The sequence below is a fragment of the Geotrypetes seraphini genome, chromosome 2, assembly GCF_902459505.1.
Source record: "Geotrypetes seraphini chromosome 2, aGeoSer1.1, whole genome shotgun sequence".
NCBI classification, from domain to species: Eukaryota; Metazoa; Chordata; class Amphibia; order Gymnophiona; family Dermophiidae; genus Geotrypetes; species Geotrypetes seraphini.
In genome coordinates, this window is record NC_047085.1 from 26,962,392 (window position 1) to 27,034,480 (window position 72,089).

The following is a 72,089-nucleotide window of genomic DNA, read 5'->3' on the forward strand; positions in this document are numbered from 1 at the left end:
GCAGAGGAAATCATGGACAGTAAAAGGTCGCGAAGCAGCGTATTTAAAGTACTGCGGACGCTGCTGGAGCCGGGAGGTTTTTGGTCGTCTCGCGGAGGGAGGGCCAGTGGGGTCGGCTACACGGCGGAGGTAGTGGCGGAGGGGGGAGAGGTAGATTAACCCTCTGGTAGTGTATATTCTGCCAGGTAGAGCAATGTACGAGCCAGCAGTGTTTTATTCTTCTAGCACCCGTTAATGTAACAGGCTAAAATACTAGTACTCTAATAAATCCCTTAAAAGGAAAATATCTATAAAACTGTAGTATCTCTCCTATACACTGCCAAAGGCCTCCTGAAAGTAATAATCCTTCAAGCACTTACGAAAAGATCTGCTCAGGAAGTGCGTTCTACAGTCGTGGACCTGTAACACTAAAAACTCGTGTACGGATCGTCGCCTTTGCAATATCTTGTAAAGAAGGTTATGTGAAAGCCTTTGTGCATAATCTCACACATTCTATAATGTCTGCCTAAAGCTAGGTGCCTACATCAGCAGGCCTAGCCCATGTAGGCGCCTGATTTAATGGATAAATAGGCTTAATTGGAGCCAATAATTGGCATAGTATAGTTTATAATTGTTGTTAATTGGACTTAATTGAAAGTTTGGGGCCTGAATCCTAAAAATGGCATCCCCAATTGTAGTTGGTGGTAGGCGTCGTACCGTCGTCTAATGGACAAATTGGGATGCATGTGTTAAAAAAAAAAAAAAATCGATGGGGCAAAGGACGCCTACAATGTAAGCGTTATTTGTGTACATACAGAGACATCTAGGCAGACCTATGGGCACCTAAGGCCGGCATAGGCATGGTTTGCGCTGGAAGCCTAGTTGTGCCTAGGTGGTTATCATAGACGTGAGTCAGATGCCTTAAATATAGGCCTGTCAAATGCTGGCCTACATTCAAGGCGTCTGTAGAGGGACATAGATGTGATTCTGGAAACAGCGCCTACCGGTAATTGGCACGAGATAAGTGCCTGCTTTGCAGGCGACATCTCCAGAATCAAGACTTGCCCAGTTCCGCTTGGGTCACGCCCCATTCTGCCCCCAGCCCGGCCACCAGATGGCATCCACGCATGTGCGAAAGTGACACAATAAGAATAGTTATAATGGGTTAGGCCAATGGTCCATCTAGCCTAGTATTCTGTTTCCATGGTGGCCAATCCAGGTCGCAAGAACCTGGCAAAAAAACAAAATAGTAGCAATGCCAATTAAACTAATTAGGCCCTCTTTAAGAGCACTAGATATTCCGACGCTCAAAGAATTCCTATGAAAGTTGGAGCAGCGTCTGGGTATTTAGCGCTCCGGGCCGCAGTAGAAACCTCTATCATGGCTTAGTAATAGAGGGTCTTAGGCGCCTAAATTAGTTGCCTAATTAGTTTTAAATTATTATTATTCTTTGAGATTCTGTATGGAATGTTGCTACTCTTTGGGGTTCTAGAATCTTGTTACTCTCCAGGATTCCGGAATCTTGCTATTCTTTGAGATTCTGAATGGAATGTTGCTACTCTTTGGGATTCTAGAATCTTGTTACTCTCCAGGATTCCGGAATCTTGCTATTCTTTGAGATTCTGAATGGAATGTTGCTACTCTTTGGGATTCTAGAATCTTGTTACTCTCCAGGATTCCGGAATCTTGCTATTCTTTGAGATTCTGAATGGAATGTTGCTACTCTTTGGGGTTCTAGAATCTTGTTACTCTCTGGGATTCTGTAATCTTGATAGGCTGGTATCTTAATGCATTCTGCTTCATTTTTTCAATCAAGTTCCTTATATTTAGCTTGATGTATTTGATCTGTTCTATGTATTACTTCTTTCCCTGCCATGCCGGTATTTTCTGCATTATATTGCAAATGCTTCCTGTGTTTATCTGTTTTTAAGTCCATTATTCTAATTTGTATTTTATCTGTATCCCATGTATTAGCTCACCTTGTTGTGAACCGCCTAGAACCTTTTCGGTATGGCGGTATATAAGAATAAAATTATTATTATTCTTTGAGATTCTGTATGGAATGTTGCTACTCTTTGGGATTCTAGAATCTTGTTACTCTCTGGGCTTCTGGAATCTTGATAGGCTGCTGTCTTAAGGCATTCTGCTTCATTTTTTTCAATCAAGTTCCTTATATTCAACTTGATGGATTTGATCTGCTCTATGTATTACTTCTTTCCCTGCCATGCCGGTATTTTCTGCATTAGATTGTAAATGCTTTCTGTCTTTATCTGTTTTTAAGTCCATTATTCTAATTTGTATTTTATCTGTATCCCATGTATTAGCTCACCTTGTTCTGAACCGCCTAGAACCTTTTCGGTATGGCGGTATATAAGAATAAAATTATTATTATTATTATGTACATCATGAAAACTAGACCTCTTCCAGGAAGAATGAAAACTAGGGTAAGAAATGCTGATCTAATACGGTTAAGGGTTGATTTTATAAAAGTCGCCTCTTAGGCACATAACTTAATTGGCAAAATACCCTTAACAATAATTGGTTAAAAAAAAAAATTTAATTGGGCAATAGGTGTAATCTTATTCGTATTCTAACTGTAATCTATTTGTTATATCACACAGTAACATACAGTCAATTTAATATCCAATTTGCAAGTTTTTCCGGAATTAATCCAGCTACCTCTCATCTTTTGTAACCAAACCCCCCCCCAAAAAAAAAAACAAAACTGTTGTAACTTCACTGGAAATGTCCAGTTAGCTCTTTTGTAATCCGCCTTGAACTGCAAGGTATAGGCGGAATAGAAGTCCCTAATGTAATGTAAGGAGTCAATCCAATTCTAAAAAAGATAGGCACCACTAAGCACATTGTAAAAGGAGCCTAAGTGGGTGTTTCTATGGGTGGAGCAAGACTTAGTGGCTGCTAAGTACGATTCTCCAAAAACTTAGGTGCCTGAAATGTATGCCTTTGAAATCCTCGCCTAAATTTCAGGCGCTAATTTTTTACCTAGGCGCCGCTAGCCGTGATTCTATAAATGGCGCCTAAGTAAGACTGACACGTGGCCGGTGCCATTTTTCTAGGTGCCCGTCAATTTAGGGGCTGTTTATAGTTTTTTTTCTTTCTCTTCTTCATTCCCTTTTAAATATTGTAGTTCCCCCTCAAAGTTATAATTCTATGTATTCTATGGGGCTCATAATTAAAACTTTAAACATATCTAAAATCCCGCCCAAGTCGGCACTTGGATGATCTAAAAGACAGATCGTCCAAGTGTCGATAATCAAATCGAATTTCTGGACGTATCGAGGGACTTTTTAGGCCTCTGAATGCAGCTGTGCACCCAGAGCTGAAAGGGGCATATCTGGGGGAGTGGTTTGGGTGGTATTTGGGCCGACCTACACTTAATCGTCCTTAAATGTTTAGTACTTTGATGTTACTAATGAATTTTGGCTCTCATGTCATCTATTCATCCTGTCTGATTAAGCCAGATGGGGCAGGTCACTGTTTAAGGCGACTATCTCTAGATCAGTGGTCTCAAACTCAAACCCTTTGCAGGGCCACATTTTGGATTTGTAGGTACTTGGAGGGCCGCAGAAAAAAATAGTTAATGTCTTATTAAAGAAATGACAATTTTGCATGAGGTTAAACTCTTTATAGTTTATAAAACTTTCCTTTAACAGTTTTACCTTATGCAAAATTGTCATTTCTTTAATAAGACATTAACTATTTTTTCTGCGGCCCTCCAAGTACTCTATTTTTTCTGCAGCACTCACATTTAAAGTTTAATATCTTTTCTTTCTCAAAACTGGCACATTTCTATTACTAAATTGAAAATAAAATCATTTTCCTACCTTTGGCAATTTCATGAGTCTCTGGTTGCACTTTATTCTTCTGACTGTGCATCCAATATTTCTTCTCTTCTTTCAGCCTCCTGTATGCTTCCTCTCCTCCAGACCTCATTCCCTCCCCCAACTTTTTCTTTCTTTTTCTATGTCTGTCTTTCTCTGATTCCTTGTCCCATTTTTTGCTTTGTTTCTGGCTCCTTGTCCCCCCCCCCTTCTTTCTTTTTTCCTTCTGGCTCCCTGTCCCCCCCCTTCTTTCTTTTTTCCTTCTGGATCCCTGCCCCCCTTCTTTCTTTCTTCCTTCTGGCTCCCTGCCCCCCCTTCTTTCTTTCTTCCTTCCTGCCCTCCCCCATGCCACCGCCGCCGGGGAATATAGGCTGCTGCTGCCATCGGGAACAGGCCGAGATCCCCACGGGGCCGACCAACTCTCGCCACCCGACGTCAATTCTAACATCGGAAAGGATGTTCCGGGCAGCCAGGCAGCGATTGGCTAGCCAGAACGTCCTCTCAACGTCAGAATTGAGGTCGGGCGGCAAGAGAAGCAGGGAGATCAAAGAGCATGGTGCCGGTGGTGAGAAGGGAAGGGAAGCAGTTGGGCACCCCTGCTCTAGACGAGCCGCGAGCCGCACTCTATGAAGAACAGTGGAGGGTGACCAGTTGTACAGACCGCCCCACCCTTGGTACGCCACTGGAGCAGCAGCGTGTCTGGCCGGCTCATTCCATTCAAAGCCGCGGGTGGCAGCTCCTTGCGAGATCCGCACCTGCTTCTGAAGCCTCTCTGATGTTGTAATGTCAGAGAGGCTTCCGATGCAGGAGTGAATAGCGCAAGGAGCCGCCAACCTGCGGCTTTGAACGGAACGAACCGGCCAGACCCGCTGCTGCTCCAAAAGGAAGGAATTATCCAGTCCAGACCTCGGGCCGCAAATAAAACTTGAAGAGCCACATGTGGCCCGCGGGCCGCGTGTTTGAGACCGCTGCTCTAGATGGATATGCATTGCCATTTCTTCTACTTACATTGCCTGTGGAAAGCAGCCGCCAATATCGTTGATGGTCCATTCGACGAGAAGCATTGCTTCTTCGTGGGCGGAAGCCTGGGCAATTTCACCAGAGGAGATATGTAGGGCAGCTACCTGGTACACTCTTCATACTTTCACTATGTTCTTCAGAGTTGATGCACTATGTTCTTCAGATGTTGAAGCACGAAGGGTTACTACCTTTGGGGTACAGTATTACAAGCAGGCTTATCTGTCCCACCTTAGATTTGAGGGACTGCTTTGGACATCCCATCCATCCAGAATGACACACCTGTTGCACTAGAAAAACAGGTTGGGTTCTTACCTTGATAATCTTCTTTCTTGTAAATAGGTGTGTCATAATGGAACCCCACCCTGTCAGTCTTTTAGTGAGCCTGATTATTGTCTCAAAGAAGAATGTCAGTTCTCAGAATAAGGTTTTTCATGTCAGTCTGACTATAGAATCAGGATCTCATATGGGTAATATAAACAAAGTCTCCCACAGAAAGGTAAATTTAATCAGTCCTAATTTTTCCAATTCCTCACAATCATTTGTAAGGCAGCTCCAGTCATAATAAGGAGAAGATTATCTTTATATTTTTTAAGTGGACTCTTTGTCATAAGTGAAATTCCAAACAAAATTATTCCATAGGATAGCAGTTTGGGGACTTCAAGAATAAAAATTATCTTTTTCCAGATAGACTTTCAAAAGGCCAATATTAAGGGACATGAGGGTTTTTTAATCGCAGACTGCTTTGGTGAAAACTCTGATGCTCATAGAATTCTTGTGAGCATTGGAGCTTTTACTGCAGCGGTCTGTGATTTAAAAAAACAACAACAACCCTTACACAGTTTGATAAAAAAGGGGCTTAAGGTAAATAACGTAACGGAAATCTAGAAGAAATCACATCCTGCCTGATCAATCCTATGGCAAACAAACAAACAGGGATCGGCAGAGCAGCAAAAAAAATATTTTTGTAAAACTTTTTTGCGAGCCCGTGGCTTTAACCCGCTTTAAACCCGCGGGTTAAAACCATGGACTCGCAGTGCGGGGAAGGACAGGAGATTCAGGGTGGCAGGAGAGATTTGGGACAAGAGCAGAGAGGGCAGAGAGGAGCAGGAGATCGGGGCAGAGAGGAGCAGGAAATCAGGGCTGGCAGGAGGAGAATCGGGGCAGAAAGCTTTTACACAAGCGACCGGTCCTCTGCAGTCGCTTGTTTTTGGATCGGCCAGCCCAGTCGGTGTGCCTGCTTTTTGTTAGTGAATCGCGGCCTTTCCTATTTTGCATGCCATTTCCCCTCATTTGCATGCACGGATTGGAATCGGATCGGAGGTGATCGGCCACTTGGTTAGTGAATCGGGTCGGAGGGAAATCGGGTCGCAAAGGTGTCGTAAACCGATCGGTACACGATCGGTTTCCTTAGTGAATCTAGCCCATACTGTATTTAACATAAGATAAAGTAATTAAACACTTGAAAGGAAATAAAAAAAAAAAAAAATTAGCCCCTACAGCTATAATCCTAGGTTTATAGTGAAGAAAATCTTTACGCCTTATTTGAGTTACCCTTGAAATATCTGCAATTTCCCTCCACAAAACAACTCTTTCTTCCTAAAATAAATTTTCAAAACATTTATCTTATCTAGCTCTGAGGAAATGGAAACCGGGAGCGTGAAACGTAATGAAGTATCATTTTCAGAAGTTTCCAAAAAGGCGGTTGAGTTCTCCATCTCATTAACTTCAACAGATAATACATCTGATGTCAAATCATCCAAAGCTCCCCTCAGAGCTTTCTTAGGCAAATAATAGCATTTAGTAATAATCGTAGTATCTGCATTAGCCAAAATCAAAACTTCTTTGAAATATATTGTAGCCCACTGTAGCCCAGGACAGGGCTCAATAGCACTCCCAGTGGTTACTAAAATAGCACACTGACGTGTGGCCCAAAATGGAGCCACCCTGCAGGACTGGACTCTCAACAGGAACCAAAAATCACACAGCACCACAATCAAAGTTCATGAAAAAAAGGATTTAACTTTACTCATTCCTTTCTTGAAAGTAAGTAGATCATCATTACAACTTGTAAACTTGTCAGAATTCTCCCACAGCAGCAAAAAAACCAAAATATCAAAAGAAACAAGTGAAAGCAGTACAAAATAAAGTTCTGGGCTTGTTCTCAGCCGTAACTCAAACCTTGCTGCAGGTGAGGATTTAGCTCTCCCTAGAGCTAATACTGCTAGTGCCCAAGCAGGCAGTTTCAAAGGAAACACAAACACAGTTCAAGGCATTTGTTCAATAGCTCTAGTGTCCAAAGTTCCATTAAAGCCTCTGGCCAGTTCAGCTCACTGCCAGGATAGGAGAGTGTCAGGTTTTGCAAAAGAAAGGCCTCAAATACAGGCTTTCAAAATTCCCACCCAGGATGATAGCAAAACCTCTCCCAAACAATACACACTCCCAGCTTACCAAAACAAAAATAGTCCCAAACAGTCCAGAGCAAAAATCACAACTCAATATTTGCTGGTAGAGACCCAGTCTACCTGCATGGCTTCAGAAAAATCAGGAGCGTACTCTGACAGACTTTCCTCACACTCCATGGGCTGTTCTTCTGGAAATAGCAGCTCCTCAGCTTGTCCAGCCTCTAACAGCTCCATGGGAATAGGCTGGTCGCTCCTGCTTGGCCCCGGGGACTCCCTAGGGAGAAAAGGCTTAAACCTCCTCCCTAGCTGGCTTCCCTGTCTGTTCTCAACTGCAGGTTTAAATACCTTGGGGCAACGCCCTACTCTAGTTGAGTCAGCAGAGTAGCTGGGACCTCTTGGGCTCCCCCGGTGGTGGCTCGGGGATGAATCACCCAATTCTTCATCAAATAAATCAGGCTCCCTCTGGTGGTCACAGGATAAACTATCAGTCTCAGGATTTACATGCACCTTCCTGATTCCACCTCGGGTTTTCATTTTTACTTTTTTTCCTGAACTAACAGGGACCCTGGCAGGCATCGTGTCTGCCTGGTCACAATATCCAGGGTCCATTCCTTGAAACAAGCTAACCCAGTGAGCCAGATAACATCCTACGTCAATAACATCATATATCATATCTGTAGGACACATTATTTTTCTGTTGTTCAATTTCATACCAGTGTGACCATGTCAATTTAAACAATTCCTTAGTGAGTATAAATGTGAAGTGTTCAGTTCCCAAACCTCATGTAAGCTGAGCTGCTAACCAGTTGTCAAGGGGACCATCCCCTATATTCATATGATGAAGTTACAGGGAACTAGTTTTAAAACCAATAGGAGGAAATATTTTTTTCACTGAAAGAATAGGTAAGCTCTGAAATGCGTTGCAAGAGGTTGTGGTAAGAGCGGATAGCGTAGCTGGTTTTAAGAAAGATTTGGACAAGTTCCTAGAGGAAAAGTCCATAGTCTGTTATTGAGAAAGACATGGGGGAAGCCACTGCTTGCCCTGGATCGGTAGCATGGAATGTTGCTACTCTTTGAGGTTCTAGAATCTTGTTACTCTCTGGGATTCCAGAAACTTGCTACTCCTGGGGATTCTGTATGGAATGTTGCTACTCCTTGGGTTTTGGCCAGGTACTAGTGACCTGGATTGGCTACCGTGAGAACGGGCTACTGAGGCAGATGGACCATTGGTCTGACCCAGTATGGCTGTGCCAAATATATGACAATCAAGCCATTGTAACATTACTTTAGAGGTTGGCTCTGAGGCACTGTGGAATGAGGCGTTATGACATCACAATCTCAGCTCTGGAATGTTGCTCTCACTGGGGTTCCGGAATCTTGCTATTCTTTGAGATGCTGGATTGTTGCTACTCTTTGAAAGCAAAGAAAGTAAAACCCAGATGTCTCAATGTGTCCAGCAATCCTTTGCACTGTTATACTATCACTCATGTTCTCCCAAAACAGTACTTCACAGCATGTTTACTTATAGCTTTTTAACATAACATAAGAACATAAGCAATGCCTCTGCTGGGTCAGACCTGAGGTCCATCATGCCCAGCAGTCCGCTCACGCGGCGGCCCAACAGGTCCAGGACCTGTGCAGTAATCCTCTATTTATACCCCTCTATCCCCTTTTCCAGCAGGAAATTGTCCAATCCTTTCTTAAACCCCTGTACTGTACCCTGCCCTATTACTCCCTCTGGAAGCGCATTCCAGGTGTCCACCACTCGTTGGGTAAAGAAGAACTTCCTAGCATTCGTTTTAAATCTGTCCCCTTTCAACTTTTCCAAGTGTCCTCTTGTTCTTTTATTTTTCGAAAGTTTGAAGAATCTGTCCTTCTCTACTCTCTCTATGCCCTTCATGATCTTATAAGTCTCTATCATATCCCCTCTAAGTCTCCTCTTCTCCAGGGAAAAGAGACCCAGTTTCTCCAATCTCTCAGCGTATGAGAGGTTTTCCATCCCTTTTATCAAGTGTGTCGCTCTCCTCTGAACCCTCTCGAGTAACGCCATATCCTTCCTAAGGTACGGAGACCAATATTGGACGCAGTATTCCAGATGCGGGCGCACCATCGCCCGATACAATGGCAGGATAACTTCTTTTGTCCTTGTTGTAATACCCTTCTTGATTATGCCTAGCATTCTATTTGCTTTCTTAGCGGCTGTTGCGCACTGTGCCGTCGGCTTCATTGTCATGTCCACCATTACCCCCAAGTCCCTTTCTTGGTTGCTCTCATTCAATAATATCCCTCCCATCGTATAGTTGTACCTCGGGTTTCTGTTTCCAACATGCAATACTTTACATTTCTCAACGTTGAACTTCATCTGCCATCTCGCCGCCCATTCCCCCAATTTGTTCAAGTCCCTTTGCAATTCTTCGCATTCCTCTTTAGTCCCAGCTCCACTAAATAGTTTTGTATCGTCCGCAAATTTTATTATCTCACACTTCATGCCTGTTTCTAGATCATTTATGAATATATTAAATAGCAGCGGCCCGAGCACTGAGCCCTGCGGAACACCACTCGTGACCTTTCTCCAGTCTGAGTAGTGGCCCTTCACCCCTACCCTCTGTTTCCTACCCGCCAACCAGTTTCTGATCCATCTATGTACGTCTCCGTCCACTCCATGGTTCTTCAGTTTCCAGAGTAGACGTTCGTGAGGCACCTTGTCAAAGGCTTTTTGGAAATCTAGGTATATGATGTCTATGGGGTCTCCTCTGTCCATCCGTTTGTTAATTCCTTCAAAGAAGTGCAATAAGTTCGTTAGGCACGATCTCCCCCTGCAGAAACCATGTTGGGTTGTTTTCAAAAGTTCGTTTCTTTCCAGATGTTCATCGATGTGTTCTTTAATCAGTGCTTCCGCCAGTTTCCCCGGAACCGAGGTCAAACTCACTGGTCTGTAGTTTCCCGGGTCACCTCTTGATCCCTTTTTAAAGATGGGCGTGACATTGGCTATCTTCCAATCCTCCGGGATCATGCCTGTTTTCAAGGATAGGTTGCAAATTTGCTGCAGTAGTTCCGCTATCTCCTCCTTTAATTCCTTCAGAACCCATTGGTCTTCAGAAGTGCCAGTATTAGCCTGAATTCAACAAATACTACAAAATATACAGCCATGCATCCTGTGACCTCAACAGCTGTCTACCATATCTCCTAAAAACATCCAGCACAAAATTCCGCGCTCTTCTTCTAAATTGGATACAAATCTCGCTAATAAACGGCCACTACCCTACCAATCTCAGCGAAATCATCATCACCCCGATCCTCAAAGACCCCAAAAGACTGATAGACCAAACAGCCAACTACAGACCCATTGCCTCTATTCCACTCTACGTCAAAATAATAGAAGGACTAGTTGCCAAATTCCTCTCCAATTACCTAGAAAACCATAACATACTCCATCCCACACAATCCGGCTTCAGAAACAACTTCAGCACGGAAACACTACTAGGATCTCTCTTGGACACAGCCAGACAACATCTCAGCACAGGAAAAAAAATGATGCTCATACAACTAGACCTTACCGCTGCATTTGACTTGGTGGACCATAACATTCTACTACAAATCCTGGATACAATAGGTATCACAGATAAAGTAAACACATAGTTTGAAGGATTCCTTAAATCAAGAACCTACAGAGTGAGCAAGGGACATGACGTCTCTTGAAAGCTCAAGGTTTGAAAAATAATAAAAAAACATGCAAAATGACACCAGCGCAAGGTTTTAAAAATTATAATTAAGATTTATTGAATTATTGTTTCTATTTTTCCATTATGAAATTCAAAAGAATAAAGCATAATTGCTTGCATTAACAGTTGCACTAATGGGAGATCGTTATAGTTGCCAAATGCTGGCCTTCTGATAACGAGCTCACCTCAGGATCTCATGACCCTCTATTATATACTTTTGGCTCAGTGACATCATCAGTCTCTCAACCAATAACAATTAACAAAGGAGGTGTTTCAAATTAGACAAAGACAAAAGTTTCAAAAAAGTACATTTGTTTGCTTATAGTCGTTTCTGAATATAAATCATAATTTTCACAAAAGTATATTCAGAGAAATTATTTGTTAAAAAGATGCTGAAATGTTCTCAGCCCTATGAACCATGCTCAAAATTGGTCAGCTTGCTTGTCAGCTAAGTTTCATCCACACACAGTGCTGAAAAGTTGTCAGCCTGAAGGAGGGGCTGCCTTCCCCTGAGCTAACAGCTTCACACAGAAGCCTTCCTATGTTAGAGCAGGAGTCTCTGACTTAATTACTTCCAGATGTTATTTTAGGATTTCTTTAGGCTGCAAAGATATATAATATGTTTTTTCAAAACCCATTATTTTGTTCAATACAGTCACACAGTCACATACTTCAGTCATATTTGCTTGGCCAAGCCTTCATTCATAATTTTCATTCATAACTATATTTAATTCCTGTTATATCTTAGTTTGGGATACTTCTTCTAGCCAGTCTAAGGCACATGTGGTGTCAATTAACACCACGATGCTGAGAACAAAGACTTGGAAAACAAAATGGATTCAAAAGACTGAGAAGATATAGAAAAGACAGAGAACCAAAACAGATTCCAAAAACATAGCAGATATAGCAAAACGAAGAACCAAAATGAAGTCCATGTATCCTTTATGATTTTCTCCATGATCTAGCCTAACAGCAAAGTACATTAAAAGAACACCATTCTTTCCCTTATATTAATCTGTAGTGTGTTTTTCTGGCTTTAGCTACATTTATATTTAGATTTTTATTCACCAGTTTTTCGTACGCTTCTATTGGGCGTGGCCTTAACTAACACATATGCTTGCATCTAACTAGAATTACCCAGAATCATACGAAAAACAGGCACTTTTGTAGAAAAACTCCACAAAAATACTGCACTATCATGTTCTGATATCCATTCCATTACCGTTCCATAAACATCACCCCCTACTGGCCACGAGCCACTACTCCTCAAGAGTAAAATCAGACAAACAAAAATTTGAACCTTGGTCAAACCCCTGCGGAGTTCTCCAAGGATCCCCTCTCTCCCCGACTCTCTTCAATCTCTATACAGCCTCCCTCATCTCTCACCTGGACAAACAAGGCATAACCTCCTACGGCTATGCCGATGACATTACCATTCTCATATCCTTCGATCAACCTGAACTCACCATGATGAACACAATATACCAAACACTAAAATCAATAGCAACCTGGATGAAAGATCACAAACTGAAATGGAACCCAGATAAAACGAAATTCATCCTCCTAGAAAACAACAAAATACCAACCATAACCAACATTGAAATCAACGCAATCAACTACCCCATACAAACCACCCTATAACTTCTAGGAATAACTATCGACAGATGCTGCACCATGCAACCGCAAATCAATAAAACAATACAAAAGTCATTCTTAGTCATGAGAAACTTAAGTTCAGAAATTCTTCGAGAAAACTCAATTCCAGCTCATAGTTCAGTCCTTAATACTAGGCCTACTTGACTACTGTAATATCCTCTTCCTCCCATGCCCTACAACCATAACAAAACAACTACAAACTATCCAAAACACAGCACTAAGACTCATCTACTCATTAAAGAAACATGATCACATTACAGAAGCATATCTCCAATCGCACTGGCTTCCGATCCCAGCAAGAATACAATTTAAATTCTACTGCCTACTATTTAAGACTTTATACGGAGACAGTCCAAAGTACCTGAATAACCACCTCATCCACAACACCGCAACCAGACATAGGAAAACTCACACCCCATTCTCATGCCCCCCAATTAAGGAGGTCAAACGGAAAAAAACTATATGATGGCCTCCTGGCCAGTGTTCCCTCTAAGCGGGCGGGTGTTGTGAGCAAACTTTTTTCACCGTGAGCCAAAAATATCGGGCGCCAGCAAGTTATGAGCCAACTCGCCCGATTCTCCTCTCGCCGCCCTGCCATCTGCCGTACGCCTCTTCCGATTGTGCGCTGTGACGAGAAACGTGTGCGCTGCGATGTAATATTTTGTGCGCCAGCGCAGCTTAGCGGGAACACTGGTTCAAATGGTTTTATTTATTTCCCCAAATTTATTTTTGTTATACGCATTGAAAATATTTGATATTGCGTTTAAATCAAAATCTCAATAAACTTGAAACGAGTGCCCGTGAGATTGTGGGAGGGTTAAATACTCAAAACTTAGAAGTTTTTGCTACGCCAGCTTTCTGGTATCTTTACATACAGTGGCGTACCTAGCATATGTAACATCCGGGGCCCATCATTTTTTGGCACCCCTCCCATCTGTAAGAAAAACATGATTTTTAGTAACAAACCACACGTCACACATGAGTACCTAGGAAAAGGCAGCATCTTACATATTGCAGTGAGCAGTACATCAATACACCCATTGTAAAACTAAACAAGCCAGACCAGCACAGATCAATCCTACACCGTCAATCCTAACAGAAAACACACAGAACACAGAAAACACCTTCGCCTAGTAAGGAATATGTAATCACAAACTAACCCCTCCCTCTTTTACAAAACTGTAGTGTGGATTTTAGCTACGGAGGTAACAGCTCTGATGCTCATAAAATTCTGAGCATCAGAGCTGCTACCACCAAGGCTGGTGCTAAAAACGCTTCACAGTTTTGTAAAAGGGGGGATAAAATAAAAATACATAGACAAAGGTTAAATTGAACCAGCAAGAAGCTGGACTCTGCATACAATGCTTCACAGAAACAGTGACACATGTCTCCTAAAGCAATAAATAAATAGAAATTTTTTTCTACCTTTGTCTTCTGTGGTTTCTCCTTTCCTCATCTTCTTGTAACTCTCTTCCTTCCATCCACTGTCTGCCGTCTCTCTTCCCCTATATGGCATCTTCTCTCCTTCTATGCCCCTTCCAGAAACTGTATGCCTCCCCCTTCCATCTCTCCTTTCACCCCATTGGTCTGGCATCTCTCTCCTCGCCTTCCCTCTCCCACACCTCTCCTCATAGTCTGGTATCTCCCCTTCCCTGATTCTCTGGCATCTCTCTCCTTTCCTTTTCTTCCATCTTTCGCTCCCCCTCCATGCTCTCACATCTCCCCCTTCCTTTTCCCTTAGACTGGCATACCTTCCTCCTACGCTCCAAGCCCTGGCATCTCCTTTAATTCCCTCCCTCATCTTCCTTCTCCCTCCAGCTGGGTACCGCAACACTCTTCCCTGCAGCTCTGCACTTCCCCACAATTGCCATGCTTCGGTTCCTCTTCTTCCTTCCTTCCTCCCCCCCCCCCCCCGCGGGACCCTGCGGCACCATCAACTCTTACTCCCTCTAATGTCGGCCCTGCAGCTCCAGACTTCCTCGCACCTTCTCCCCTCCCCCTTTGGATCGCTATTATTTTAAATGTTATAGCCGCGGAGCTGTATCCATCAGTGGAGATGTCTAACCTCGGCCTGCCCCGGAACTCTTACTGCAGCAGCCGCCCGTCTAGGCAGGAACAGGAAGTCACTGTTGCAGTAAGAGTTCCGGGGCAGGCCGAGGTTAGACATCTCCACTGATGGATACAGCTCCGCGGCTATAACATTTAAAATAATAGCGATCCAAAGGGGGAGGGGAGAAGGTGCGAGGAAGTCTGGAGCTGCAGGGCCGACATTAGAGGGAGTAAGAGTTGATGGTGCCGCAGGGTCCCGCGGGGGGGGAGGAAGGAAGGAAGAAGAGGAACCGAAGCATGGCAATTGTGGGGAAGTGCAATCCCCCCAATGCGTCCCCTTACCTTACCTCCCCTTACCTTTGCGACGCGTGTGTGCGCTGTGAAGAGAAACTTGTGTGCCACTCAAGCAGCCAAACGACAACCAAATCGCCAATCTACTGACGGCATCCCTCGACTACAAAACTTTTAGAAAAGAAATAAAGACCATACTCTTCAAGAAAACTCTGAAAAAAGAAATAATACCGCAGGTCTCAAACTCCACCTCTCATTAAAGCCAACTACCCCAAACAAATAACCTTACCCATTTCTTACTCTTTTTGAAAATGACCAATTTTTTTTTTTTTTATAAGTTCTTGTTGTAATCCGCCTTGAACTGCAAGGTAATGGCGGAATAAAAATCCCTAAAGTAATGTAATGTAAATATTACATGGCACTAGCCTCCTCATCAGACCGTTGTGTTTTATATAAAGTACTATAGTGCCTTAGTGCTTCAATACTTCAGTAAATACATAATTAATCTTTCTATTAATCTTTTTTTGTTTTTCTGAGTTTTCCCTTTGTCAGTAATTATCGGGAAGGGACCTGTCATTCCGACATGTTTCGCCCGAAGGCTGTATCAAGAAAAAAGTCCCCTGCATTAAAATACATTCATTAAACTCAGTATAAAATATTAATTTAGTAAAAAAAGCCTTTCTGCTATTACAAACCTCTCTAAAAACATCTTTAAAGAAAGGGGTCCCTCCCAACTGACAAACCTTTTAGCAGTTGAATAGTTCTACTTTAGCTCCACTCCATCCCGATCACTGGCAATTTTGTGACAAAGATGGCCGCGGCATTTTTTGTGCCTCTTTTTAAACCTCCCTCTTCTCTGACATCAGGGGCAGCAGTAGCGAATCAGGAATCAGAAAAGAGACATCCATTCTGTTTCCTGGTTTAGACCTTCTGGAGACAACCACAACAGCTGAGAGAAATTAAATTCAAAAACAAAAAGAGGAATTAAATATGAATGCATATAGCCCACAAAAAAATCCTCTAAAGAAATCACAATCTCAATATATTCTCACCTTATGTTGATATAATGAAATCAAACAAATATCAGTACAAATATACATTATAAATATCCTTGAAACTTTATTATTAACATCAAAAAAACATATACACATAAGTAACTTACCATATAAACATATATAAAAGAACCATTAATGGAACAAGGCAAAGGAATTCACAAACTAATTCGCAGACTTGATAGATAGTCAAATAATTCAAAAGTCACTTAGCTCAAGTAGATCCAGCTTCAGCTTGAAGGGCATCCAAAACCGAGCCAAGATGAAAAAGAATCCTGAGCCGTCCAGCAAAACAAAAATCACGCAAAAACAGAAAAAATATATAGAGACCAAAAAATTCAAGTAGATATACATCCAAAAATCATCGAAGACAAAAAAAGCGCAAGTGCAAATATGTATCAGTAATCCACCAGTGTTCAAAAGCACAACAACATGAGCAAGCAGTGCAACCAGTCTTCCATGAAACTTCAGGCCGTGTTTCGATGACTTTCTTTATCAAGAGGAAGAACCATACAGGCAGGAAGTAAAAGTGTACTACACCAGGAGCAAAGCTAACGATCGCCACGCTATCTATCAAGTCTGCAAATTAGTTTGTGAATTCCTTTGCCTTGTTCCATTGATGGTTCTTTTATATATGTTTGTATGGTAGGTTACTTATGTGTATATGTTTTTTTATTGAATTTATGATGTTAATAATAAAGTTTCAAGGATATTTATAATGTATATTTATATTGATATTTGTTTGATTTCATTATATCAACATAAGGTGAGAATATATTAGACCTTCTGGAGCCATACGGTAACCCTAACATTTACCATACAGGATACGCAGCACAAGAGCCTGCATATGTTTTTAACGTAACACCCACATTGTCAGAAAGACCATTACAATACCTAACCCCAAAAGCAAGAGCCTCGTATGCCCCTTGGGTGTTACATTAGAAACATACTACAAATCTGTTGTACAGTTCTCTTAAAGTTCAGTATTGACAACACTTCTCTTTGTAGTTCCCGTACAGCTTCATACCTGGCAACGACTGGATTAAACGAGTTATAAATATTTATTAACTGTGCCGGTATTAAGAAATGTCATCGTAGCTGAAATGAATAACAAAGAGGTTTGTGAGACAGGATTGCACAGACACTTTACCGAGTAAGATAACTGAATTCGGAAGCTTTAAGCCTTTTCATAACAGCATAAGAAAATCTTGTATTTCCTCTGAAGGAATGCATAATCTGATGAATGCAAAATGAGGCATGAAATAATAACTATCCTTCAACAAAATGTATATGGCGCTGTTCTGAAAATTGGCCAGAGCGATTTCATCGCCTCATACCAGGATAAATTCATATGTAATGCACGGGGGTGGCTTAAGTGGTAGAGAATCAGGCTCCCGTCTCCAAAATTACCGTATTTTCACGCATATAACATGCGCGTTATACACGATTTTACAAACCGAGTATAACCATGCGCGTTATATTTGTGAGCGCGTTATCCCCTTTTTTTTTTACATAGTTCCCACCCCCCGACGTCCGATTCATCCCGCAGGACCGCTCGCACACCCACCCCGAAGGACCGCTCGCGCTCGCACACGCACACGCACCCCCACCCCGAAGGACCGCTCGCACCCCCACAGCCTCCCCACCCCCCATCATGTAGAAGCTGCCTACCGTTGTCCTGCTGCTTCCTCTGCCGGCGGTCCTGCCCCTTCTCTGAGCCCTGCGTCTACGCTGCTTCCTCTGCCGACGGTCCTGCCCCTTCTCTGAGCCCTGCGTCTACGCTGCTTCCTCTGCCGGCGGTCCTATCCCTTCTCTGAGCCCTGCGTCTATGCTGCTTCCTCTTCCAGCGGTCCCACCCAGGGCGGGACCGCCGGTAGAGGAAGCAGCGTAGACGCAGGGCTCAGAGAAGGGGCAGGACTACCGGCAGAGGAAGTAGAAGGACAATGGTAGGCAGCTACTACATGATGGGGTGGGTGGGTGGGGAGGCTGTGGGGGTGCAAGCGGTCCTTCGGAGTGGGGGTGCGAGTGCGAGCGGTCCTTTGGTGTTGGGGTGCGAACGGTCCTGCGGTGGGGGGGGGTGAATCGGATGTCGCGGGGTGGGGTCATCAGGCTTTCAGGGTGGGGACAGGACTTCAAGGGGGGACAGGACTTCAAGGGGGAGAGGAGAGTCGGGGCGAGCGAAAGGAGAGTCGGGGCGGCCAGAGGAGAGTCGGGGCGGGCGAAAGGAGAGTCGGGCTGGCCAGAGGAGAGTCGGGGCGGGCGAAAGGAGAATCGGGCGGCGATGGGAGAGTCGGGGCGGCATGCGCGGTATACGGGTGTGCTCGGTATATAAAGATTTCTTTACATAAATTACAGTTTCCCGCGCGCTATACCCGTGTGCGCGTTTTACACGGGTGCGCGGTATATGAGTGAAAATACGGTAATCTAGGTGGTAGCAAAAGAAAAGAAACAGAAAGGGAGAGACACCTCAAAGACCCATTATCCTGGGATTTCCCCATGGGGGGAGTGTGCGGCACAGTTGTTAAAGCTAGAGTCTCAGCACCCTGAGGTTGTGAGTTTAAATCCCTCACAGCTCCTTGTGATCCTGGGCAGTACAGAGCATAGGTGTGCCAATTGAAATGCTCTGCTTTCATCAGCCCTTAAACAGTCACAATAGGGTTATCAGACATCCGGGAAAACCCAGATACGCCCTCTTTTTAGAGGACTGTCCAGGCTCCCGGATGGACTTTGCAAAACCTGGCATTTTCCGGTGTTTTGGAAGGCCCCTAAAAACTCCAGCCGCATCTGGAAGGCCTCTGAGCATGCTCCGATAATAGCACATGCTCCAGGCCCTCCATTCGTGGCCGGAGCTGCTCGCAAAGAGAGGAAGTTTTCTGGAGGCGGGGCTGGAGGGTGTAATGGGACGGGGCTAGAAGCAGAACTGGGTGGGGCTGGAGGCGGAATAGGTGGGGTTATGTGTCCGGGTTTTTTTTTTGTTTGTTTTGCTTGTTTTTAATATGGTAACCCTAAACCACAAGGCCAAACACTTGGCCATTATCAGTGGGGATAGGAGCCTGGCTGCCTTTCCACACATTTCAAGGTAAGTTTATTTGTAATTCTTTAATGTTTGGCACAGTGACTGCCTTGAATGAATAGCGCCCGTGAAGCATTTAACTATTCTGCTAACTGTCTGTGTACCTATTTTACTTGTCCTTGTGGTCAAATGGAGGGTTTTATGCCTGGGAGATTATTTGCCCTTTCCAGTTAGAAGAGGGCTTCCTCCCTAACAGAGCTCTGAGGCTTTTCCTCCTGAACACCTATGAACTCTCTATAGCTGTTTTTCACAGCTTTTTTTTTGGTTCATAGACAACGGCGCGAAAGACAAAGGCGCGCTCAGACAATTGAGCGCAGCGCGGAGGCGTGCGCCGCTCAAAATTACAGTTTTTAGGGGCTCCGACAGGGGTTTTTGTTGGGGAACCCCCCCACTTTACTTAATAGACATCGCGCCGGCGTTATTGGGGGTTTGGGGGGTTGTAACCCTCCACATTTTACTGTAAACTTAACTTTTTCCCCACAACGCCCCCACAACGCGGCGCAATCTCTATTAAGTAAAGTGTGGGGGGGTTCCCCCCCACGCCCTCCGTCGGAGCCCTAAAAACAGTAATTTTGAGCAGCGCACGCCTCCGTGCTGCGCTCAATTGTCTGGGTGCGCCTTTGTCCCAGCGCGCTTTTGACCTGACACCTTTTTTTTATTTGTTCCAGTCACCAAATCCCCCAATTGTCCCAGGCACATTAGATAGAGTGTGAGCCCACTGGGACAGGTGGGGAAAAATGCTCAAGTCCCTGAACGCAAACCACTTAGGGGCTCTGCAGACCGGGCCTTTTCCTGCCCCAGCACAGTGAAGGGGAAGGGAGATCGAGTCGTCCCCCTTCAATGCACCGGAGGAGCGTCGCGTTCGGCGGTTTGCCCCGCCCCCAGCAGCCACTTCGGCACCGGCCTGCCTTCCCAGCCCTCTTGAGGGCCACGTACTATATTCCTTGACTCTCACTTGCGGCCTCCCTGACCTGATCATCTTCTCTCAAGTTCACAGATTTTTTCTTTCTATCTTCCCCCAACACCCCTCAATCTCCCCCCTTGCGAACCCAGTTTTAGTCTCCCCTTCACACTAGCCTCCCAGATTGCCCCCCCCTCTGAATCTTCTCCCCCCTCCTGACCAGGCCAACATTTCCAACATGACCAGCATCACCCACAACCTTCCCGCCTTTTTTCTCCTCTATTTGCTCAGCACAAGAGGCTTGATTACAAATGTTCTAGCATTTGAACCTATATCAACCTACACCACTTGGACTAGCATCCCCGGTCCTGACAAACTCCTCCGCCCTCATCGACTTATACACGATTGCACAAAAGCAGGTCCTTTCCCAATTCCTGTGATCAATACCACCCGCCACCCTCCTAGACCAACTCCTAAAAGAAAACGATCTCTAAAATATCTGCAACGTACGATACCCTCCTGCCCCCCACAACAATCCATTCTTCCTTGTGCCTACCTGAACATCCGCTCAGCTAGAAATAAGGCCCAGCTCATCAAAGACTGGCTGGAAGAAACTCGCTTAGACATTGTCCTCCTAACCGAAACATGGCTCATTTCCGACCAGGACCCCATCATAGGGGACATTCTCCCTCCACACTACAAAATTATCACTCTCTCAAGAAACTCAAAAAGAGGAGGTGGCCTCGCTATCATTCTCCATAATCACCTTCACTTCCATGTCCTAGACTCTAAATCAACCAAGGACCTAGAAATCCTCACCTGCAAAATTTCCAAAACAGACTGTATAGATAACCTAATCGTCACGCTATTCTATATACCCCCTAATAAATGGAATCAAGCAAAAGATGATTTCTACGAACACCTTCTTGCGAACTCCTCAGCACATGTTCCCGCTAAGCTGCGCTGGGGTGCGCTGACGCACAAAATATTACCTCGCAGCGCACAAGTTTCTCGTCACAGCGCACACAGTGTAGAGCACAGTTCTTCAACCGCCGGTCCGCGAAGGATTCGGTCCCCGCCGCAACGAAAGGCCGGCGTCAGCTGACTTGCAACTTCCTGTTGCAGTCGCTGTGCCGGGACTCCTGCCTTCGCCGGGACTCCTGCCTTCCACCGCGTTTGCCTCCTGCCTTGTCTCCGCACCTCCAGACCAGCAGCGGCAGCTGTGTATGCTTTTAACTTCGGCACAGAGCTGGCCCTAATCAATAGTTTAGCGCGGTTTCATAAGGCAGCCTCGGGGCCTTTGCTAGGCCGGCCCACATCGCATCATCGAAGCGGGCCGGCTATCAAAGGCCCCGAGGCTGCCTCATGAAACCGCGCTAAACTATTGATTAGGGGCAGCTCTGTGCCGAAGTTAAAAGCATACACAGCTGCCGCTGCTGGTCTGAACTCTTGGGCCGCTGAAGGAGGGCAAAAAGCAGCTGTCCTGGAGGTTTCCCTTCCTCTCGCCTTTACAGGTTCCTTTTTTCCACCTTTTTTTTTTTCCTTCAAACGGCAACGGGCCCCAGCATCGACATCAATCAAGTAAGTTCCACTGTCAATCAAGCGGTTCTGCTCGGCCAAAGCTTCCCCTGTGACATGAGCCACCCTCAGGGGAAAGAAAGTGACCCACAAAGGTGAGGGGAAGGGGGGCAGATGATGGAAGTTGGGGGGGGGGGGAGAGAGAGAGAGAGAGAGAAGGGGCAGATGATGGAATGGAGGAGATGAGAGAGAGAGAGAAGGGGACAGATGATGGAAGTGAGAAGAAGGGAGAGAGAGCAGAAGGCAGATGGATGTCAGTTGAGAAGGGAGAGCAGATGCTGAATGGAAGTGGGGAAAGAACACATACTGGATGGAAGGAGGAGATAAATAAAGGGGGAAGAAAATAGTAAGATAATGGAGGGGTGAGGGAAAGGGGTGACAAGCTGTGTGTAGACACAGTGAAAAGAGGGAAACGGGACTAAATAGTAAGAAAGAATTTAATTTAGATGGAGGCAGAAAATAGAGAAGGAAGACCAGAGAAGAAAAGGGAAGAGAGAGCAGAGAATGATCAGATCTGAGTGGAGGAAATGAGAAGAGAGATATGCTAAAAACCACAGGGGGGAGGGAAGGATAGAGATTCCAGACCATGAGGGGAACAGAAGGAAGATGATGGATGCTAGACCAAATTGGGGGGTGGGGGGGGGGCAGGAGGAGAGATGGCAGGGAAAGACAGACAGTGAATGGAAGGGGCAGATGCTGGACTGAAGAGACAGAGAAGGTTATCATGCTGCTGTACCGGGCCATGGTACGCCCTCACCTGGAGTACTGCGTCCAGCACTGGTACTTTAAGAAGGACACGGTACTACTCGAAAGGATCCAGAGAAGAGCAACTAAAATGGTTAAGGGGCTGGAGGAGTTGCCGTACAGCGAAAGATTAGAGAAACTGGGCCTCTTCTCCCTTGAGCAGAGGAGATTGAGAGGGGACATGATAGAAACATTCAAGGTACTGAAGGGAATAGACTTAGTAGCTAAGGCAGGGAGAACGAGAGGGCACTCTCTAAAGTTGAAAGGGGATAGATTCCATACAAACGTAAGGAAGTTCTGTGGTAGAAAGCAACATATTTATTTGGCTCATAACTTGCTGGCGCCCGATATTTTTAGCTCACAGTGAAAAAAGTTTGCTCACAACACCCGCCCGCTTAGAGGGAACACTGGACTACCTACAATCTCTTAGCAGGAGACATCAACCTGCACCTAGAACAGAAAGAGAACCCAAATGTTGCAGACCTTCTCTCCTTCCTCACGACACTAGGCTTCTCCAATACCCCCCAAACCACAACCCACAACAAAGGCCACCACCTCGACCTCATCACCTTTCTCTCCAATACCAACACCACCCCCAATATAAATCTCTTAGACCAAACCTGGTCAAATACCCCCTGGTCTGACCACCTCCTGTGCAATTTTGAACTTGCCTGGCACAAAAAACAACCTGACAAAAAGCCTAACCCCATCCATACAAAGCAATCCATCTGGACAAGAGAACATCTTAATCCAGCAGACTTCTGGTCACACTACACTCCCATCTCCGACTCCGACGCAGACCCCAACTTCCACCTAAATTGAGAAAAATTTAGCGACCAGGTTCTTAACACCACTGCCCCTCTTAAACTTCGCTCGAAAACTCTTCGCCCTTCAAACAGTTGGTTTGACGCGGACCTCCTGACCATAAAACGAGAAGTCCGGAAACATGAAAGAATCTGGCGTAAATCAGGGACTGACTCAGACAGACTTACCTGGCGACTGAAAGTCAAAGAATACAAAAAACAGATCATCGATAAGCGCAGTAAACACTACTCCCAACTAATAAACTCCCCTTCCCTAAACAGCAAAGCACTTTTTAGACTAGTTAACTCCCTATTCGACATAGACTCTCACAAACGCTCCAACTCCGACCTCCCTCCCTCCGCAATCACTCTAGCCGACCACTTCGCGAACAAAATCCACACTCTAAAACTGTCTCTTTCAGCTCACAGCCCCGATCCCCCACTCAACCTACGCGCAGCAGATACTGAAGGTACAATAGCCGATATGTCCTGGACCTCCTTTGTAAATCCTGACTGGAATCTATTCCTCGAACTTTATTCTAAATACGCCAATTCCAACTGCCTATTAGATACTTGTCCTCCCACCATCATGAAATACGCCCCCCCATCATTCAAAGCAGAACTCTTCAATTGGGTATCTCTATGCCTGTCCACGGGATACTTCCCGTCCGAACTTGGCTACATCCTCATTTCCCCAATCCCTAAACAACCCAAGGAGCCAATCTCTTCCATCACCAACTACAGACCCATTGCCAACATACCACTCTTCCAAAAACTCATGGAAGGTCTTGTCAACAACAACCTTACGAATTACCTCGACAAGTTCAATATTCTTCATGACTCCCAGTCCGGTTTCCGCCCAAATCATAGCTCCGAAACCGTCCTAGCTGCCCTGACAAATTACCTCCTCCACCTGTTCTCTCTGGGTAAAAGCGCCCTGATACTTCAATTCGACCTGAGTAGTGCCTTCGACCTGGTCGACCACGACATTATGCTCAACTGCCTTGACTCCATCGGCATCTCCGGACAGGTAATAGATTGGTTCACAGGCTTCCTAACAAACCGTACCTACCAGGTCCACAGTAATGGAGCCTTCTCCCACCACTGGCGTAACCCTTGTGGAGTCCCACAAGGCTCTCCCCTATCCCCCTCCCTATTCAATATTTACTTGACCCCTCTGGCACGAAGCCTAGCAAACTCTAACCTAAAATCGTTCATATATGCAGATGACATCACCATCATTGTCCCCATTACCTCACTCACTCTAGAAACGGAAAAACTCATCGCATCTATCCTCACCAAGTTAGAATTGTGGACCTCAAAACTCAAATTAAAATTGAACTCTGAAAAAACCAAAATCTTCCTAGCGAGTCCCAACCACAAATTAACAAACACTTCCCTCAGATTGAATGGGCTAGATTACCCTATTTTACCCACCATAAAAATCCTTGGAGTCATCCTGGACCGCACCCTAACCTTCGATGACCATACCAGTGCCCAGGTGAAAAAATGTTTCTATACCCTCTGGAAACTGCGCACCATCAAACGCTACTTCGACCACCAAGCCTTCCGTCTACTCGTTCAATCTCTGGTATTAAGCATATTAGACTACTGCAACATTATTTACCTGGGATCCTATAAAAATACCATCAAACGTCTTAGAACAGTCCAAAATGCGGCCGTCCGCCTCATCTATGATCTCAAAAAATACGACCATGTTAGCCCCTACTACACCAAACTCCATTGGCTTCCAGTTGAGGCAAGGATCATCTTTAAGTTCGCCTGCCTCTGTTTCAAAACTCTTACAGGATCTTCCCCAATCTACTTGTCTGAGCACCTTGAAATAGCAGGCCCCTCTCGCACACGAAACGCCCACCTATTCACCTTTCCCTCCCTAAAAGGCTGCCTCTACAAGAGATTCATTGATAGAACACTAGCATTCCAAGCGGGCAAATGGAACAATTGCCTTACCGCCCTCATCTCCAACTCCCCGCCCTACCACCTGTTCAGGAAGTCACTAAAAACCTACCTCTTCGACAAATTCCGCTAACGCTGCCTTCCCTCCTTCCCTGCACCCTCCTGACCTCGACATGCCTCCATTCCCTCTGACTACGCCCCCTTCCCAAGCCACTATGGCCTCTCTTTCTCAATCTCTGTTTTATCTAATTGCCCTGACTTTTCATTGCCTCCATTTACCACCGCTATAACATGTAACATCGCTATATACGTACTGTCTCTTCCTTAGTATATGCCTTTTTATTACTGCTATTTATGTAACTTCGCTGTAAATGTAATAACACTGTAATATGTATCATCGCTGTAAATGTACAGTCTCTTCTATTGTTAACCGCATTGAACTTCCATGGTATTGCGGTATACAAGAATAAAGTTATTATTATTATTATTATTAAAAAATAAATGTCATAGTTGTGATAGGGCAGCCAAAATATGCCTTCTGTTTCAAAAAGCCGCGGCAAAGAAAGAAGGTCAGCCCAACTGCAAAAAAAAACAACTCCCCCCCCAAACAACCGATGACAAATAGAAAAAAAGCAATCAGGGAACCATATGCCTGCTTGAAATGATTACAAACAATATTTTTTTATTATTACAAAAATAAATATACATAAAAATACATACACAAAATCGAAACCATATGGTACAGTGGGTTGCCATAGAGATAAGAGCAGTGTTTTCATAACATGAAGTAACTGTCCACATTCAGCTTGTCGTACGCACGTCCATCATATATATAACTTTTGGCAGAAAGTTTGCTTCAGAGGCCTCTTAAATATGGAGAGGTTAATATTCAAAGTGATTAAAAAAGCTAGGAGAGCATCCTGGCAGTGACGGGATAATCGCACGCCAGACACAAGCACACCGACAATCCAGCGCTGACAATTCGGCGCAAGAAAGAAGCACGCCATGGGAAAACTTATTTTTAAAGAGCTCCGATGGGGGAGAGGGGTGTTTACTGCATAGTGTTCGCACTGCCATGGGGGGAGGGGTGCAACCCCCCACATTATAGAGAAAACGGAACTTTTCCCGAAAAAAATCAGAAAAAGTTCTGTTTTCTCTATAATGGAGGGTTCCCTCTAAGCTGAGCAGGTGTCCTCCAGCTGCATTGCTACCACTAGGGGGTGGAATATTTTCAGTCGCTAAGGACAGGTATGTTCCCTGGAGTCCTGCAGAACTTGCCTGTCCCTCACAATTGAAAAATGTGACAGTAAAACAGCACCCTCTATTGGTGAGACTGTGGGTGGAGGACTCCTGCTCAGCTTAGAGGGAACAGTGCAACCCCCCCCAATCCCCCCAACAGCAGCGCGAACACTATGCAGTAAAGTGTGTGTGGGGGTTCCCCCCACACCACACCTCCGTCGGAGCTCTTTAAAAATAAGTTTTCCCGAGGCGTGCTACTTTCTTGCGCCAAATTATCAGCGCTGGATTGTCGGCGCACTGGTCTCTCGCGCGCCACTGACTATGAACCCTGGCGGCTTGTCCGGGACTAACCCTGGATATTCAACAGCACTTAACTGCTTAGTACTACTAAATGTAGTTAGCATATGCGCGGAGGAGAGTGGGGCGTACTGGTTAGAGCTACAGCCTCCGCATGCTGAGGTTGAGGGTTCAGATCCTACGCTTCTCCTTGCTTAGTAGAGCTGCACACAGGTGTCTTAAGTAGCCTGGTGGGAGGGTTACTGAACCAGAGAGAGGAGCTCTACGAACGTGGAGAAGATGCGGTATACAAACCTAAGGATTAGATTAGATTAGATTAGATTAGGACCCAGACCCATATACCACTCTAAGCACTATATTTATGGTAGAAAGTGTGAGCCCACCCAAACCCTACTATACTGCCATACAGGTACCACCTACAGCCATAAGTGCTATTGGGGTGGTAAAGAAGTGGGTATAGTAGGGTTTGGGAGGGCTCATCATAAATTATAAGGGGGTTATGGTGAGATATACATCTGGCACCCTTTATGTGACGTTCTCTTAACATTTCAATCTTATGTCGTGTAGACCGAGCATTCAGTAAAATAAATTTAAGATACACCAGTGCCCTAATCTAAAGCTTAGGTAGATACAATTAATAAATTATCTTGCATTCTACTGGAAGGCCTATGACTAGATAATGGATCCCGTTGTCCCTGCCCAGAAATCACAGGGATTAAAGCCATTTTAGACAATAACAAAAATAAAAATATTCAAACTACACAGTTCAAACAACCACCTCAATCAATACAGTACAAATCACTATCTTTGTCCCAGAGTTGCCCCTAAAGTTGTTCACAAAGGGCTACATTAAGGGGCAAATCATGCCCCTTAGGTGTGCCCTTCAGAAGCACACCTGAGGCGGTGCACCTCAGATACTGGCATGTCCTTAGTGAGGTGAGCAGGTAGCTTGATGATGATACGGGGGCGGGGCTTAACAACACACTACCGAAACTCATTGGCAGTTGTGAAAACCAATTGCCAGCAATGGCATCCAGTTTCTATTGGTTCTGTAGGGTTTTTTTTAAGTTTTACCACTGAATGCTGTTCTCTATTCTTTTTTTTTTTTTTTAAATCATTTTTATTAGAAAGGGTTCAACAAGATAACAGGAACAACACTAATACCAAAATTGCGAATACAAAAAGGCAAATTCAAACAGCAGGTTGTTGTTCCCTATTCATTACTGAGTTGTATATTTCCTACTCTCTCGCTATCCTTCTGATCCTCTCTCCGAAATTCCTATATTTCCTATATTTGATCTCTTCTCTCGGTTTGGGTTAGATTGTTCTATTCTATTTCCTAAGAAAAGCAAGACTACAAGTCCCAGCATGCAATGAGGTATACCCAAGATGGGATCAACCCTTTCAGGTGAATCTGGATTCAAATGGCAACATAATCTGTTCTTAACACAGTCCTGTTTCCTTGGAGCTTTGAAATACTTTTCTCTGATTTCATTTTCTCATAAAAATATGCAGGGTTGTCAATTTGATGGGCAGGTCGGAATTCAGCACATTCCGCTTTTTCCTTGATCTTCTGAATGATTGAAATTATACTGGTTGTATTGATGGAGATCAGTATGTGTATTTTACTTTATAAGCTAGACCAGGGGTGCCCACACTTTTTTGGCATGCGAGCTACTTTTAAAATGACCAAGTCAAAATGATCTACCAACAATAAAATTTTAAAAAACACAAAACACACTGTACGCACAGAAAATGTTAATTATCATTTATATTTGGGGGTTTTTTTTCAAAGAGGTCAAGGTAGATGACTTTAAAATATGCAATGTCACCTCAGTAACAACTATACAAAAATAGACAAAAAGGGAGCCTAAGTTTCTCACCAGCTATACAGTTAAGAGAATGCACTCCTCAAATTATCTCCAGATAGTTCCACTTTTAACGAGAAAACAAAAAGATTACCCTAGTAGAGGGCTCTATTTAGCGACATTCTTACCATCATTGTCAGATAGCAGATGTACTCATTCATTACTGTCTTAATATAGCCTTCATTATGTATATGCATCCTAAGCCAATCACAATGACTTGACTTAACACCGAAAACGTCCCCAGAGACTAGCAAATGCTACCACAGTAAGTTTTGTTTAATTATGAAGATATACAACTCCGCTGGATGTTGGAACTCCTGTTCACCCAACTCTAAGGAATTCTATTCCCAGAGCCATATTAATGAGTGCTGCCTCTCAGCCTTCTGGGAGATGTTTCTATTTGTGTTGATGTCATTATCCTTGCTTGGGGTTAGGGAAGGGGGGGAGGATTAGTGTTCTAACTCAGGCAGTCTCATTTTTTCTGTCTCTTCCCTTCTAAACTGCTCATGGCCCAAGGCATTGACGGGACATAAACTCTATGGCATTCATAGATTTTGCTGACTTTATGAAATTGCGTTACACTGGATGATTTGTGTTGCACACTGGTACAACCTCAGTGCCAGCAATAATGTAATCTTTCATCTAGGGACAGTCTCCTGCTGGCTTAGTGTCATCGTTATGGGGCGTGAAGAATGCTGGTCGACAAAAAAAAAAAAAAAAAACACAGACTTTTCCTTGACCCACAAATGAAAAACAAGGTCACTGCAAACTTGCTAATTGTACAAGGCAGGTATTTTTCATCCCTCTGGATCCTGTTGAAATCTCTTTTAGATGACCCATTATTTCCTTCATTCTAACTTGAAAAAGAATGGTTATTTCTGATGGCACATATTCCATAAAAAAGGGAAAACACAACCCCATGTATCGGAAACACAAAACAGAAAAAAAGAGTGGGGAAGGGACACAGTCGACCAACTTCAAGGACAATCAATTTATTGATTTCGCGCCGACCGTGGCGGTAACAGCTTGGACGCTCATAGGAATTCTATGAGCGTCGGAGCTGTTACCGGGGCGGCCGGCGCTAAAAACGCTAGTGCGGCTTTGTAAAGGAGGGGGATAAATAGTTAAAACATATAGGCATATGTTTTAGCTATTTGTATGTTCTCAATAAATTGATTGTCCTTGAAGTTGGTCAATTGTGTCTCTTCCCCACTCTTTTTCTGTTTTGAATTTCTGATGGCACAATATGGAGATACAGGATCACATTTCTATATCTAGTTTAAAAAAATATATATGTATTTACAGAATGTGTCCTGCTTATTTATCTCTGCTAATTTCTCTTCCAATCAGTCATCATTCCTACAGCCTAGCACGTCAAAATAAGCTTTCACTTTACACTACTCACTTTTTACGCCTTATTTCTTCTATTAAGAAAAGATTTAAGGGCCCTTTCACTAAGCTGCAGTAAGTGTTAACGCGTGCTTACCAGACGGTTAAATGCACTACTCTGGAGCATGCTCACATACCACCGGCGCAATGTTTTGAGTCTTTGGACTGTATTAGTGACGCATTATTTATTTAATATCCAATTTTCAAGTTCTTCCGGAATTATTCCAGGTACCTCTCCTCCCTTGTAACCAAAAAAAAACCCCAACCCCAAAACTGTTGTAACTTCACTGGAAATGTCCAGTTAGCTCTTTTGTAATCCGCCTTGAACTGCAAGGTATAGGCAGAATAGAAGTCCCTAATGTAATGTAATGTTGTATTAGATCATTTTGTATGCACTAATAAGAATAAGCAAAAAAAGAATCAGATAAAAAGAAACAAGAAATATAGGACACACTATGAGCAAGAATTTAGTTTGAGTTTAAGCAGTTACACTTCTCCCCCCGTATTCGCTGTGATAGGGGATTAACAGAACCGCAAATACAGAAAAACCGCGAATAATTTTTTCATATGTTATTCGCAGTTTTCTATTAAAAACCATCGTGAATATGGTGAAATCGCGAATAACATGGTGGGAGTCCTGGTCTGTTCCTGGAGGAGAGGCAAAACACGGTGAAGAAAGTACTGGGAATCGATGATTTCTCTATGCAAGCTTATGTAATTTGGGGGAGAGGAGCCAGCAAGCTAAAAAACGTGAATAATTGAAACCGCACATGCTGAAACCGCGAATACGGAGGGAGAAGTGTAGCTATGATGGAGTGTGCCTTAATATGTGAGGGTTTTTGGGGTTTTTCAATGATTGAAATCTGGAACTGGCAAGTCTCAGATTAAGGGGACCTTGTAATAAGGTGCGCTGACCAACTGGCACGCGCTAAACGCCAATGCGTGCATAGTAGTCTATGGACGCGTTAGCGTTTAGCGTGCGCTAATTCGATTAGCGCACGCTGGTCAGTTAGCGCACCTTACCCGCTCTTTTACAAAGGTGAGCTAAGCTTTTTAGCGGCGCTAAACGCTAACGTGTGCATGCTATCCTATGGAGGCATTAGCGGTTAGCGCATGCTCTGATTTAGCGCACGCTAAATCCACGCTAAAACGCTTAGCACGCCTTTGTAAAAGAGGGCCTTAGTAACAGAGGGGGTTAGTGCATGCTATAGATTAGCGCACACTACATGCTAAGACATCCATTATATTCCTACTAGCTTTATAGGCCGTTACATTAACGGGTGCTAGAATATGTGTGTGCGTGTATCTGTCTTTCTTTCTTTCTCTGTCTCCTTAACCACTTTCTATATTTCTGTCTTTCTTTCTTTTGGCTGTCCACCACCCCTTGCGTGCTCCCCCTGTCAATTCTCCCTTCCTTTTACCTCCCCTGTGTCCACCACCACCCCTTCACTGCTCCCCTTATCCAGCAGCAGCCCTTCTCCCTTTGTTTTACCTCCCCCTGTCCATCAGCACCTCTTCCTGGTCCCCCTGTCCAGCAGTAGGCCTCCCTTCCTCCCCCCCTGTCCATCAGCACCTCTTCCTGGTCCCCCTGTCCAGCAGTAGGCCTCCCTTCCTCCCCCCCCTGTCCATCAGCACCTCTTCCTGCTCCCCCTGTCCAGCAGTAGGGAGCTACTTCATAGTGCTCAGTTATTTAATAACTGCCTTTTCTCAAGTTTTCCTATTGTCATCTCTGCCTTTAATTTTGAAGCTAACTGCAATTGTCTACTCCTTTATGACTTCTCTTTTTCTCAGTCTCTGTTCTTGTCTGCTCATCTTTTCATATCACTAATCCTATTGAATGCTGTGCTGCTCAGCCTGCTTTGTATGGAACCTGGGGAGGAAGGCCGCCACAGCTTCGCGCGACTGGTCCGGTGGGAGTTTGGTCGGTGTCGAACGTGGGACTCGGTTTCCCACACAGCGCCGCGCTGTGCTTGGAGCGTCTTTGGCGGAGAGGGGAGAGGCCTGTGCGGGAGGAGAAGCCCCAGAGCCGCCGCCATTTAGCGCCTGTACACCGCGCTCCTCAGCATGAGTGGCAGCAGCCGGCAAAGGACCAGCTCATTCGCTGACTCGGGCTCAGGGCCTTCCGCTATTGGAGGAGCGGAGCGGGCTTCTGGAGGCAATCGGCGGCTTGCTGCGGTCGGGAAGACTGACTGCAAGGTCCTCAGTACGCAACTAGAGGTGCACTGGTAAATAGGAAGACATCGGGAACGGGTGGGCAGCAGACAATGCGGTTCTCCAAAGTCCCGATCCCTTCCCAAAGCTGGAGAGGGGCAGGAAAAGCTCGCGATTGCCTCTTTTTTAATTTTGAAGTTGCCACGGCAGCAGAGATGTGAATTTGGGCTCAGTGTCACTGAGGCTTCCTTCGCTCTCCCGGGCCTGCTTTCCTTCCCCTAAGTACCGACTCCTCACTCCCCGCCATCTAGCGCATGCGCACTCATGCCACCACACCCCGACAGATCAGGGATCAGGGAACACACGGCGCGAGTGCGCATGCGCGCTTAGCGTTTTATTATTATAGAAGGGCATCTTAGCATTTAGTGCACACTTAATAAAAGGACCCCAAAGTTCTTTTTACCAGTTTCTGAGAACCCTTTTCTCCTCGTTAAAATAGACCCTTGCTGTGTGTAATAATTTATTTATTCAACAAATGTATAAACCGCTTAAAATATAGGCGATGAACAGAAGGAACATGCAAAAGATGGAGCCGTTGGCTAGTTTCGGGCTCCCATTTTCTCTTTTTTTTCAGTAGCCATGCTCACGTGTCTCATGGTAGTTTGGGGATTGGTGTGTCAGCATGTGCTAAAAACCTGAATTTATTGCTTAACGCTGGGGGCATATCTGGGGACGGAGTGTAGGCATATTCTCTGCTAATTAAAAAGGGTATCACGACCAGGACGAAGGAAGTCATCATGCCGCTATATCGTGCAATGGTGCGCCCACATCTGGAGTATTGTGTCCAGTACTGGTCGCCGTACCTCAAGAAGGACATGGCAGTACTTGAGGGGGTCCAGAGGAGAGCAACTAAACTGGTAAATGGTATGGAAAACTTTTCGTACGCCGACAGGTTGAAAATGCTGGGGCTGTTCTCCCTGGAAAAGCGAAGACTTAGAGGAGACATGATAGAAACCTTCAAAATCCTGAGGGGTATGGAGAAGGTGGACAGGGACAGATTCTTCAGACTATGGGGAACCACAAGTACAAGGGGTCACTCTGAGAAATTGAGAGGGGTTTAGGTTTAGAACAAATGCGAGGAAGTTCTTTTTTACCCAGAGGGTGGTGGACACATGGAACGCGCTTTCGGAGGTTGTGATAGGCCAGAGCACATTACAGGGGTTCAAGGAAGGTTTAGATAGGTTCCTAAAGGATGAGGGGATTGAGGGTTACAGATAGATGTAGAGGTAGGTTACAGAAATAGTCAGGAACCACTTCACAGGTCACAGACCTGATGGGCCGCTGCGGGAGCGGACCGCTGGGCGCGATGGACCTCTGGTCTGACCCAGTGGTGGCAACTTCTTATGTTCTTAATCAATTAGTGCAGCTATATCGACACTCATTAACTAAATAGTGCAAGATTAGCACATGAGCAAATTCTAAAATTAGCCAATGTAGCACCTAACGTCATTGCTTAATAGACTTAAAGCAGGGATCTCAAAGTCCTTCCTTGAGGGCCGCAATCCAGTCGGGTTTTCAGGATTGCTCCAATGAATATATTGAAAGCAGTGAATGCACATAAATCTCACACATATTTATTGGGGAAATCCTGAAAACCCGACTGGATTGTGGCCCTCAAGGAGGGACTTTGAGACCCCTGACTTAAAGAGAAGCTACAGCCTGTTTCAAACGTCGGGTTCCTCCGGCGTCTGGTCTGACAAATCTCAAATACAGCTCTGAGCACTGTTTTTGGAAATAGCTGGTGAATGTTTAAATGACTTATGTAAATTGCTATTGGCCACTTCTTCATATATATGTTCTATGCTTTTAAGGACGACTCAGACGTAAGAAAGATTTCTGCTTACAATTTCCCATCCTTTTGTTCTTCCCCTTAAGTGTTCTCTTTCTTTCTATCCATCGTAGTTCCAGTCCCTTCTTCCCTTTTGCTCCCGTTCGTCTTTGTCCTTAACAATTGTCTTTTCCCTCAGTTTGTTTTTGATTATATTGCATTTTAATTGGCATATTGTTATGGCATTTTTGTACACCGCCTAGAAGGTTCGAGTGGGCCATGTAATAAATTTTAAATAAACTTGAAACAATCGGTGCCAATAATTGACCTTGTAATTGGTGTAAATTGCACTTAATTGGATGTTAGGTGCTTAACTTGGTAGGTAAACCCCTAGTCCAAGGTGCCTATCAAAAGCTAGGCGAGGTTAGGGAGCAGACCATGGGTGTGTTTTTGCACATAGGCGCCTATTCTGGTCCTAGGCACATGCATTTAACCCTGACATAAATATGGTGTACCTAAAATTATGATGCCTAAAGAACATGGTTCATAGACAAAATCGCGCGAGACAACGGCGCGCCGACAACTGAGCGCAAGGTTGACGGCGCGCCGAAGAAAAGCACTATTTTAAAGGGCTCCGACGGTGTTTACTTAACAGACATTGCGCTGGCGTTGTGGGGGGTTTGAGAGGTGGTAACCCCCCTCATTATACTTGAAACCGAACTTTTTGCCTGTTTTTTAGGGAAAAAGTTCAGTTTTAAGTATAATGTGGGGGGTTACAACCCCTCAAACCCCCACAACACCAGCGCAATGTCTGTTAAGTAAAGTGGGGGGTTCCCCCCCCCACACCCCCCGTCGGAGCCCTTTAAAATAGTACTTTTCTTCGGCGCGCCGTCAACCTTGCGCTCAGGTGTCGGTGCGCCGTTGTCTCGCGCGATTTAGTACCGTCACCAAAGAACATAATATAAGAATAGCCTTGGTCAGACCAATGATCCTTCTAGCCCACTAGCCCGCCCTCATGGTGGCCAATCTAGGTCACTAGTACCTGACATAAACCCTAAAAGTAGCAACATTCCATTGCAAGCAGTGGCTTCTCCCATGTATGTCACAATAACAGACTATGGACTTTTCCTCCAGGAATTTGGCCAAACCTTTTTTTAAAACCAGCTACATATACTGCTCTTACCACATCATCTGGCAACGCGTTCCAGTGCTTAACTGTTTCCTGAGTGAAAAATATTTCCTCCTATTGGTAACTTTATCGAGTGTCCCCTAGTGTTTGCAATTTTTGATGGAGTACAAAATTGATCCACTGGTACCCGTTCTACTCCACTCAGGATTTTGTAGACTTCAATCGTATCTCCTCTCAGCCATCCCTTTGCCCTACCCTTTTTAGTTTTTCCTCAAACTAAAGGAATTCCATCCCTTTATCATCTTGGTCGCTCTTCGTTTAACCTTTTCTAATTCTGCTATATCTTTCTTGAGATAAGGCAACCAGAATTCAATGAATACTCCAGGTGAGGTCGCACCATGGAGCGACACAGAGGCGCTATAACATTCTTAGTGTAACCTAGTTCTCCCATAACATAGAATGTTTTTGTTGATTAACCCCCCATGTTTTACAAAGGTGCGTTAGACATTTTAGCGCGTGCCAAATATATGCGCGCGCTAAGGGCTAACGTGTCCATAGACTAACATGCACGTGTTAGCGTTTAGCATGTGGTTAGTGCGTGCTAATATTTAGCGTGCACTAAAACGCTTAGCGCGCCTTTGTAAAAGGACCCCTAAGTCGTGTTACCGAGGGTTTCTTAAATCTTCCCTCAGTGGAAGACCAGGTTATCATTTTACAATTACGTCACCCCAAGTCTGGATAAACTGGGGTACACTTAAAAGAGTCAAAGAAGTTGACACGACTTTAAAGTGCAATAAAATTTAACTTTGATTTTGCACTTAAATATAAATAAATAAACATTCAAATTATCATTTGTAAAATGTATAACATCAGCTTAATATTTTTTTTTACAATTCAACCACCTTTTAACTCTTAAAACCTCTGCAGTAATAATCTGTGGTATTATGTTACAAGTTAAACCTCTCCTTGATAAATTTAAAAGCCGTCTTTTCTTGATTTTGACTGGAATCGCGATTCAATTGATCATAAAGAATTGGAAAAAGCCACAATAGATTAAATTATACATTTTGGTGGACAAATGTATGGAATATATATCAATATGAGAGAATGAACACGGAATGTTTAGGATTTAGTGCTTTATTTAATAAAATATGGAGTCCATTGACTTTATTTGTTCCTTCACAGTAAAGGATAATGTATTACCTTCTGAGTCTTTTCATTACACATCCGGGATGGGAGAGGGGTAGGGGAGGGAAAGATACTGGAAAAATGGATATTAAATCTTTTTATTAAAGTAATAAAGCTGTTTAGTATTATCGATAATTAATGGAAGGGGGTTATAGTTATGTTTCTATATACTATTTATATGAAATGGTGTATTCTCTGTAATAATTTGCTATTTTTAATCAAATGCATTACACTGTTGTAATTTAATAAAAATTTTTTAAAAAACATCTGAAAAGGAATTTTTTCTTTCTTTCTTTCTTTATAGGTATTTACGTTTAGTTAAAGTTTCAGAAGTCTCTACTCTCAAAGCTATCTATCAGATAAGTAACTTTGGGGTCCTTTTATTAAGGTGCGCTAATCGATTTAGCACACGCTAAATACTAAGGGCTCCTTTTGCGAAGCCGCGTTAGTGGCTTTAGTGCGTGCGACTTTTTTTTTTTTTACTTTATTCATTTCATATCTGAAATCAAGTACAATAAATACATATAACAATTTAACTTTCAAATACACTTGACATCTTATAATTAAACCTTATAAAATAGAATAATAATCCCCTCCCTTATATAATCATAAAAAAATAATATATTTTAATTAATCCACCCCCCTCCCCCCCTTACTGTCTTAAACTTTTTAATTCAGCGAAGAATAATTTTTAATCTTTACAAAAATCCATCAATGGCCTCCACACATCTTTAAATTTGTTATAATTCCCTTTTTGGACCGCTAACGCCCTTTCCATTTTATATATATATGACAAACAGAATTCCACCAGAAACAATAATTAAGACTGTTCCAATTTTTCCAATTGTAAGTGACTTTTAATCACGCGCTAACCCCTGCGCTAGCCGAAAAAACTACCGCCTGCTCAAGAGGAGGCGGTAGCGGCTTGCGCGGCCGGCGGTATACCGTGCGCTATTACACACGTTAAACAGCTAACGCGCCTTCGTAAAAGGAGCCCTAAGGCGCCCATAGACTATAATGGATGCGTTAGCGTTTAGCGCACTAATATTTGGCACACGATAAAACGGCTAGCATGCCTTAGTAAAAGGACCCTTAAATCGGTTAGCGCGCCTTAAAAAAAGGACCCCTTTGGGCTCCTTTTACGAAGGCGCGTTAGGGCCTTAACGTGCGGAATAGTGCACGCTAAAATGCCATGCGCTCTAGCCACTACCGCCTCCTCATGAGCAGGCGGTAGTTTTTCAGCTAGCCCGCGCTAATCCGGTGCGTGCACTAAAAACGCTAGCGCACCTTCGTAAAAGGAGTCCTTTGTTTCTCTGCATTAAATAAATTCTAAGTCTATTTTTTTTTTAAGTTCCTTGTTAGATTTTGACTGGAATCGCGATTCAATTGATCATAAAGAATTGGAAAAAGCCACAATAGATTAAATTATACATTTTGGTGGACAAATGTATGGAATATATATAAATATGAGAGAATGAACACGGAATGTTTAGGATTTAGTGCTTTATTTAATAAAATATGGAGTCCATTGACTTTATTTGTTCCTTCACAGTAAAGGATAATGTATTACCTTCTGAGTCTTTTCATTACACATCCGGGATGGGAGAGGGGTAGGGGAGGGAAAGATACTGGAAAAATGGATATTAAATCTTTTTATTAAAGTAATAAAGCTGTTTAGTATTATCGATAATTAATGGAAGGGGGTTATAGTTATGTTTCTATATACTATTTATATGAAATGGTGTATTCTCTGTAATAATTTGCTATTTTTAATCAAATGCATTACACTGTTGTAATTTAATAAAAAAATTTTAAAAAACATCTGAAAAGGAATTTTTTCTTTCTTTCTTTCTTTATAGGTATTTACGTTTAGTTAAAGTTTCAGAAGTCTCTACTCTCAAAGCTATCTATCAGATAAGTAACTTTGGGGTCCTTTTATTAAGGTGCGCTAATCGATTTAGCACACGCTAAATACTAAGGGCTCCTTTTGCGAAGCCGCGTTAGTGGCTTTAGTGCGTGCGACTTTTTTTTTTTTACTTTATTCATTTCATATCTGAAATCAAGTACAATAAATACATATAACAATTTAACTTTCAAATACACTTGACATCTTATAATTAAACCTTATAAAATAGAATAATAATCCCCTCCCTTATATAATCATAAAAAAATAATATATTTTAATTAATCCACCCCCCTCCCCCCCTTACTGTCTTAAACTTTTTAATTCAGCGAAGAATAATTTTTAATCTTTACAAAAATCCATCAATGGCCTCCACACATCTTTAAATTTGTTATAATTCCCTTTTTGGACCGCTAACGCCCTTTCCATTTTATATATATATGACAAACAGAATTCCACCAGAAACAATAATTAAGACTGTTCCAATTTTTCCAATTGTAAGTGACTTTTAATCACGCGCTAACCCCTGCGCTAGCCGAAAAACTACCGCCTGCTCAAGAGGAGGCGGTAGCGGCTTGCGCGGGCCGGCGGTATACCGTGCGCTATTACACACGTTAAACAGCTAACGCGCCTTCGTAAAAGGAGCCCTAAGGCGCCCATAGACTATAATGGATGCGTTAGCGTTTAGCGCACTAATATTTGGCACACGATAAAACGGCTAGCATGCCTTAGTAAAAGGACCCTTAAATCGGTTAGCGCGCCTTAAAAAAAGGACCCCTTTGGGCTCCTTTTACGAAGGCGCGTTAGGGCCTTAACGTGCGGAATAGTGCACGCTAAAATGCCATGCGCTCTAGCCACTACCGCCTCCTCATGAGCAGGCGGTAGTTTTTCAGCTAGCCCGCGCTAATCCGGTGCGTGCACTAAAAACGCTAGGCACCATATATAGAATAATGCCCTTTCTGCCTAAAAAATATTGTAGGTGTTAGTACATGATCACTTGCTAATGACCATGCAGGACTTACACCCTAAATGGTGAGATCCTAGCAAGGACTGTAGCAGAACGTGACTTGGGGGTGATCATTAGCGAAGACATGAAGACTGCTAATCAAGTGGAGAAAGCTTCATCCAGGGCTAGACAAATCATGGGCTGTATCCGTAGAAGTTTCGTCAGCCGTAAGCCCGAGGTCATAATGCCATTGTACAGATCCATGGTGAGACCCCATCTGGAATACTGTGTACAATTCTGGAGGCCGCATTATCAAAAAGATGTGCGGAGAGTTGAGTCGGTTCAGCGAATGGCCACCAGGATGGTCTCAGGACTCAAGGATCTCCCGTATGAGGAACGACTGGGTAAGTTGCAGCTGTACTCACTCGAGGAACGCAGAGAGAAGGGAGACATGATCGAGACGTTCAAATATGTCACGGGCCGTATCGAGGTAGAAGAGGATCTCTTTTTCCTTAAAGGACCCACGGCAACAAGAGGGCATCCGTTGAAAATCAGGTGTGGGTAATTTCATGGCGACACCAGAAAATATTTCTTCACCGAAAGGGTGGTTGATCGCTGGAATAATCTTCCACGACAGGTAACTGAGGCCAGCAGCGTGCCAGATTTTAAGAAAAGATGGGATTGGCATGTGGGATCTCTTCATGGAGGGAGTTAGGGGGGTGGGCCATTAGGGTGGGCAGACTGGATGGGCCGTGGCCCTTTTCTGCCGTCATGTTCTATGTTTCTATTTGGCATGTGGGATCTCTTCATGGAGGTAGTTAGGGGGTGGGCCATTAGGGTTGGCAGACTAGATGGGCCGTGGCCCTTTTCTGCCATCATGTTCTATGTTTCTATGTCTAAACGGGAAATAATGGGAATAAAGGAAAATAGGGCCATTTTACCACCATGCTAAAAGAGGCCTCAGTACAAATGGATAGATAGCACAGGCCAATTTTTAGTATAACTTAGTAAAAGGACCCCATAGTATTATAGCTATAAACTACTGCAATTGACTTCCTCCAGATCTTCAATTAGAACTGGGTTATTTAACATGCAGTAAACCAGGGGTGTCCAACCTTTTGGCTTCCCTGGGCCGCATTGGCCCCCAAAAAATGTTTCTGGGGCTGCGCAAACGCTGCAGCAAGACAGAGGAGGGAGCCAGCAAGACGGCAAACACCCGGGGGCAGCAGAGGAAAACAATGCATCGCCCTCGGCCGAAGCCGCACAAAATACTTTTGCGGGGGCCGCAGGTTGGACACCCATGATGTAAACAATTGAAAACATGACTTATTGTTTGCTTATTTCTCGCCCGCCCTTATCCAGGGCGAGTTACATATTAACATACAAAATAAAACTTCTACATTTGTCGCACAAAACACTGCAAGGACACACTGGGCTCCTTTTACTAAGCTGCGCTAGCGGTTTCAGCGCGCACTTAGCGCGCTACATTGCCGCGCGTGCTAGATGCTAACACCACCATTGAGCGGGCATTAGTTTTTACGCATAGCGCGGGGGGCAGCGCACGCTAAAGACGCTAGCGCACCTCAGTAAAAGGAGCCCACTGTAACAAATTGCATACTCACATATCAAATCAAACTACATGTAACATCCACGTCGCATCAATGACGAATATCAGTTAAGGCCAAACTTGGCCAAACCCACACATACAACAAAATTCCATAAATCATACAAGATGTCTCAATAACAAACATCATAAAACAAAGTAAATAAAATTCTTAAATATTAGATAATTGCATTTGTTAGTCATAGGCTATTTTTATTTTGTGATAAAAAATATTGTTTTATTGTGTGATTTGTGAACGGTTCTAAGCGTTTTTAGTTTGATATGGTATAATAAAATGTGCATTGTTATATTTAAACTTAGGGCTCCTTTTACAAAGGTGCGCTAAGCATTTTAGCACGCACAAAATATTAGCGCACGCTAACCACGCGCTAAACGCTAACATAAGAACTGCCATCTCCGGATCAGACCTTCGGTCCATCAAGTCCGGCGATCCGCACACGTGGAGGCCCAGCCAGGTGTACACCTGGCGTAATTTTAGTCACCCATATCCCTCTATGCCTCTCGTAAGGAGATGTGCGTCTAGTTTGCTTTTAAATCCTAGAACGGTGGATTCCGCAATAACCTCCTCCGGGAGAGCATTCCAGGTGTCCACCACCCACTGCGTGAAGCAGAACTTCCTGATATTTGTCCTCGACTTGTCCCCTCTCAACTTCAGTCCATGTCCTCTTGTCCGTGCCACGTTGGACATTGTAAATAATTTTTTTTCCTGCTCTATTTTGTCGATTCCTTTCAGTATTTTGAAAGTCTCGATCATATCCCTTCGCAGTCTCCTCTTCTCAAGGGAGAACAATCCCAGTCTCTTAAGTCGTTCCTCATATTCCAAGTTCTCCATTTATTTTATTTAATTTCTTATATACCGCTATACCGTTAGGTTCAAAGCGGTTTACAATAAAGATGCATTAAAGATACAATAAAATAAAAATAAATAAAGATAGGTACTTGGAAGTTCTCTAACTGTCCCGAAGGCTCACAATCTAACTAAAGTACCTGAGAAAACAATAATTAAAATGCCCTTTATTAGCTTCGTTGCTTGTCTCTGCACCCTCTCCAGCAGTTTTATATCCTTCTTTAGGTTGGGAGACCGATGTTGGACACAGTATTCCAAGTGTGGTCTGACCATTGCTCTATAAAGCGACATTATAACTTTCTCCGATCTACTCGTGATTCCGTTCTTTATCATGCCTAACATTCTATTTGCTTTCTTTGCATAGACTAACACGTGCATGTTAGTCTATGGACGTGTTAGTGTTTAGCGTGCAAGTAGATTTAGCGCACGCCAAAAATGCTTAGCGCACCTTAATAAAACAAGGGGTTAGTGACTTTGCAAAGCTCGTGCTTTTTTCATTTACCCGTCAGTGAAGGGTTGCAAATTAGAGAATGACACGGTGACAAAATTCATCACTGTTCCCGTCCCCGCGGATAACCACGGGAAACCATCTTCATGTCATTCTTTAAGAAGAGAGGGAAGAATCAGAATATGAATGGCCACAACCACTGACCCACAAGCTTTGTTTTGAAGAATGCTGGTGTAGAAGGACTGAGGTTGAAACAGACACTACAGAATGACAGTCTCTGGTATCCAGAGCATATATTGTGATGTCATAATGTCTCATTCCACCAGTGCCAAAGAACCAATCACATCAGTGATATCACAATGGCTTCATTATCCTTGGCTCACATAAGAATCAGAGTATGAATGGACACAGCCAATGACTCGCAAGCTTTGCTTTGAAGAATGCTGGTGTAGAAGGATTGAGGTTGAATTAGACACTAGAAAATGACATGGGATTATTTCCCGCGGTTATCTGCGGAGACGGGAACGGTGATGAATTTTGTCACCGTGTCATTCTCTATTGCAAATTTAAAATTTATCATGAACGTACGATGTCATATCAGGCTGCTCTTTTGGATAAAGATTTTAGGCAACTATTCTTGGTCTCTTTGTCATACTTCGAGTTCAGAAGACATTTGAAGACTTATTTATTTTCTAGATTTTGGGGGTAATTAATTTCCTTCACTGTTCTGTTTGTGATATAAGTAGAGAATGACACAGTGACAAAATTCATCACCGTTCCCGTCCCCACGGATAACTGCGGTAAACCATTTTCATGTCATTCTTTAAGGAGAGAGGGAAGAATCAGAGTATGAATGGCCACAACCACTGACCCACAAGCTTTGCTTTGAAGAATGCTGGTGTAGAAGGACCGAGGTTGAAAGAGACACTACAGAATGACAGTCTCTGGTATCCAGAGCAGATATTGTGATGTCATAATGCCTCATTCCACCAGTGCCTAAGAGCCAATCACATCAGTGATATCACAATGGCTTCATTATCCTTGGCTCACATAAGGATCAGAGTATGAATGGCCACAACCACTGACCTGCAAGCTTTGCTTTGAAGAATGCTGGTGTAGAACGACTGAGGTTGAAATAGATACTAGAAAATGACATGGGATTATTTCCCGCAGTTATTCGCGGGGACGGGAACGGTGATGAATTTTGTCACCGTGTCTTTCTCTAGATATAAGTTCATCTTTTGTAAACCACATGGATCCTCAAGGTTATGTGGTTTATAAGTAGATTTTATGTTATGTTGCAGCAGCAACATACTGTACACTACCAAATTTTGAGGAGCCTTTTTACTAAAGCCACGGCAAAAGTGGTCTTACCATACCCTTACCATGGGTCTTTCCTGTGTACCAAAAAGCCACTTAACATAGAAACGTGGCTTTTAAGAAATATTTGGGTAATTTCCTGGAGGAAAAGTCCGTAGTCCGTTATTGAGAAAGACATAGGGAAGCCACTGCTTGCCCTGGATCGGTAGCATGGAATGTTGCTACTCATTGAGGTTCTAGAATCTTGTTACTCTCTGGGATTCCGGAATCTTGCTACTCCTGGGGATTCTGTATGGAATGTTGCTACTCCTTGGGTTTTGGCCAGGTACTAGTGACCTGGATTGGCCACCGTGAGAACAGGCTACTGGGCTGGATGGACCATTGGTATGACCCAGTTTGGCTGTTCTTATGCAGTCTAGGCAAATAGCGTTATATCTTAGTATTTGTCTGACCAAGTGCTAATTATCTGACCATATGCTAATTACATGTGCCAAGTATAGGACAATCAAGCCATTGTAACATCACTGATGAGGCTGGCGCTGAGGCACTGTGGAATGAGGCATTATGATAGATAGACCAATGGTCTGACCCAATGTGGCTGTTCTTATGCAAGAAGGAAACTTTTAGGTTGCATGGGATTACGATTTTAGTGTTGTCAATATGTATTGTAAATAAAGTATTACATTATTGTGTTTCAAGAGTTTTGTATACTGATTATTCTCCATTAATTAAAATATTGATTGAGCTTAAGGACTGGGATGGTTTTTGCTGAGGCGGTCTCATATATTTTAATATACAGTATTTTAATTCTCCCTTGACTATTGCTGGGTTTTTCTAGACAGCCCTAGAAGTTTTTAGCATAGGCCAGTGAGGTAAATGCTCCGACGTTCATCAGAATTCTATGCGCATTGAAGCATTTACCTCACCGTCCTGCCCTAAGAACCTCTAAAGCTGTTTAGTAAAAGGAACCCCTATATGTTTATATTGTAATTAAGATGGAATTACAAGTTAATGTGTTACTTTGATATTGTACCCCACTCTGACATATTATGAAAGATGGTTTATCAATTTTTTTAAACTATAAAACTATTCTGTATCAAAAACATTATTATTAGGGGATTTTAATTTACATGTGGATTCTAAGATAATGATGATGTTGTAATATAGAATTTTTATTGGATGGAAGCACTTTATTGATAGATTCCAGCATGACAAGGGTCATACTTAGATCTGATATTTGGGAGTAGAATATTGTGATTAAGGGGGCTTTTTTTTCAGCTGCAAATACTGTTAAGATTAAAATGTATGATGGCTGTGTCCAATTTTTGGACAGTATTGCAGAATTTGGACAATTTCCTGGAGGAAAAGACCATAGTCTGTTATTGAGAAGGACATGGGGGAAGCCACTGCTTGCCCAGAATCGATAGCATGGAATGTTGCTACTCTGGGGATTCCGGAATCTTGCTACTCCTTGGGGTTCTGAATGGAATGTTGCCACTATTTGGGTTTCTAGAATCTTGTTGCTCTTTGGGATTCTAGAATTTTGCTACTCTTCATGGATTCTGTTTGGAATGTTGCTAAGAGTAGCCCGAGAGCCTGTCTCGTTGGGTGTATTGTTTTTTTTTGTATTGTTTTTTTGTTTTTAATAATTTATTATTTTATTTAATTACAATAATGTAATACATTTGATAGAAAGTAACAATATATTACAAAGAATACACTATCTCAAACAATAGAATTACAGAATCATAGCTATACCCAACCCCTTTCCATCAATTATTAATATTGACAATATTAAACATTTTAAATATGAAGAACTAATATCCATATATATTTTTATCATTCCCTACCCCACCCCCCATCCCAACCCAGATGTGTAATGAAAAAAACTCAGAAGGTATTATATAACCTTTTACATTTTAATAAAGCCAATGGACTCCATATTTTGTTAAATAAAACACTAAACCCTAAACATTCTGCGTTCATTTTCTCATATCTATATGTATTACATACATTTGTCCACCAAAATGTATAATTTAACCTATCATGATTTTTTGTATTGTAACACGGGGCTGGGAGGCCAGTGTGTCGCCTGCAAGGCAGGCTGGTAAAGGGGAGGGAGGGTAGTAGAAAAGAGTTAGGGTAACAGTTGGAGGTGTGGTTCGCGCCAAAAGGCTGGCGAAGGATTGGGTAGGCATAGGGATTGACGGCGCGGGGGAGGTGATAAAGCTGGGACCTTGGAGGAGTCGACTTTTCCAGGGTCCTCCAGGGTGGCTTCTTCCCCACCCGCCCGTTAGGTGGTGGCTTTGGTAGCTCGGGAAGTGGATCTCCTGAGCTACTGGGTGCTGGGGCTCATCCGGCGATGAGCAGTGGGTCGGCTGAGAGCCGTGCCTTGGGGTCAGGTGACCCGGTTAAAAGGGCATGGGGTCATGCCACCCCTCAGACTCTTGCTGCTTGTGGCGGGGTCGGGGGAAATATATTGATGTTTACACCGAGTAGCTCGGGAGGAGCTTGCTGATGTTGTTCTATTGAAGTTTAATGTGTTGAGGATGTTAATATATGCAAATTAATTTATTTGCTATTCTTGATTAATAAATTGAGCTGCGGCTATGTTCCAAAATTATGTGTGTTGTCTTATTAGTTAATTGGGACAGGAGAAAGGATGGGGGGTGGTATATGGGCGGCAGTAGGGACTATCGAGATCCCGCTGTTACTATTTGGGGTTCCGGAATCTTGCTTACTCTGAGATAATGGAATATTGCTACTCCTTGGATTTTGGCCAGGTACTAGGGACCTGGATTGGCCACCGTAAGAATGGGCTACTGGGCTTGATGGACCAATGGTCTGACCCAGTAAGGCTATTCTTATGTTCGTAAGAATTATAATATTTTTCCAGTGCCATAGTCAGGTCATCATATGTCTTTAAACTAGGAGAATTTATCCTTACATTTGTTACTAAACAGCAGACTAAATTATTAATGAATACGATGGGGTTTTTTTTTTTTTAAATGCAGAGAAATGGCACAAACAAGAAAGAATAAAATAACCTTCCAAAAATGTTCACATTCCTCGCAAACTGATGTCACTTTTCTCATGCCATCTGCTTTCATCCTAATTATTTCTAATTATTCAAATAATTGTTGAATATTTCTGTACACTAGTAAGTCTCAATAAAACTGTAAAATAAAACCTGTAATGTTCTTTCATTTTATAGACATCATCCCCCAAATTCTATAAATGTCTGTTTAAATGGTTTGATCTTTGGGTCCTGCTACGTAGGAAGGGGTGCAGTGTTTTTAGCTCACACTCTTTCAATAGCACCTCAAGATGGGCTACATTCCGGTGCACTGGTGTGGTGCAGTGGTTAAAGCTACAGCCTCAGCACCCTCAGGGGGCTTCTTGGTCTGGCATGTCCTTCCCCTTCTAAGCGTGCTGGTCCAATGTCGCCTTCACTCTTCGTTCAACTTCTCATCCATTTTAGTTGCAGGGAACTGGCGGCTGTGGCAGTGACTCTGAAATGCAGCTTGAGGCCTCCCTCCATTCTTTCCTTTTTGCCTTGGAAAAAGGAAGTTGCGGCATTTGGGGCGGACCACGGCAGAAGGAAAGCAGGGAGGGAGGCCACAGGCTGCGTTTCAGAGTTGCTGATGCAGCCGCTAGCCCCCTGTAACAAAAATGGATGAGAAGTTGAACGAAGAATGAAGGTGACGTCAGACCAGCTTGCTTAGAAGGAGGAGGACGTGTCAGTCCCCAGAGCCTTGGGGCTCAAGAAAGTTGCCCCGTTTGCCCTCCCCCCTAATGCTATGTAGTTAAATTGAACAAAATTTTTTAAAAATGTCAGAAACAGGTCTCTTGTCTCAAATTGATGAAGAACTACTTGCCCCCCAGTGGAGCTTAAACTGTCATCAAACCTTTCGGAGACCCTAAAGGTCTTGCTATTTTTTTTCCGATTACTGGTGCCATTTGAGGGATTTTATCCAGCCTGGCACTGCAGGGAGCCAAAGTGAATTGCCTAACTAAATAGCAATGTACAACTCTTTTTTCCCCCAATGTTAAAAGGATTCAGTCTTTTTGATGAGCCCTGTGAGCTCAGCTGACGCTTTTATCTGACACATAGCAAACGCCACAGTTGATAAGTTTCAAGTCTACTTTTATTTCATTTCACCCCCTGGCACTTGATGACTTTGTCAAACTTTGGCACATCAATCATAAGGGGGGAGGGGGGAAGCACAAAATACTTTCTAAACAAAGGAAGTCATTAAAATTCTCACATGAACTGGTACGGTGTTGCTGTAATAGCTGAGGCATTCTAGCCTGTAACAATACACACTTCTAATGGCTGATTAAGGTCATCGACATGCCTTTGGCAACTGTAGACCACATCACATTTGTCAGTAGGGCTTTAGTCGGTAGCAAGATCGCATCTAGGAAACACAATTGAGAGAGTTTCACATCAGAAATTGGTCTGGTGGGAGTACGAATAATAACAAGCAACTCAAGCATGTCAGAATTTGCTAATCTGTCTAAAGGTGTGATTCTTCTGAAAAAAAAAAAAAAAGGACAAAATGATTGATCCATCTGCCATTCTGCCCGAATGGTTTGGAGTACAAGGGATTTGCGACACGGTTAAAATGAGGAGCATGTTCAGAACTGCAAACCAAATTCAAGTTCTTCAGAACACTGAAGGGTTAAAATATGCACAGTTTAAGAAACATAGAAACATAGAACATGACGGCAGAAAAGGGCCACGGCCCACCTAGTCTGCCCACACTAATGGCCCACCCCCTAACTACCTCCATGAAGAGATCCCACATGCCAATCCCATCTTTTCTTAAAATCTGGCACGCTGCTGGCCTCGATGACCTGTTGTGGAAGATTATTCCAGCGGTCAACCACCCTTTCGGTGAAGAAATATTTTCTGGTGTCGCCATGAAATTTCCCACCCCTGATTTTCAACGGATGCCATTAGGTGCCTCTGAAAGTGTGTGTGTGTGGGAGCAATAGTGAAGAGCATTCCCTCACTAAGAGTACATTTCAGTGCCTTAAATCAGGGGGCATTAATTCACTGATGTGGCAATTAGGTTGCTGTACGGCAGGGGGCACTAGCTCACAGATGCTTTAAATAAGCCATTTTAGGATAGGTGGGACTTGTAGGGCTCTCAAAGTCCGTCCTCGAGGGCTGCAATCCAGTCGGGTTTTCAGAATTTCCCCCATGAATATGCATGAGATCTATGTGCGTGCACTGCTTTCAGTGCATATTCATGGGGGAAATCCTGAAAACCCGACTGGATTGCGGCCCTCAAGGAGGGATTTTAAGATCCTTGGACTAGGGTTACCAGACATGTGCTCTTTTAGAGGACATGTCTGGGCGTCCAGATGGCTTTTCAAAACCCGGCACTTTGTCCAGGTTTTGAAAAGCTGGTGAGATCGGGGCCGGGGCTGGACAACATTTGCTTGGGGCTGAAGGCAGAGCAGGGTGGACCTGGGGATGTAATGGGGCGGGCCTGGGGGCGGAACACGGCGGAGCCACACATCCTCTTTCACCAGACGAAAATTCTGGTAACCCTAGGTGGGACAAGCCAGTTTAGTCAGAGGGGTGGGGCTCAGATGAGGCTCATGTTCAAGGCTCAGAGTCAGTGTAAAAAAAAGAAGAGAGGCTCCAGGGTTAGAGACCCCTATTGTCGAGACTCCAGGACAGAAGCCCTGAGGGTAGAGATCTCCAGGAGGGAAGAGGTTTCAGGAAGAGGTCCTGAAAGAAGCAGACTCCATTTGAAGCAGAGTTTCTGAGGAGAGGATCACAGAACAGCGTGGCTCCAGCTGTTTTATGGGTTCATAGCCATTCGCAGGCGGGACTTCGGCGCGCCGACATTGTAGCACAGATAAATCGGCCCAAGACCCCAGCGCGCCGCCTAAAAAGTTACTTTTAAAGAGCTCTGACGCGGGGTGTGAGTGGGGAACCTCCCCCCCAGTTTACTTTATACTGTTCACGCTGCCATGGGGGGGGGGGGGGGGTTTGGAGCCCTCCATTATAGAGTAAACTTAACTTTTTCCTGATTTTTTAGGAATAAGTTAAGTTTTCTCTATAATGAGGAGGGTTGCACCCCCCCACACCCTCCCTCAATGGCAGTGTGAAGAGTATGAAGTAAAGTGGGGAGGTTCCCCCCCACACCCCTCGTCGGAGCTCTTTAAAAGTAACTTTTTAGGTGGCGCGCTGGGGTCTTGCAACAAATTGTCTGCGCTGCAATGTTGACGTGTGGAAGTCTCGCGCGCTTTTGTCCCGTCACCGTTTTATGTGGAAAGAAGGTAAAGTGACCAACCCTCCCTTATTTCATAGGAACTCTTATTAGAGAGCTTGTGCTTTTTTTTTTTTTTAATCTTCCCAGGTCTCATATAGATCTTCTATTTCTCCTTTATATTTCATTAAGAACATAAGATTTGCCGCTGCTGGGTCAAACCAGTGGTCCATCGTGCCCAGCAGTCCACTCACGCGGCAGCCCTTAGGTCAAAGACCAGTGTCTTATTTGAGTCTAGCCTTACCTGCGTATGTTCTGTTCCAGCAGGAACTTATCCAACCTTTTCTTGAATCCCTGAAGGGTGCTTTCCCCTATAACAGCCTCCGGAAGAGCGTTCCAGATTTCTACCACTCTCTGGCTGAAGAAAAACTTCCTTACGTTTGTACAGAATCTATCCCCTTTTAACTTTAGCGAGTGCCCTCTTGTTCTCTTCACCTTGGAGAGGGTGAACAGTCTCTCTTTCTCTACTAAGTCTATTCCCTTCATTATCTTGAATGTTTGGATCATGTCCCCTCTTTTCAAGGGAGAAGAGGCCCAGTTTCTCTAGCCTCTCGTTGTACGGCAACTCTCCCAGTAACCTTAACAGTATGGAAAATTGAATAAATAAATAGTGTGAAAGGTTTCAGCCCTCTGATTACCAGAGCTGGTATTGTGACATCATAATGCCTTATTCCAACCTCATCAGTGATGTCACAATGGCTTGGTTTCCCTATACTCGTTCCCATTTGCTAGATGCATTTGCCTCATTGAAACAACAAATGTGGAACAGCTTGTAAGTTTCGTGGTTCCATATCATTCGCTTCTTGATTGGGTTGAAAACTTTTCAGCGGGTTCTCATATAAAGGCAGCATTTAGAGACCTTGAAGGAAAGGAGCACTGGTCATTATATAACAGTGATATCAGACTCAGGAGTGCACATATAGGGGTTCCACAGGCTGGAAAATGGCTAAAAGTGTATATGTATCGGTGGGGGGGGGGGGGGAGGGAAGAAACTGACAAGTTGTTGACGGTTTGAGATGTGGAAAAAGTGTTGACTGTTTACTTCAGAATTACAAACATACACTTTTATATAAAAATCTGACATTTAACGTACAAGATAAAATGGAGTGAGTTAGGCTGGACTTGAAGAACCGAGATGTTTCTGTTGTTTATCAAGCGTGTCGGCTGCCAGAACTGAATCCTCGTACATAAAGCATGGCATTTTTATCATCTAACTTCCAGAACATCTACTATAATAAAACGCTAAGCGCGCATGCGCATTCTTACCTGCGTGTTCCCTGATCCCTGATCTGTATGTCCGTGGCAGGTAAGAGTATGCATGCGCGCTTAGGGTTCTATTCTAACGACCAGTGGCAGGTAACACGCCGCGACTCCCCCCCCCCCCGGCGCCGACCCTATCCAGCACACCCAAAACCCCTGTTGACCCTCCCAGCCGACCCTCCCACCGCTAGACAGCCAACAAACCTCCCAGTTCTAGCAGTGTCCGAGGCACTGTAAACACGCTGCTTCGCGGTCTTTCTATTGCCCTAATTTCCTCTGCCGCGTCTGTGATGATGTCATCAGGGACGCGGCAGAGGAAATCAGGCCAGTAGAAGGACGCAAAGCAGCGTGTTTACTGTGCCTCGGACGCTGCTGGAGTGGGGAGGTTTGTCGACCGTCTAACGGTGGGAGGGTCACCGCGGGAGGGGGGTTAAATGGAAACATGCTGCTCAGGGGGATGTGATGGAGGCAGGCAGGCTGGCATCGGGGGGTGGGGGTTGGACAAAGTCTGGAAGATAGTGATGGGGACATAGGAAGGAGGCACTGGGAGCACTAAGGACACAGTACGGAGGCACTGGGGGCACTAAGGACATGGGAAAGAGGCACTGGGGGCACTAAGGAGAAGAAAAAAGCGTTTCTCTCCTACAAGCGCACGGAGAAAAGAGAGGCAAAGGTAGAATATAGGACCAGGTCTATAGCGGTCAAAATGGCAGTTAGGGAGGCAAAACTTCGAGTGGAAGAAATTCTGACAAAAAACATTAAAAAGGGGGACAAATCCTTCTTCAGGTATATTAGTGACAGAAAAAGGAACACAGGCGGGATAGTACGCCTTAGAAGACCGGACGGAAGTTACGTGGAAGCAGATTCTGATAAAGCCGAACTACTGAATGAATACTTCTGCTCAGTCTTCACCTGTGAGGCACCGGGACACGGTCCGCAGTTGAAGGCAACACAAAGCACAGAAGACCCGTTTCAGAATTTTGAGTTCACACCAGGTGAAGTTTACAGTGAACTGGCAAGACTCAAGGTGTACAAAGCCATGGGACCAAACAATTTGCACCCAAGAGTGCTCAGAGAATTGAGCGATGTCCTAGCAAAACCGTTGGCTGAGCTATTCAATCTCTCCCTAAGTAAGGGGAAAGTTCCCCTTGACTGGAAATTAGCTAATGTCGTTCCTCTGCATAAAAAGGGTTGCAGGGCAGAGGCTGCGAATTATAGACCGGTGAGTCTCACATCAATAGTGTGCAAACTCATGGAAACACTAATTAAAAGCAAATTGGACACGATCTTGAATGAAGGGAATCTTCGGGATCCCAGTCAGCATGGATTCACCAAGGGTAGGTCCTGCCAATCCAATCTCATCAGCTTCTTTGACTGGGTAACAAGAAAGTTGGACTTGGGAGAGTCTTTGGACGTCGTGTACCTGGACTTCAGTAAAGCTTTTGACAGTGTCCCACACCGCAGGCTGCTAAGCAAGATGGAATCGATGGGGTTAGGAGAGACACTAACTGCATGGGTCAATGATTGGCTGAGTGGCAGACTTCAGAGGGTGGTGGTTAATGGTACCTTCTCTAAAACATCGGAGGTGACCAGTGGAGTGCCGCAGGGCTCGGTCCTGGGTCCATTCCTTTTCAACATATTCATAGGGGATCCGACTCAAGGGCTTCACGGTAAAATAACACTATTCGCCGATGACGCCAAACTATGTAATATAGTAAGTGAATGCAGTTTACAGAATTATATGGCGCAGGACCTGCTTACATTGGAAAGTTGGTCCTCAACCTGGCAGCTAGGCTTCAGTGCTAAGAAATGTAAGGTCATGCACCTCGGAAGCGGAAATCCATGCAGGACGTCATTCTTGAATGGAGAAACTTTAATTAGGATTTCAGCAGAACGAGATTTAGGCGTAATCATCAGTGCAGACATGAAAACTGCCAATCAAGTGGAGAAGGCTTCATCTAAGGCAAGGCAGATATTGGGTTGTATCAATAGAAGTTTCGTCAGCCGAAAGCCTGAAGTCATAATGCCGTTGTACAGGGCCATGGTGAGACCTCATCTGGAGTACTGTGTGCAGTTCTGGAGGCCACATTACAGTAAAGATGTGCGCAGAATTGAATCGGTTCAGCGGACGGCCACCAGGATGATCTCGGGGCTCAAGGGTCTCTCGTACGAAGAGAGATTGAACAAATTGCAGCTCTACACTCTCGAGGAACGTAGGGAGAGGGGAGACATGATCGAAACATTTATGTACCTCACGGGACGTGTCGAAGTGGAAGATGATATTTTCTTTCTCAAGGGACCCTCGGCCACAAGAGGGCACCCGCTCAAACTCAGGGGTGGAAAATTTCATGGCGACACCAGAATGTATTTCTTCACAGAGAGAGTGGTTGATCATTGGAACAAGCTTCCAGTGCAGGTGATCGAGACAGACAGCGTGCCAGACTTTAAGAATAAATGGGATACCCATGTGGGATCCCTACGAGGGTCAAGATAAGGAAATTGGGTCATTAGGGCATAGACAGGGGGTGGGTAAGCAGAGTGGGCAGACTTTATGGGCTGTAGCCCTTTTCTGCTGTCATCTTCTATGTTTCATCTTCTAAGAACATAGGAAGGAGGTACTGGGGGCACTAAGGACACCGGAAGGAGGCACTGGGGCACTAAGGACACAGTACGGAGGCACTGGGGGCACTAAGGACGTAGGAAGGGGTACTAAGGACATGGGAAGGAGGCATTAGGGGCGCTAAGGACATAGGAAGGAGGCATTGAAGGCACTAAGGACATAGGGAGAGACACAGACAGAAAAATTGACAGACAGACAGGCAGCGTCCAAGGAGAGAGAGAGACAAAGAACCCCCCCCCCCCCAGACAGATAGATATCTACTCTAGTACCCGTTGATGTAATGGGCTTAAACACTAGTTCCATAATATTTGGCTACAGGACAGATACTCTGGGAGCTTGTTTCCACTGGTTCAGCATCTCTATAACTCCAAATTAGGGGCCCCTTTCATAAAGTCACGGTAGCGAGTCCCGCTGTGCCAATTACGACGCAGTCCATGGGCTGTGTCTCATTTGCCATTGTGAGAATCATTTGTAAAAGAGGCCCTAGGTTAGAGAATCTCTAGGGGTCCTTCAAACCCCTCCCCCCTCCTCCCCAGAAGTGATGGCCTCACTGAACAGCAGAACTATAAAATACTATAGATACTAGAGAAATATTAATATTATTGAAGTTGAAACTGTATTGATTTTAATAACAATTATTCCTTGTATCTTTAGGCATTTGGCTTATCATCATTATATCTTGTTTGTTTTACACAAAATTACACAGGACCAGGAAGTGATGACAGAGGGAGATCTCAGCTGGCACAAACAGCAGGTAGGTGACTCTGCTCGCTGCCAGTGAAGATTAGAAGACTTGAAGAGGAATGGGGTGTATTTAACCCAAACATAAATGTAATCCCACTATTAGGTATCTAGAATGAATAAGGAGGTGAGGGTCTCAGAAATCCACTTGGATTAAAGAACTTTTCTCTTTATTCCAAGCTTGTCGGGTTACAAGTGTTTAATCATCGACCCATTTTTCCTCCTCCTTCTTACAATCAATGCAGACAGTCCGATGTACCCTTGAAAAAGCCATTAACTGATGAAACAGGAACCGTTGGGCTATTTGGTAATCTGCAAATTTAAAAAAGCTAAGTGAAATCTTTCTGCCTTATATATATATATATTAGTGTTTAAGCCTGTTTCATTAACGGGAGCTAGAAAAGCCTCCTTCCCTCACATGTCCCCTATTTTCAGCCCCAGCTCCAGCTCCAATCCCATTTTAACCATCCCCAGCCCCCTTCTCCAATCTTTTCCCTTTCAGCCCCAGCCCCCTTTTCTCACCAGCAGCATTTCTCTCCCCACTCCACTTCCCTGTGCAGTAGCAGCAGAAGCATACCCTCCCCCTTCCATTTTCCTGTGCAGCAGCAGCATTTCCCTCCCCCAACCCACTTCCCTGTGCAGCAGCACCTCTTCCCTGCTCCCCTTGTCTCTCTTCCCTGCTCCCCCGGTGCACCAGCACTTCTTCCCTGCTCCACCGGTTCCTCTTCCCTGCTCCCCCTGTCCAGCAGCATCTCTTCCGTACTCCCCCTGCCTCTCTTCCCTGCTCCCCCTGTCCAACAGCACCTCTTCCCTGCTCCCCTGGCCCAGCAGCATCTCTTCCCGCTCCCCTGGTCCAGCAGCACCTCTTCCCTGCTCCCCCTCACTGCCTTCCAGACTTTGTCCCACCCCCACCCTCCAAAGCCAGCTTGCCTGCCTGTCTGCCATCCCCCTGTGCAGTAGAACTCTCTTCCCCCCACCCCCGCCAGCAGCACCTCTTCCCTGCTCCCCGGTCCCTCTTCCCTGCTCCCCTATCCAGCAGCACCTCTTCCCTGCTCCCCCTGTCCAGCAGCACCTGTTCTCTGCTCCCCCTGTCCACCAGCATCCCTTCCCTGCTCCCCCAGTCCAGCAGCACCTCTTCCTGCTCCCCTGGTCCAGCAGCACCTCTTCCCTGCTCCCCTGGTCCAGCAGCACCTCTTCCCTACTCTTCCTCACTGCCTTCCAGACTTTGTCCCACCCCCATCCTCCGAAGCCAGCTTGCCTGCCTGTCTGCCATCCCCCTGTGCGGTAGAACTCTCTCCCCCCCCACCCCCGCCAGCAGCACCTCTTCCCTACTCCCCGGTCCCTCTTCCCTGCTCCCCCTATCCAGTAGCACCTCTTCCCTGCTCCCCCTGTCCAGCAGCACCTGTTCTCTGCTCCCCCTGTCCAGAAGCACCCCTTCCCTTATCCCCCAGTCCAGCAGCACCTCTTCCCTGCTCCCTCGGTCCAGCAGCACCTCTTCCCTGCTCCCCCTCACAGCCTTCCATACTTTGTCCCTCCCGCACCCTCCAAAGCCAACCTGCCTGCCAGCCATCCCCCTGTGCAGTAGAGCCCTCTTCCCCCGCCACTATCGCTGCCGTGCAGCCGACCCCACTGACCCTCCCACTGCGAGACGACTGTCAAATCTACTGGGGCGGGGCTAGGGCGGGCTTGGGGGCGGGGATGGGCATAACTAGGTGAGGCTAGGGGGGTCCAGATTTTCCAAAAGGAAAATCTGGCAACTCTACCTGGTGCAACCATCCCTTGCTTCACCACTGAGTAGAATGCATGGTTGGGCAGACTGGATAGGCCATGCGGTCTTTTCTTTCCTCATTTTTCTCCATTTTTATGCCTCTATCATGTGGCCAATTTGATTTTAAAGCAGTCACTAAAAACCACGCGCTCATATTTAATGCATTGAATTCATATCACATTTGTAGCCGAATTAGGATTGCATTTGCACATGAAATAGGAAAGACATAACAAGATCATTACTGAATTTTGAAGAAACACTTAAACCTGGTATTGCACTCTTCTTCCGAACTCTCTCTTTACATATGTATATTCTTATGTAGCATTTACATTCTAAAAAGACAAAATCCAAGGATTAGCCACTGCTCCAATGACAGCTAAAGTTCAAAGCACACTTGTGTTTTAATAACAAGTTAAAATTTTATGGCAGGGCTTGCGAGCTGCTCTGTATGCTAATAAGAATGTAATTTAAAATGAAGGATCGGCTCAAGTGCTTTCATCTTCCTCCAAGCGCCACGGAGTTGGCACATTAGGACGCTTCAGCCCAGCACATTTATGAGTTCATATTCAGATTTGAGAAAAGACAGCTGGATTGCAGCTGCTCGTGTTTTCAGTACGTAATGTGCTATCAATATTGAAGCTGTACTAACGTGAAGCGCACATGGGCTCTGAATTTTAGAATTGTGGGGTGAAACGGAGATTACTGAGGGCGGTAGTTATCAGAGAAGAACATTGGTAGAATCTGCACGTTAAAAAAAAAAAAATATGATGCAAAAAGTTTGAAAAGTTACACTTTTACATTTATGTTTATTTAAAATCTTTTTTTTTTTTTTATTTATTTATGCTTTTGAATACATTTACAATATCCAATAATTCAAGGAAAAAAAGAAACATTTCTCAAAACAGTTCATAATCATTCATTCTTACAAAATTCTTTTTAAGCCCACATTATGGGGAAACATGTTATAATTTCTAAACAAACAAGTTTAAAGGAAAAGATTAAGGACACAAATTCTCAGTTCGTCCTATCAAACCTTGAAAAATCTACGCTTAGTCAATTTCCAAATATCTCATTTATTGTCACCTGAAATTTTATTAAGGAAGTTTTTTAAAGAAGTATTGGGATTGGCTAATGCTGAGAATTTTCCAATAAATAATTACTTTTATATTCCTCCTAAAAAAATTGAATCTACCCAGGAGGTGAACCATCTGGTCACTACTGAAGTAAATTTGACTGAGTTTTTGGAAGATACTCAGGATGTGATTCAGAGTCGGTCCACCCTGGTGATAACATGCATGAGTGAAATAGATAAGATGTTACTAATGAAACTTTACTTTAAAAATAGGTTAACAAAATTTTGTGGAGATTTGGTTAAGATTTTTCCGGATGTCTCTAGAACAACTCAATTGAGAAGAAAAGAATTTTTGAAGTTAAAAGCTAGAGTTTTGGCTCTAGAGACATCTTTCTACCTGAAATTTCCTTGTAAATGTTTAGTTAAGTTGCAAGATATTGAGTATGTTTTTTGGGACCCCATACAATTACAGCAATTTTTAGTAGCAAGAGAACAGAAATGATTTTGTTTCATCTATAGAGAATAAGAGGAGAAATTAGAATCCCTATTAGCATGTTTATTTAAAATCTTGATGTACCACCAGCCTTTCTGGATAGGGGTGGTTTACAAAATTAACAATTATATCTGAAAAGAGAGAAAAGAACTCATTTTGTATAACAGAAAAAAAAACCTATTCACAGACAGCTGTCCACGGAGAACCTACATTACAGGTAAGTAACTACACTTTTAACCTCTCATACTCTTAACAACTAAAAGCAAATTATTCACATTAAAATGTCCCTGGACTCCAGGGCGGGCGGGTGTTGTGAGCAAACTTTTTTCACTGTGAGCTAAAAATATCGGGCGCCAGCAAGTTATGAGCCAAATAAATATGTTGCTTTCTACCACAGAACTTCCTTACGTTTGTATGGAATCTATCCCCTTTCAACTTTAGAGAGTGCCCTCTCGTTCTCCCTGCCTTAGCTACTAAGTCTATTCCCTTCAGTACCTTGAATGTTTCTATCATGTCCCCTCTCAATCTCCTCTGCTCAAGGGAGAAGAGGCCCAGTTTCTCTAATCTTTCGCTGTACGGCAACTCCTCCAGCCCCTTAACCATTTTAGTTGCTCTTCTCTGGATCCTTTCGAGTAGTACCGTGTCCTTCTTAAAGTACCAGTGCTGGACGCAGTACTCCAGGTGAGGGCGTACCATGGCCCGGTACAGCAGCATGATAACCTTCTCTGTCTCTTCAGTCCAGCATCTGCCCCTTCCATTCACTGTCTGTCTTTCCCTGCCATCTCTCCTCCTGCCCCCCCCCCACCCTCCAATTTGGTCTAGCATCCATCATCTTCCTTCTGTTCCCCTCATGGTCTGGCATCTCTATCCTTCCCTCCCCCCTGTGGTTTTTAGCATATCTCTCTTCTCATTTCCTCCACTCAGATCTGATCATTCTCTGCTCTCTTCCCTTTTCTTCTCTGGTCTTCCTTCTCTATTTTCTGCCTCCATCTAAATTAAATTCTTTCTTACTATTTAGTCCCGTTTCCCTCTTTTCACTGTGTCTACACACAGCTTGTCACCCCTTTCCCTCACCCCTCCATTATCTTACTATTTTCTTCCCCCTTTATTTATCTCCTCCTTCCATCCAGTATGTGTTCTTTCCCCACTTCCATTCAGCATCTGCTCTCCCCTCTCAACTGACATCCATCTGCCTTCTGCTCTCTCTCCCTTCTTCTCACTTCCATCATCTGTCCCCTTCTCTCTCTCTCTCATCTCCTCCATTCCATCATCTGCCCCTTCTCTCTCTCCCCCCCCCAACTTCCATCATCTGCCCCCCTTCCCCTCACCTTTGTGGGTCACTTTCTTTCCCCTGAGGGTGGCTCATGTCACAGGGGAAGCTTTGGCCGAGCAGAACCGCTTGATTGACAGTGGAACTTACTTGATTGATGTCGATGCTGGGGCCCGTTGCCGTTTGAAGGAAAAAAAAAAAGGTGGAAAAAAGGAACCTGTAAGGCGAGAGGAAGGGAAACCTCCAGGATAGCTGCTTTTTGCCCTCCTTCAGCGGCCCAAGAGTTCAGACCAGCAGCGGCAGCTCTGTATGCTTTTAACTTCGGCACAGAGCTGCCCCTAATCAATAGTTTAGCGCGGTTTCATGAGGCAGCCTCGGGGCCTTTGATAGCCGGCCCGCTTCGATGATGCGATGTGGGCCGGCCTAGCAAAGGCCCCGAGGCTGCCTTATGAAACCGCGCTAAACTATTGATTAGGGGCAGCTCTGTGCCGAAGTTAAAAACATACAGAGCTGCCGCTGCTGGTCTGGAGGTGCGGAGACAAGGCAGGAGGCAAACGCGGTGGAAGGCAGGAGTCCCGGCGAAGGCAGGAGTCCCGGCACAGCGACTGCAACAGGAAGTTGCAAGTCAGCTGACGCCGGCCTTTCGTTGCGGCGGGGACCGAATCCTTCGCGGACCGGCAAGATTTTGTTTGCGGACCGGCGGTTGAAGAACTGTGCTCTACAATGTGTGCGCTGTGACGAGAAACTTGTGCGCTGCCAGGTAATATTTTGTGCGCAAGCGCACACCAGCGCACCTTAGCGGGAACACTGCCCTGGAGTACTTCCACATTAACGTAAGCTATAAAGCCGGCAGATTAAAGGCTGTATGAAAGAAATGGGCTTTCAGCACAGATTTAAATTTTTTAAAAATTATTTTGGGGTGTTTGTTGGGGTCACTGTTATGCATATAGGAGGGAATCCTGCTTATGCCCCATCCCTACTCTGCTCCTTTGTGCATAGGGTTGCCAGAATTCCAGGTCTGTGCCCCCAATCCCACTCTGGCCCCACTGCCTGCCCAATGCGATTTGAGGAGGCTTTTCAAAACCCGGACAAAGTGCCAGGTTTTGGAAATAGGGACATCTGGTAACCCTATAGCGTACCTCTCCTTTGCAAGTATATAATACGTATGTGTAATCCTGGACTCACTCACACAGTCTCGAGGCACCAGCTAGCTCTTTGGGTCAGGTACTTGTGACCAGGGCATACAAAAAGAAAAGTCTCATTTTGAGCTGGGCATAGGTCGGGGCCAGGCTAGATCCCAGTAGGCCAAGGTGTACTCTTTCTGATTAGGCCCACTTTATTTGACTTTCAGCAATAAACGGCCAGCAGTCTCGGTGGTTAACGTTAACTTGCTTTAATGAACGGGAACTCAACAAACACAGTTCACAAACTAGTAACTTGATATTTACAGTTCAGACTATCCAAATGAGAAATTTATATCCCCAAACTCTTCCCTCTTAAGTCCCAGTCCAAGGAGGAAAAAGAAAAAAGTCACAATCCAGTCCAGTTTCAGTATAGTTTATTAGAGTGTCAGGAAACACCATGTGTAGGGTTACCAGATTTCCTCTTAAAAAAAAGAGGACACATGGATCTGCCCCATTCTGACACCAGCCCCAACCTGATCTACCTTAGCCTTAGAAAACTGGGACTTTTCACCCTCGAGAAGAGGAGACTGCGAGGGGATCTGATCGAGACTTTTAAAATACTGAAAGAATTTGACAAAATAGAACAGGAAACACCTTTATTCACATTGTCGAAGGTGACTCGGACAAGAGGTCATGGACTGAAGCTGTGGGGAGACAGGGCCAGGACAAGCGTCAGAAAGTTCTGCTTTACACAGCGAGTGGTGAATGCCTGGAACGCTCTCCCGGAAGAGGTTGTGGAGGAAACCACCATTCCAGGATTTAAGGGCAAGTTGGATGCATATCTTCTTGAAAAACACATTGAGTAACTAAGGTATTCGCCAGGGTAGACCTGGTTGGGCCTCAGCGTGTGCGGATCGCCGGACTCGATGGACCCATGGTCTGATCCGGTGCTGGCATTTCTTATGTTCTTATGTACCTTCAGCCCTGACCCATTCTACTCCCCAGCTCCACTCTCAAACATTGTGTCTCCTTCCCTGAGCTCCAGTCTGCGTCTAGAGGGCCTCTGCGCATGCATGGATGTTGACATCATGACATCATGCTCATGCACATATGCGTGTGATGTCATCACATCAACATCTGCACATGTGCACAGTCCCCATGCTTGGAGCCTTCCAAAACTCGGACAAACTAACTACAAATATCTTCCTACTTGGGGCCATGACACTCATTCCTACCAGAACACCTGGCCTTGATCACACGTGCAGAACACAGATAAACCCTATGTAAATACAGGACCACAGACTAAACGTCCTAATATACACAAATGAAACCCTAAGATGCCAGATTCTGCATGCAGTACAACAACAGAGAAATAGAAATATATTTCTTCCTGAACAGTGCAAAATATATTCTGAAAACGGACACATTTTAATCACTAAATTGAAAATAAATTCACTTTTCCTACCTTTGTTGTCTGCTCATCTTTTCCCAGTCTCTGGTTGCATTTCCTTCTGTCTGTACTCTTAACTCCAGGGACTTCTTATCCATTTGCTATTTTCTCGCTTTCACTTTCTGCCCTATATCCACCTTTTTTCACTTTCCATACTCAGAGATATCATCTTTTGTGCACTGAGACATCTTTTGTGCATTGAGACATGATTCAGCGTGTTCATTTTTGGAAGCTCATGATCAGAGGTTACACCCTGAGGCAGCACTATGTGAAACGGTGGCCATCGTTGGCGTTCCGACCAAGCTTACAAACAAAAGATAAGTTTTAAGTCACTTTGGTGACTTTGTGAGTCATTACAATTTTAAGAGTGTGTCCATTCAGCCATTAACTTCACCATTTATTTATAACACAATATAGAGCCACGGGAGGTTTTATTTATGCCGATGAGGTTTGCCGCCTGAACACCTTGGCCACCGCTGTGACGGTGGGAGGGCTTTGGCTTAGGCTTTTCCTCCCCCTTGGGAGCTTTTTTTTTAGCTCGCATTGTAGTGTGTTTTTTGCCTTCCACTATATCTATGTGAAAGTGTTTATTATTGATGATCAAAGGACTGCGGCATCATGCAAATTTAAATGAAGAAAATAGGATTAAAAGCATGAAAAACAGAAGTGTTTGCTCAGCTTCCTGAAGTAGCACTTGCAAAACACGACTCGTGTCGAAGCCGGGGGGGGGGGGGGGGGGGGGGGGGGGGGAGGTTACCTGCTTTTCCAGTTAACAGCTTTGCAAATAAGTGTTGAAAAAAATTTTTTTTTTTCACTTAAGAGAGATCTTACTAATAGCTTACTAATAGCTAAAGAGCTACTTGAAACCTTTTAGTAATGTGCTATGTGTCCAGTACTGGTCGCCGTACCTCAAGAAAGACATGGCGGTACTTGAGAGAGTCCAGAGAAGAGCAACTAAGCTAATAAAAGGTATGGGGGACCTCTCATATACTGACAGACTGAAAAAGCTGGGGCTTTTCTCCCTGGAAAAGCGACAACTCAGGGGAGACATGATAGAAACCTTCAAGATCATGAAGGGCATAGAAAAAGTGGATAGGGACAGATTTTTCAAACTAAGGGGAACCACAGGTACAAGGGGGCACTCGGAGAAATTGAAAGGGGAAAGGTTTAGAACAAACGCCAGGAAGTTCTTTTTCACCCAGAGGGTGGTGGATACATGGAACGCGCTGCCGGAGGATGTGATTGGCAGAAGTACGCTACAGGGCTTCAAAGAAGGTCTGGACAGGTACCTGTAGGACAAAGGGATTGAGGGGTACAGATAGGAGTAGAGGTAAGGTTATAGGGACAGGATTAGAGGTAAATTACAAAATTAGTCAGAGACCACTGTTCAGGCATGGGCCTGATGGGCCGCTGCGGGAGCGGACCGCTGGGCAGGATGGACCTCTGGTCTGCCCCAGCGGAGGCAACTTCTTATGTTCTTATTAGAATTCCATGCATCGCTGATAATATTTTATTAGCGAATGGCAGCCTTTGAAGATTTTATTCTATGAGCACATGAAAATCTCAATTTAAATATATATTCAGAGCTGAGTTATTAACACAAGTGCACTCATATGCAGTACTGATGTAGGGCTTTTCTTAACAGGGGGGGGGAGTGTACGACACCCTCAGTTAAGAAATAGTTAAGAATTCCTATGAGCGTCAGAGCAGTGTCGGAGCATTTAGCACTTTGGGCTGCGGTAGATACATCTATGGCGGCATAGTAAAAAGGGGTTCAGCTCCTTAAATTCTGAGCGTTATTTTGCCACTGTAACGGAAAAGAATGTTTATCTTATTTTGTTAAGTGCCAATTTTGCAAAAACAAAATTCTACGGCCCTCTTTTCGCAAAGGCGCGCTAAGCGTTTTAGCGCAGATGTAGCGCACGCTAAATCAACGCATGTGCTAACCGCTAATGCGTCCATAGGATAACATGCACGCGTTAGCATTTAGTGCGCTAATATTTCACATATGCTAAAAAAGCTTAGCGCATATTTGTAAAAGAGAGGGAGGGGCATGTTTTGACATTGTTTCTGATCATTAATCGAACCATACCCACGTCATTCTCTTCTTGGTTGGGCTGAGAACTTTTCAGCACCCCCCTCCTATCTATGTGGATACCTTCAATTCTTATTACTGATGATAAAGAATAATCCGAATCTTTTATTGAAGTTAACCTGGTCTGAAATGAAGTTATTGGAGGATGAACTAATAAAAAGTTTGTTCTATCTTTAATTTCAGTTGAAAGCCAGACATCCACTTACCTATGATGCTCTTACAGCTTGAAATGCTTTCGACAGCACCTTCTAGATAAATTAGAATAGGTATCAGCACTGTTATATTATTAGAATAAATAAATGTTAGGTAGGAAATTTGCTTTTTTTTGAGCATATTAGAGACTAGTGGATATGTTATATAATATTGGTAAAAGTGGGGAGCCCTGAGGCACCCCACAAGCTAGCTTAGAACTCTCTGAAGTACAAGATTGCATTTTGACCTTATAAATTCTAGCTAATCCCCCCCCCAAAAAAAACCCCCAACAACAACAGGCCACCACCTCTCCTAAAATATCTACTCTTAATTTTAAACAGATAATTTATCCATTTAAAACTACGAGGGTGTGCGGGAAAGTTCTCAGCCCAACCAAGAAGAGAATGGCGTGGATATGGCTCAATCAATGATCTGAAACAATGCCAAAAACCTAGAATTTTGTTTCCGCAAATTGGCACTAAACAAAATAAGATACTCTCTTCAGCTACAGTGGCAAAATAACACTCAGAATTTAGGAAGTTGGTTGGTTGGGTTGAGACCTTTTCCGCGCCCCCCTCATATAGGGCTCCTTTTATCAAGCAGCGATAGAGCGTTTTACGGTGGACTGGCGAGGTGAATGCTACGACACTCATTCGATTCCTATGAGCGTCCAAGCATTTAACTCACCATTCCACGGTAAAATACTCTACTGCTGCATGATAAAAGGAGTCCTACGTTTGCTGCTTTGCTGAATATCAACATGATTTTATTTTTTGAATGAGTAACTGCTGCTTTGAGGGTTCCAGTAATTCAAATGGATCCATCAAGCACCTCCTACCAGAATCATAAACAGAAGTAATCAACTCGATCAGTGGTTCTTAAACCTCTCCTGGGGGGGACCCAAGCCAGTTGGGTTTTCAAGATATCCCTCGTGAATATGCATGAGGCAGATTTCCATGTAATTGAGATGACAGGAATGCAAATCTGCCTCATGCATATTCGTGAGCGATATCTTGAAAACCCAACTGGCTTGGGTCCCCCCCAGGAGAGGTTTAAGAACCACTGGTCGAGTTGATTGCTTCTGTCTATGATTCTGGTAGGAGGTGCTTGATGGATCCATTTGAATTACCGGAACCCTCAAAGCAGCAGTTACTCATTCAAAAAATAATATTATGTTGATAGTCAGCAAAGCAGCAAACGTAAGGCTCCTTTTATCATACAGCAGTTGAGCATTTTACCGTGGACTGGTGAGTTTTAAGAACCACTGTATTAGACTACGTGAAAATCGTTTTGGCCTAACTAGAAATGGCCGTCACAGTTTCTAATTTTACTGGGCCAATTCTAACAGCAGTTTCTAAACAATAGAATGTACAAATAAAAAGAATACCATGAAACTTCAAAAAGTTTACAGAAAATCATATTAATTATGTTGTTTGTTTGTTTTTTAATTACTTGTAGGGTGCAAGTAATTAGGGAGAGTAGCAATTAATTGTTGTAAGAAAAAGCAGCCCTTAATTTTAGTTCCAAAATGATAGGCAGAGGAGGGTAGATCATTAATGCTTATATTCATTCTGTAATAAATAGCTATATTGCTTTATTTATTTCTGAAGACAAGATCCTGTTTCTGTACAGTAAAGACTTGAGTCAGCGTACACGGCGTCACTTGTTCTTGCTGGAACTCTGGCGCACAATTTTTTTCATTTTTGGTACTTTTCCATTACTGCTTTTTTAATTATATTATTTATATCATCGGTGCTTCCAGAAATTAACTGCCACAGGCTAGCAAACATGACTGAATTGGCTTTCAGTGGGATAATCACACATGTTGCAAAAGGTTTCTCCCTGCTGTTTCCGCCCAGCTCTCTTTTTCCCGAGCAGAAATACAATTATGTACAAGTGTCACACTGAGATTGATAGCTTAATTTTCCATTTCGTTTCAAAATTTCTAACACAAGCTACACATTGCTTTTTAAATTTTGATGCCCTAACTATAGTATTTATATGAAAATATCCAAGAAAACTTGAATTTTTGGTCTGCAGGCAGATGGAGAGCCCCCGGGTAATATGAAATGAAGATCACATTCGCATACAAATAAGACCCTTAAAACAAATGCGCATGCGTTGTACTACTCTATAATGACGTGCTCTGCTGTTCCAGTACAGATAAAACTGTTGAATCATGTAGGCCATCTCTACATCTGTTTTAATTCTGAACAAACCCCACCCACTCACCATCACCATGTCTTTCTGAGCAGGACTCCCTTCTGATGCAGCGGAGGCGAAACAGGGACTTCCCTGTCACGAAGAGCGCCTTCAGTCAAGATAAGTCTGCTTTTTTCTTGCTCCCCTTCTTTAATTAATTCTTGCTTACTTGTTTAATTAATATCTGCTACTGGTGTATCGGTCTGTGTGGAGTTTTTTTTCCCGATGTATGATGGTATGTTTGACCCCCACCCGGTTCATAGTCTGAAGCTCGCGAGACAGACGTGCGCCGACAATTCAGTGCAATACTTCAGCGCGCCGAAGAAAAACCTTTTAAAGGGCTCCGACGGGGGGGGTCTTGGTGGGGAACCCCCACTTTACATAATAGTGATCGTGCTGGCGTTGAGGGAGGGATTGGGGGGGGGGTTGTAACCCCACATTATACTGTAAACTTAACTTTTTCTCTATTTTTTAGAGAAAAAGTTAAGTTTTCAGTATAATGTGGGGGGGTTACTTCCCCCCACACACCCCCAATGCCAGCCCCGAAACCCTTTAAATCTCTATGGGCTTCGGGGCCGTTACATGCGGCTTTGTAAAACAGGCCCTCAATGATGCCGAAATGCACAATGATAAGGTGGTTGAATCATCGGCCAATTTCAATCTAAGGATGGCTTAGCCACCAGGGCTTAGCTCGAGTATGGAGAGAGAGAGAGAGAAAGAGAAAGAGAGAGAGAGAGAGAGAAAGAAAGAAAGAGTGAGTGAAAGAAAAAAAGAATGAGAGAGAGAAAGAGAGAGAGAGAAAGAAAAAGAAAGAAAGAAAAGCAAGCAGGGCCTTAGGCCTGGATTTTCTAAACAGTGCCATTGACGATAGTCACCTTCAAAGCGGCCGCCGATCATGTGGCAGTGGCACGATGGCGCCATTTAGAGAAATGCGCCTCTGGCAAAGGTAGGCGCCTGAAATGTAGGCCAGGGTTGTTAAGGACCTACATTTTCTGTACCTACCTTTGACGTGAATTGCACCTATGTAGGCGCTTTATGGTGCTACGTCCGGCATTAGCCATTCCTATAGTGATGTTAGGTGCCGTAAAGTGCCTACATAGTGTCACCAACACTCTCAGGACAATGGGTCCAGGACCGCTGGGACAAGGAAATACTCTTGTGGGGCCGCTGCGGGCACCACACGGAAAGGAAAAATAACAGTTCAGTGAAAGGATTCACCATCAAGCTAGGTAAGTATTTGAAAAAACCAGGACTGGATTTATTTTTTTCCATACAAGTTAATAGGCTGCTTCACTGGTCTGCTCATATACCAGTCATAACTTAAATGAAAAATAAACTTTGTCAGGATTCTTAATCAAACAGCATAGTCTCAAAAGCTTTAGTTTCAAATTCATAAACAGAATAGCTTTAATCTCAAGTAGTAAAGGGCTCTGTATTTATCAGAGAGCCACGGCTTGAAAGTTCTTTCCTCAGAAAAAAAAAACTACTAACAAAAAGAAACGGTCTCTTCCTTTAAGTAGCAAAACTTGGACTAATGCCAATGCAACAGCACTGGACTTCCTCAGCAATGGAAAGTGCTGACCAGGTGGTGTGCTCCACGTGGTGATAATTGCCACCAAATAGGCCCACTATCACACCTCGGGGTAAAGTCCAATTTCTCCAAAAAAAAGGGAAAAACAAACCAAATACAGCATAAGTTCTTTACAGTCTTAATCCTTGTACTTCCCTGTTTAAGATTCCACAGGGTAGTTAAAGCACAGTTTCAAAAGGGCAAAAATAGTCCAAACAAAACATAAGCTTTTATAATCCACTTAGGCAATTTTTCTTACTCGCCTTGGAGCAGCACACCTCCATGGGTTGGATTTCATTCTGGACCTCAACGCCCGGCTCCGGTTCCAACTCCATGGCTTGGGAGACTTCACATGGATCAGGAGTTAACCCAGCTCCGGCTTCTGTAAACTCCATGCATTCAGGCACTTGGTGGCCCTGCAGAGCTCTCAGCCCTGAGCTTGACTACCAGTTCTTCAACTGCAGTGGTTCCTCCTCTCTCAGTCTTCCTCTCTCCCTCTCTAGTAGCTCAGTCCTAAGGTTTAGGAACCTGCAACCCCGCCCCACACTCCCAGGTGCAGAGGATATCCGGTTACTCATCCTGGGATAGCGCGGGGGAAGGGAAAACTGCAGCTCAGCCCCCGGGCTCCCTCTACTGGACACAGCAGGAACGTCAAGCAACTTGCCAGATCGAGGTTTAACCTGGACAGACTTGAGACCTGTCAGCTTTAGAAATAGGACTCCTACTAGGGCCAGACCTAGCAGGCACAACCTGCATATCACAATAGGCATGATTCCAGTGCCGGTAGGTGCCTTGAAAATCATTTTAAAACATCTTTTAAGTGGTGTTTTTCACTTAACTTAGGCGCCTGTAGATCCTAAGCTAAGCCGTCGTTTATAGAATATGGGCCTTAATGCCTAACTTTGTGTATAAGTAGTAAGGGGGGGCGGGGAGCGGGCGGCAGTCCGCCCCAGGCACTATCTTGATAAGGGCGCAGCATCCCCTTCCTCTCTGCCCTCCCCGCTCCTCTCCTTGCCGCATGCGCCTTACCTCCCCGTACCTTTTTTTTCACTTCTCCGGTGTGAGGTTGCTGCCCATGTCTGCATCGGCACTTTCTCTGACATCACTTCCGGGACCCGCATCCAGGAAGTGATGTCACAGGGCAAGCCGACACCGACACGGGCATGCTGCTCATGATGGAGAAATTAAAAAGAGAAGAGGAAAGGGCAGAGGGCGCGCGAATGGCAGGCACATAGCGGAGAATAGACGTGATATGTCTTAGGCATCGCAAGGCGTTGGTCTTAGGTGTCGGTAAATTAGGCCAGGAAAGCCCTGGTCTAATATACTGGTCCCTAACATTAGGATTGATTGATTTATAACCCGCCTATTTACAAATCTAGGCGAGACACAGTGGCGCCTACGTTGAGTTGATTTTATAAACCTAGGCGCCATTTATTGAGTCTGACCCCAAATAAGCTATTCAGCATTTAGGGCTCCTTTTACTAAGCCGCGTTAGCGGGTTTAACGCACGTGACTTTTCATCGCGCACTAACCCCCGCGCTGGCCGAAAAACTACCGCCTGCTCATGAGGAGGCTGTAGCGGCTAGCGCGGCCGGGGGTTTAGCGTACGCTATTACGCGCGTTAAACCGCTAGCGTGGCTTTTTCAAAGGAGCCCTTAGTATGTGTTAAGTTTTAGTAAACATAGCCCTTAGTTTGTTACTGAGGTTGTGCATTTCCTAAAATGTGTAAAAAAAAACCCCCAAAAACCCAATTACATCATATATCAAATTTCCTGCTTTGCCTCCTTTAGAATATATGGACTTTCTCCATTTTTTTTTTTTTTTTAGTTCAATAAGTTTGTTTTTACTATTATCTATTATAAATATAAGCAAAACGTAACAGATTACATTATATAGGGACTAACATTTGTCCCATACAATAATAATCAAATTAAACAATAATAAATAAAAAAAAAATTAATACCTGAAGAACAACAGGCTTCTGTTGAAGGGACTTTAGATATGTTAGATTGACTAATATTTTAGAAAGATCAGATTCTGATCAGATATCTGTGGCTACGCATTTTGTACAACTAGCATTAGAATCTGATAGGGAATGGTTACTGAAAATATTTTTTAAATTTAAAGATAAAGAATTCAAGTTTCAAGTTCAAGTTTCAAGTTTATTAGATGACTTGATTAACCGCTTAATCCAAGTTTCTAAGCGGTGTACACTTAAAATTTACATAAATTAGGGAACAAAACAATCCATACAATTAATAAATAAGCTTAATATACTAAAAATTAACATTACTAAACATTAGGTAAGGAGGGATGAAATACAATTCATAAAGAAAAGGAGAGACATCAAGGGAAAATACAAAAGGGTAATAAGACATGTGGGGGGAATAAGATAAATCAAAGCAGTAAGATAAAAGATTAACTTGCGAATGCATCTTTAAAAAGAAAAGTTTTTAACTCATTTTTAAATTTCGCAAACTCCTTCTCCTCCCGTAAAAACATAGGGAGGGCGTTCCAAGTCTGCGGTGCTGTACAAGAAAAGATAAATTGTCTCCTCGTATTGATAATTTTTAGTGAGGGAATAGATAAAAGATTCTGTTCGCTAGATCGCAATTCATGAAAAGTAAAATTAGATTGTATCCAGAGTAACCCAAAAAAAGAGGAAGCAATTCTTAATTCTTCATCCCCAGGTGTTAAAATTGGGGGCAACATTTGTACTTAGATTTCCTTGTAAATGTATAATTAATTTCTAGGGAACTAGATATGTATTTTCTGAATCTTCACAATTGTCAAGATTTATTTCAGCTATGAGGTGACTACTACTGATAACCCAATTAACTTGCAAGAGGAAGGCTCTTAATTAATAAGTGGCCTAGGTGTGATTCAGGTTTATCCTTCTGTTTGTCTAAGAATGATTTAAGAATTATAATTATACCGATTTTTCTTATAGCTCACTCCTTTATAGTGGACTAACTAACAGTACAAACTGAAAGATATTTCCAATGATCTAAATTTTTATTGTTTGTTTCTTTTTTTGAAGTGTAACTGTTTAAAATGATTGATTTTTGTTGATCATGAAAATGAAAATTAATAAACATTAAATTGAAAAAAAATAAAAATTAAAAAAATTAAAAATTAATACCATTAATCAATGCACAAATGATGGTAGGGGTGCCTTTTTAACATTTATACCGTGTTTTTACGTGTTGTCTAGGCTAGAGATTCACAAACTTGTGCTGAAAGATTTTCCAATCAGCTCAGATATCAGGATGCAAAGAGAGAATACGCAGGAGATAGATTTGAATACATAGATCCATCACGTGCATATTTACCTCATCCATATTCACTGGGAAATCCTGACAACCTAACTTCTCTAGCCATTCTGCCTTTCCTTAAGGTCAGTGGCAGTCTTTGTTTTCGTGAAAAAGCTGACTGTGGGGTTAATTTGTTCCGTATTGATTTTGCTTTGTTGTACCAGGTCCTTAATCTCCTTAGCTTCTACCTGGCGACCAGCAAGCACTTTAGATAGATCAGATCTGTTTACGTTTAGTTCAATCATAATGATTTTTATGTCAGCTTTAGTAACGAGGAAATCTGGTTGCTGTGGCATGGCGGCATCCTTTCCTCGTAATTGCTCTGACACTTTCATCTCTTGTTTGGACTCATCTTTTCCATTGCTGCTATATTTAGCTAAAGCGAGGCTTAAGTGGATTTCCCATCCATGACTTATAGCTCTGGCTTGTTTTCTATGCCTAGGCTCCGATTTAAGAGCCGGAAAGCCAGACATGATTGTTTTACAACCAGAAAATCTGTTTTTGCTTTAAGCTAACAATTGCCTTCACTTTTTCATACTAGATGATCAAGAAGCTTTGTCTGGTACTGTTATTAGGAAAGAGAGATAGGAGCCCTGATGAAACTGTATTGCCTATACACTCTTATAGTATTGAGATAGCTTATGAAGAATACTAGCCATGTATTTTTCCTTCTAATCTCATGAACTAGAGGACCCTCTGTGGAATTAAATAAATTGAACCCACACATATTAGAGACTGGGGGGGGGGGGGGGGGAGAGGTATAAGGGCACCTAAAAATGTGGAAAGACGTTAATTTTATGTTTATCTTATAAAGAGTTCAGCAAAACTTTTCACATAAACCCATATTAATAATTTGGTTTACTAAAAAAAATTTATCCCCAATTGTAAAGGATTTTAATCTCCTGGGCTCTTTTGTAAACAAAGAAGCAACTAGCAGGGAAAAAAACATTCCGCAGAATAGCACTTGGTCGCTCTTCAATGAAGGCTCTCGACAAAGTATTCAAAGGCAAGGAGATAACACTCCAAACGAAGATCAGACTTGTCCGCACACTCATCTTCTCAGTGGTCAATTACGGATGCGAGAGCTGGACACTAGGAAACAAGACAGAAAGAAGATTGACTCATTTGAGCTTTGGTGTTGGAGAAGAATTTTAGGCGTGCCTTGGACCGCCAGAAGGACTAACAAATCGATTTTGGAAGAGATCAAACTTGCTATGGCACTCAAAGCCCAAATGATGAAGTTATGACTGTCTTATTTTGGTCATACTGTCAGAAGAGAGAGATCGTTGGAGAAGGACATCGTGTTTGGGAAGATCTAAGGAACCACATTTGAGCTTTGGTGTTGGAGAAGAATTTTAGGCATGCCGTGGACCGCCAGAAGGATTAACAAATCGATTCTGGAAGAGATCAAACTGGCTATGG